The sequence below is a fragment of the Procambarus clarkii genome, chromosome 48 (genome assembly GCF_040958095.1).
Source record: "Procambarus clarkii isolate CNS0578487 chromosome 48, FALCON_Pclarkii_2.0, whole genome shotgun sequence".
NCBI lineage: Eukaryota > Metazoa > Arthropoda > Malacostraca > Decapoda > Cambaridae > Procambarus > Procambarus clarkii.
In genome coordinates, this window is record NC_091197.1 from 14,131,423 (window position 1) to 14,203,511 (window position 72,089).

The following is a 72,089-nucleotide window of genomic DNA, read 5'->3' on the forward strand; positions in this document are numbered from 1 at the left end:
CCACCCAGACCCCACTACTCACCCAACCTCTTCACCGCCAGACCCACACCGACAACCCCACACCCCACACCGACAACCCACACCCCACACCCCACACCGACAACCCCACACTCCACACCGACAACCCCACACCGACACCCCCACACCCCACACCGACACCCCCACACCCCACACCAACACCCCCACACTCCTAGCCCACTCCAACAATTGTGTGGGGATCCTTCAACAACAACTGCGAGCGAGTGAAGAACGATTCACTAAAGCCTTTGCATTAAGACGTCGGTATTGTGTGTAGTCGCCCAGGACCCCATCTGCAGGGTGTAGTGTGGTTCCTGTAAGATCTGACGTGTCCCCTGTACGATATGGTGTGGCTCCTGCATGATACAGATGGCTCCTGCAGGATATGGTGTGGCTCCTCGACAGGATGTGGTGTGGCTTCCTGGCAGGCTATGGTGTGGCTTGTGCAGGATGCCAGACAAGCGACTGCCACGTACACAATAAGGAATCAATCATTGCAACAACGGTGTTTAATTGTGATGCCCTTAAAACACGAACGAAATTCACGCCACTGCTAACCCCATCAGATAGTTAAAGAGGCATTCACTAACGTATTGGCCACTCCCAGTCCATGTGGTAATGCCCGCTGGTAACCTCGTTAACGGCGGCTTTTTGTATCGTTTACAACAAGTTATTTCTTCGGGAGAATTGGAACCTGTTGGCGTTACCTCTCATACTACACTAAACTAGATTCACCCCACCGAAGAACACCGGGAGCATAGGTGTAGTGTAGCGGGTACACTAGTGTACTCATGTGGTGGTGTAGAGGGTACTACGGTACGTGTAATGGTCTAGCAGGTATACTAGTACTCACAGGTGAAGTAGTATTCTTGTATACACCGGTATAGGTATATACCGGTATTCCGGTAATACACCGGTATTAGCGTGTGATGGACTAATTGTAGTCGTGCTGTGTGCTCATGCTGTTCTGTCTTCCCTGTAAATTGTATCAATATCTTTAAAATGTTCCATTGCGGAGGATTAAGGAATATTACTATCTCTTGTCTACGCTCTTTTGTTCAATCATTTTCAACTGTTTTCTCTCTCTCTCTTATTCTGGTTTCATCTGGCTTCATAAACTGCCTTTCCTGTTTTTTCTCATCTCTTTACCGTACCTCCTCTTTATCTTCCCTTTCAATTTGTCTATACTCAGTACATACGAACAAATGAATAAAGTAAACTGCAGAAGGCCAATTTCCCCATGAGATGCATCTCATCTATATGAACCTAAACTCTTTCATACATGTCTAACCTGCGCTTGAAACAATCCAGCGATCCCACGCCTTTTATGGTATCCGGTCACTTGATCCATAAATCAACAACCCAGTTTTAAAACTACTATTTACCCAGGTAAATGATAGAATCTATTCGTGAATCTAAACTTTATCCAGTTTATTGATATATTTTAATCATTATATAATATATATATATATATATATATATATATATATATATATATATATATATATATATATGTATATATATATATATATATATATATATATATATATATATATATATATATATATATATATATATATATATATACTCTTTCATCCATTTGTACCTTTATCCTCTACTCATAATTCATATTTGTGACCAATTGAATCCATTTTGTACTGTCTTTGGTCTTGTTACATTTTAATGTTATGTTTCTGTCGGTGTGGCCACCATGCTGCACATTCCAATTACAGTCTGACGTGTGCTATAGGTATATTTTTCTCAGCATTTCACCATTTATGTATTTATAAGCTATCATATTTTGCTAAATGTAGTATATAATATTTTTCCTCAAGTATTTATGTCCTTGGTGAGAGTAAATGAGATACATTTAGCCATATTTACTTTTAATAATCTAATAACTTACAAAAAATTCATCATTGGGGCCTATTTTGACTCTCTCATATTTCTATAACATGATAATTATCTAGAGGAAATTCCTTCATCCAATTTTTGGTTTGTTTAGTAAGTTAATTTGAAGGGTCTTACAATAATTTTTATGATCTACTTTTCCCTATATTTTTGGCATCTGGAAATATTGTTATGTATTCACTCGAAGTTAGTCTGGTTAGTGATTCGTAGATCAAGGCCCTTACTGGTACCGGTACTGGTCTTGGTGGGACCTCACCAGTACTGGTCTTGGCGGGACCTCACCAGTACTGGTGTTGGTGGGACCTCACCAGTACTGGTCTTGGTGGGACCTCACCAGTACTGGTCTTGGCGTGACCTCACCAGTACTGGTGTTGGTGGGACCTCACCAGTACTGGTCTTGGTGGGACCTCACCAGTACTGGTCTTGGCGTGACCTCACCAGTACTGGTGTTGGTGGGACCTCACCAGTACTGGTCTTGGTGGGACCTCACCAGTACTGGTCTTGGTGGGACCTCACCAGTACTGGTGTTGGTGGGACCTCACCAGTACTGGTCTTGGTGGGACCTCACCAGTACTGGTCTTGGCGTGACCTCACCAGTACTGGTGTTGGTGGGACCTCACCAGTACTGGTCTTGGTGGGACCTCACCAGTACTGGTCTTGGTGGGACCTCACCAGTACTGGTGTTGGTGGGACCTCACCAGTACTGGTCTTGGTGGGACCTCACCAGTACTGGTCTTGGCGTGACCTCACCAGTACTGGTGTTGGTGGGACCTCACCAGTACTGGTCTTGGTGGGACCTCACCAGTACTGGTCTTGGCGTGACCTCACCAGTACTGGTCTTGGCGTGACCTCACCAGTACTGGTGTTGGTGGGACCTCACCAGTACTGGTCTTGGTGGGACCTCACCAGTACAGGTCTTGGTGGGACCTCACCAGTACTGCTTCATGGTAGAAGTTCAACCGTTGTGATATATGCAAGATTGCCGACCTGAGAGAATAGTCAAGCCCTCCTAACCTACCAGAGGACCTTTAACTTACTGTTTTGGAAAAAGAAAATCCCAAATTTATTTTCAATTTGTTTATAATTTTCAAATTACGTCAGTTTTCGGCCATACGTGTAAACGGCTAAATTCAGACCTAATTTGTAAGAGGACAGGTTGATAGTACACTTGGTAATAACTTATTTTTTTTAGGCATTCCAATTCCTTGTTTCTAATGACTTCGTTTAGTGTTGTGGTAATTTCACTCGCTACACAGGATTCTAATTTAAGGTGATTATTTAAATTTATATTCTTTTGGCACAATGCCATATCCGAGACGTAAAAAGTACTCCAGGATGGGAGTGGTGGCTAATGTGGCACTTAGGTTATCTAAACATTCCTCCAGGATGCAAGGGGATATCTTGCCTAGTCCTATCTTGTTCTTATCGGTACTTAATGATTATTTATTATTAATAACGTAGATAGTTACAAGACTTTTCTCGAATTTAATTACTGTAAGACCATATCCATTGCATTTATGGCATTTCCCCTTCTATTAATGAGTTCTGTAGTAAAGTGGTCTTTCGTTTTTGGCTCATAACTGAGGATCTTCTCGTGGGAAAGAGACGGCTAGGGACGATTCCTTTCATCTGATGCCTCTGTTCATCTAGTAGTAAATAGGTTCCCAGGAGTTAGACAACTGTTGTGGGCTGCAACATGGGGAAAGGTCAGTACTTGGCCTAGGGGGAGGGGGTTCCTCAAAAAGCACAACAGGCTTCGTGTCTCATACTATGGGAAACAATATGGTGAGTAATTCACTCTGAATTTTTTTTATTAAACACCAACTTCATTTTTTTATCTGTAATTTAATGATATTTGGATTCCAGCTTGCTCTTTCAAACTATATAATTGAAATCATAACTATATATATTTATATCTGGCTTGTTTATATATCTGTAAAGTTTGCAAGTTGGGATGTGTTGTGTACTGATGCCAGGCTTGAATATGCTCTCCGCTCCTCGTGGGTATACCTGCCACAGTCCAAGCCACATGTTTTATTCCTCAGTGTTCCCACATTTATAGCTGGGTTAGTCCTTATTGTCTTGGAATTAACTATTAATACCTTTGTCGCCTATATAGTGCAGAAGCATATGTAATATCACTTTTCCTAGCATTTATTTTATTGTAAATAGTTTTGAAGCATTGATTGAATGTTACTCACATTAGTCTTTGTATTCAGTGAACGTTTTATACGTATTGAAATTGAGGGGAATGTTCCTCTTCATTGAAAATTGTAATAAATTTAAGTTTGCTCTAAGTTGCTATATCCAGTTTTATACTAATGCCTTTAATCCATTTTTATTAATTATTAAATGATAGAAGGTTTAATGTTAGTTATGTCCGTGACCCCGTGCTGTGACCTGTCTCTCGTGACCATCAAATCCGTGACCTCAGTGTTGTGACCTGTCTCTCGTGACCATCAAGTCCGTGACCCCGTGCTGTGACCTGTCTCTCGTGACCATCAAGTCCGTGACCTCGTGCTGTGACACACCATATCCTGCCACCTTCAAATACAAAATATTTCTTTCTCTCAAAATTCGAAGCATAATAAACTGTAATTATTCCTCCTCTTCCTCTGCGTCCGTCTAACTTTCTATTTCCATTTTGCATCATACTTAACAATTAACGACCCTGCAGCTGCTCCTATTTATATCCACCCCACATTCTTTCACATGTATATCTAACCTACGCTTGAAACAATCTATCGATCCCTCATCTACCATGCATCTTCAGTTGACTATATATTCACTGCTGCATGGGTAACAGCTTCTCCTCCGAATCAACCTACCCTGGCTTTGCGCCCTGGTGAGGCCACTCCAGACCGACAACCAGAGCGCAACTCCAGAGTCTCCTGAGACTGATGGATGCCTACTATTTTCATTTTAAGTGATAAGTGCGCATTGCAACCTTCTGTTTGAGGGGATGAAGGCTGAGGTCACAAAGTTGTGCTCCTTTGTTTATACTCTTGTGAAGTCTTTAGAGACAAGTGAAGTCTTGTTACTGACTTCCCGGCCTCTCTTGTGTTAGGACATCTACTCTGCTGTTCTTAAGAAGGGAAGTGAACTAACCGGGGGAAAGCACCGAACCATTACGACTACATAGCACTGGGAAGGAGTCAGGATAAGGATCTGGGATGGGACGGCGGGAAGGAATGGTGGCCAACCACTTGGACGGTTGGGGTCTGTCCTTAAGAAATTATGCATTTTTTTCTTTGTCGCAAACTCCTCGGTAGAACATGTTCGACTAGCGTTTAATTAAGAGATGATTAACATTATTTAACATTGATTCAGATGTTAAATTCAGGATTAACGTTATCAACATTAAGTCAACTTATGATCAACATGTTGAACGTTGATTCGATGTTAATACAGAAGGAAGAGAATGGAGAATGCAGAAGAAACAGATGGTGTAGTAGTGTATGTGTGTGTGTGTGATAGTGTTGCCTGTAGATGACTACACCCCCTCCTTGTTGACAGTCAGAGGTGGTTACTTCCATTACAAATTGTTCCCCTTAGCTATAGCACTATTTACAATGCCCTCTCAGCTGACCATCATCTCCCCCCCCCCCCCCCCCAGTGGGTACAGTACCCCAGGAGTGGCGTTGGATCAACGTTGAATTGGGGTATTGTGCCCTCTGGCTGGTTGTTCTTACACAGGCAAATTTGGTTTATTTGACGTCGAAATATAACAAAAGTAGTTTTTTACTGTTTTCATTCATTTTTAGACGTCAGATAAATCAATTTATTCCAAGCCAGCACAAAACAAAATTTGAGGAATTTTTAAAGATTATTCGAGCATGGTTTTGTCAGCTGGATTGGTGAATAAAGACTTAGCTGTTTTGTAGCCTACGCCTCCGGAGGCGAGGCAGCCACCATCCCTCACCCAGTACTGTATTTTGCCTCCACCTTAGAAACTCCACCATCACATTTTGAATACTCGCTCATTAAACCTCCAGTTTAGCTGAAAAATAAACCACCCTTCAGTATTTTTTTTGTTCTTTTTTTTGTGAACAACCCCCATAATTGTTTTGAAGCACATGGTATATTTGTAAAAATTATACTATTTTTTGCATTATTTTTAAATTTGGAATATTTTTCTTGTGTCTTTACAGAGTCCTCCGGAGAGTCCGTGCTCTACCGTGTTCCAAGCTTCCTAAAGCAGGATGTCTTCAAGTAGATTATAGATATAGTTTCTGTTTTTCATAATTCTGTATTTATGCATTTATAAGAAATGTATTTTGCATTTTCATATTCTAGCGGAGAAACCATAAACTAGTTGTTGTTTCAGAAAGCATCATTCTCTCCTGTAAATTATTGTACATTAGCTCTCATCTCTCACACGTGATAGCGTTTGTTGTTAAAACTGTCTTCATTGTCTATGATTCATTGTTATTACGGTCATTACATTCCATTTTACCTTTTAACAACTATCATATTCTCCTGCTCGTTTTGAATCTACTTTGAAAGCACACACACACACACATACATACACACATACGAATAAAAACAAAAGAGAAGGCTCAAGAGCTTGTGAACCTTAACAAGAGTTACTAGGAGCTGTTGCCCCACCTTGTGGATAGGCGTTTAGTGTCAAGACGCGGGTGTCTTTGTCAAGCTGTCACGTGTCAACGGCAAGGCACGAATGTCAGTCATATGGCGACCTTAAGGAAGAATCACTTGACATGGTCAACTTTGCCCCACACATGAAGGTAAGTGCCAAATGTGTCACATTGTTATGTCTTATTGATAATTTGTTGTTTTCTTTAAAAGTGTTGATTTTCATTATTAGGCTCCTGTCTCCTCGTCTGTCAATGGCGTTACTTTTTCTTTGACGTTTGACCGAAAAACTAATTATCCAGCATGGATGAAAAGTTGCATATAATCCAAAATACTGTACAAGATTTTGGATTCTTCCAATAAAAACTGTAATTATAATATTTCTGGACCAGGATTCAACAAGCATTTATGCATCTACGTACAAACCTGTACATCTTGTCTCAATATTTGGCGGGTTTATTTACATTTCTTAAACAGTTTGCTAGCACCGAAAACTTCCCACCAAATGTTGTGATTGTCATAAAAGCCTCATATTGCTACAGAGCTCATAAATAATTTAATAAATGTAAACAACACGCCAAGCATTGAGCAAAGAAGTAGATGCGTAAAAGCACGAAGAATCCGGCCTCTGCAGCCATTTTGAATTGATCGTATAATTGGAACGCCGCTGGCCCCATGAATATATAATTAATTCCCACGACGGGAATTAATTATATATTTAGATTTTTAGCCATTTTGGACGTTCCTGATTCAGAGAGTCACGTCGTGTGTCATTATAGACGTTCATAAGGATCATACTACACTCCATACAAAACTGCTCGAACGAGTTTAACCTCTTGCATACATAGTGCGTTTGTGAGTTTTTTACACAATATATAATGTATATAACCGAAAACTCATATATAATATATATATATATATATATATATATATATATATATATATATATATATATATATATAATATATATATATATAAAATATATATATATATATATATATATATATATATATATATATATATATATATATATATATATAAATGAAAGAAGTTACATTTAAAAATTGAAACTAAACCAAACACGTCTTTATTATAATTCAAAGCTTCTATAAAAATAACGAATACATAATTATTAATATGACAAATAAACAGAAGATTGAAACAGACAAAAAATAGGAGACACGTAGATGGTAAATCTTTACGTCTGTATTTTACAAACTGGAGTGGAAAGTGAAAATTATATCAAGACTAATTACAACTAAAACCGATTTAAAGAAAACCATACTATAAGGGAAACCTAAGGAAGCTCATGTTTACTTAAATATTGATAAAGAAACGGAAAGTTCCAGGGAACTCAACTGAGTTTTATGTAGTTATATATATAAATTCTCGGGAAACCTAAGATCAAGTCTATTGGAAGAAATGGAATTTTTTTTTTAAATCATTTTGCTCTAATTTGTGTTTAATATCTAATACATGCGTCCTAACAAGGGAACGAGGTAGTTTCCCAACGGGAAGAGTATATGACACACTTCTGTGTTCATAAATTCTTGTGCAAATATTACGAAATGTTCTTCCAATATATCTGATATTACGATCAGGACATGTGTACTGATTCACTATTGTTATATACTAAGAAGGAATATGATCTTAAGTTTAAAACGTTTGCCAATAGTATTTATATTTACAAAGCGAATCTTAAGTAATTCTGGGGTTAATTATATTGAAGTAGGTTTTAAACAAAATTTAACATGGGGAGTAACATCTGAAGAATACAATTTTGAGAGTTTCTTTAGTTTTGCTTTCTTGTTTTTGTGCCATCTTCAGGCACATATGAAACAAAAGGCAAATAAGTCCCAACCCAGTAAAGGTGGGCTTTCTGTGCACGCTAGTAACAAATCCATTACTACTATTAGAAACTAAAGCATCCAAGGAAGCCAGCTTCCTGACACTCTTAATTAAATATTACTTTGCCCGAAACTCTATGCGTATTGGTAGGTTTAGGCATAGTATATACTAAGCTCTATCTAGAAATCCAACATTCTGTTTGTAACTCATTTTGTATATAAGTACCTGTACTTTTACCTGAATAAACTTTATTATTATATTATTATTACTTTGCTTAGACTTAAGACAAGTTCTAATAATTGTATATGTAACATGTCCTCAAAATAAAAAAAATATTATGGTCAACATATATACATAATAGGCTTAAATTCTATAGGACAATCAAGCCAAATTTTCTCATAACATTATATATGTAGTAACTTCCTGTTTCTTTATATTTACGCTTAAGTTAACTTCAGTTTCTTTTGAGTCTTCCCTTCAGTTTGGTTTTCTTATAGATGGGTGTTGTTTGAGTTTAATTTTTCACTCCAGTTTGTGACATCAAGATGGGAAGAACTGCCGTCCAAGTGTATCATGCTTTTTATCTGATTAAATCTTCTGTAATTCCTTTTAATATGCTTAATGTGTCATATTAATTGTTTATCTTTCTATAAACTTTGAAACATTATAAAGGTGTCTTGGGTCCTAATGTTTTTAAGTTGACGTCTTTTATATGCGTATATATACATTGCTTTCTGTAATTCTGTTATCTTCCAGTGCATAAAGGAAATCACATTGACGTTATGTATCATTGAGAAAATCAGTAGGACTCATTGGTACATCACGCTAATGAGATTTTTCTTGTGCATGGAAATTAGTATATACAGTGAGGATTTGTAATAAATATTCAGATATTGGAGGAGTATTTAAGTTGAATATATATGGAAAGAAATCATTCACATTGTAATAGTTTATGGTGAATATTTTTGAGTGTACAGTGTATTTAAATATGATGTATTAAATGTAAATATGTATGTTTGAATATGGTGTATGTTTAAAATATTGAAGCAAAGGGTAAATGATTTATATAAATGTATTCAAAATCGGAACATATGTGATAACATTTAATATTTTGCATAGTATTTTAGTGCTGGTAGTGGAATATTGTTGATTAATACGAAATTATTATTACTGGGTATATATATATATATATATATATATATATATATATATATATATATATATATATATATATATATATATATATATATATATATATATATATATATATTAGTATATTTTGGTAGCAGTCTTTCCTGTAGACATATTTTATTAAATATGACCGAAAAAGTAAGATTAATAATTCTAACACGAATTTTCTCAATCTTTCGTACATTATGCTTCACTGTTGGAGGTAAATCAAAAATCACTTCTCCAAAATTCATTTTTATTTCTAGTCTGACGCGACACGGGCGCGTTTCGTAAAACTTATTACATTTTCAAAGACTTCACAAATACACAACTGATTAGAACTTGCATTTCCCTGATTTTATATCTACATTTGAGTGAGGTGGGAAGGGTGATGTGGCATTACATTTGAGTGAGGTGGGAAGTATGATGTGGCATTAGAGGATATTAATAGGGTATTAAAAGTATCAACACAAGACAGAACACGAAACAATGGATATTGAATAGAAGTGTTTGTAGAAAGCCTATTGGTCCATATTTCTTGATGCTTCTATATTGGAGCGGAGTCTTGAGGTGGGTAGAATATAGTTGTGCAATAATTGGCTGTTGATTGCTGGTGTTGACTTCTTGATGTGTAGATATACAAGGCAGAGAATGAAATCAAAGACAAAAAAACGCAACTACTTCATGCTACAAACGAGTGGAGAAATAGCAACATCGACCATAGTATCCGTACCCGCATTGAACAACACCTCGACATCCTCACAGACCAACATCACCTCAGCACTGAAACAAGGATTATCAAGAAACTAACAACATTATATGGAGGACCTATGGCAATTCCACGACCAAGAGATGGCTTCCTGAACCTTGCAGGAATTAACCTCACTGAGGACCAAGTCACTCTCCTAAATCTGGGCATAAACTGTCATGTTATGTCCAGACCGAGTGAAATGGCCCGGAAAGTGGAGTTGGAAATTCTGTTGGACGACATATTCGACCTCGAGACACAAAAGAAGGTCACTACCAAAGATACCTTACAAGCAGAACTTATTGCAGAAGGAGGAAAGAATCGAGGCAACTACAGAAGCACCATACTGTCCCCCGAGCTTAGAGCGGCAGCTAAAAGCCTTCGTGAGAACAAGGAGATAGTTGTCAGGAGAGGTGACAAGTCGCCAATATATGTCATTCTTAAAAAAGACGAATATCTGGCAAAAATGAACATCATACTCTCTGACCAAACTAAGTTCCAAAGGGTAACGAAGGACACTACAGCCGAATTAAAAGCAAAGGTCAACAAACTGATCGAAACTGTGAACGCCAAGAAATCCGGACTCCACCTGCCAAAGATCATTGGGGAATATAAACCTGGATATGCGTATGGAAATGTCAAGACGCACAAGCCTGGAAACCCACTTCGGCCAATCATTAGCCAGATACCCACACCCACGTACAGATTGGCAAAGCGACTCAACGGCCTGCTGACTCCTTATGTTCCTTGCGCCTTCAGCCTGAAGTCTCCAAAGGAATTTGTGGACTTACTGCGGGGCGCACGGGCCACAGGGATAAGAGCCTCGTTGGACGTAGAATCGCTGTTTACCAACGTACCTGTGGACGAGACAATCGGAATGATAGCCGACAGAGTGTATCGTGATCCAGCCTGTACTCCTCTTGACATGCCAGAAAGTATTCTGAGGAAACTACTCCAAGCTTGTACTAAAGAGGCACCCTTCTTGAGCCCGGATGGGCATATGTATAAGCAAGTAGATGGGGTCGCTATGGGTTCTCCCCTAGGTGTCCTGTTTGCAAACTTCTACATGGGTACCATCGAGCAAAAAGTCTTAGTCGACATGAACTTGAAACCGGCCATATACTGCAGGTATGTTGACGACATTTTTACACAGGTACCTGATGTCAGACATCTGCAGGAGCTGAAGGAGGCATTTGAGCAGAGTTCCGTGCTGCGTTTCACTTACGAGACGGAAAAGGATGGGAAGCTGCCTTTTCTAGATGTAACAGTCATGGAAAAGGGCGGAGGTTTCCACACTGCAGTCTACACAAAGGAAACAAACATAGGAATGTGCCTAAATGCCAACAGCGACTGCCCTGACAGGTACAAGAGGAGTGTTGTTAACGCATACGTCGACCGTTCTCTCAGCCACAGCTCAGAATGGAAGCAAGTCGACGAAGAACTCTGTAGGGTAAGGCAGGTTCTAGTCAATAACGGCTTCTCCAATGGTTTCATCGAAGACATCATAAGAAGGAAAGTGAAAAGCCATGCAACCTCTGAAGAGACAACTAACACAACACCTATACCCCCTATTAGACTATTTTACAGGAACTTCTTTTCCACAGCTCATAAAACAGAGGAAAGGGTCCTGAAAGATATTGTTAATAGAAACGTTATCCCTACAGACAAAAATCAGAGGATACAACTGACGATTTACTATAAAACCAGAAAAACGGCCAGCCTACTCATGAGAAACTCTCCAGACACGAAACAGAACGCTTTAAAAGAGACTAACGTCGTCTATGCCTTCAAATGCCCACTTGGGGACTGTAAGCTCCAAAAAACCCAGTATATAGGCAAGACAACAACATCTCTTTCTAGGCGTTTAACGATGCATAAACAACAGGGCTCCATTAAGGAACATATAATCTCTTCCCATAACCAAACCATCGCCAGAGAAATCCTAGTAAACAACACAGAAATCATCGATAGATACAGCGATAGCAGGCGGCTTGACGTTTGCGAGGCACTACACATCAAGAAGTCAACACCAGCAATCAACAGCCAATTATTGCACAACTATATTCTACCCACCTCAAGACTCCGCTCCAATATAGAAGCATCAAGAAATATGGACCAATAGGCTTTCTACAAACACTTCTATTCAATATCCATTGTTTCGTGTTCTGTCTTGTGTTGATACTTTTAATACCCTATTAATATCCTCTAATGCCACATCATCCTTCCCACCTCACTCAAATGTAATGCCACATCACCCTTCCCACCTCACTCAAATGTAGATATAAAATCAGGGAAATGCAAGTTCTAATCAGTTGTGTATTTGTGAAGTCTTTGAAAATGTAATAAGTTTTACGAAACGCGCCCGTGTCGCGTCAGACTAGAAATAAAAATGAATTTTGGAGAAGTGATTTTTGATTTACCTCCAACAGTGAAGCATAATGTACGAAAGATTGAGAAAATTCGTGTTAGAATTATTAATCTTACTTTTTCGGTCATATTTAATAAAATATATATATATATATATATATATATATATAATATATATATATTTATATATATATATATATATATATATATATATATATATATATATATATATATATATATATATATATATTATATACACTGTAGAATCAGATTTAATGTTCAGGTATTTTGTTTGTTAATGTTTATCTTGTATGTGTCTGTTTTGTGTGTTGTGTGTGTACAGTATGTTTTGCATGTGTACAATACGTGGTTTGTGTTAACAAATATGTTTTTGTGTGTACAGTGTTTTTTGTGTGTGGTTTACGTTAATATGTGTTTTTATTTTAATTTATGCATGTTTTGTGTGTTTATGTTTAATTTTTGTTTATTCAAATGCGGCTTTGTGTTTTGTGCCTGTGTGTATTTTTTTGTCTTGTATGCATTTGTGTTTTGTGGTTTCTGTGTTTGATTTTGATTTTTGTGTTTTGAGTGGTAGTAGTGTGTTTTGAAAATTTTCCATACAAAGTCATATGACTTTGAATCTCATGTTAAATTTAAGAAGGAATTACACTGTAGATTGAAATTTATAGAAACATCTAGAATTTTAACATAAAATTAGAATAATCCAGAAGTGTATAACAGATCGAAATTAGGTAGACAATTTTGTTGACATTTCTAATATCGTGTGATATATGCTGTATGCATAAGGAAAGCGGTATAAAGTTTCTTGTGAGAAAATATAATGAAATACATGCTTATTATAAGCTCTTAAGGGATGAGCTTCCTGACGAGTTGAAACATAATATAAAATGACACACGACGTGACTATATGGATGAGGAACGCCAAAAATGACACAATATATGACAGTATGTGACACATGATGTGACAGTATGGATGAGGAACGCCTAAAATGACAGGACGTGACTATAGAAAGGGTCCCCTGTAGTACAGGTGGGTTCGTTCTCGACTTACACTCGAGAATTATGGGTTCAAATCCAGGGATGGACAGAAATGGTTGGGCGTTTCCCATCACCAAATACACCTGTTCACCTAGTAGTAAATAGGTACTCAGGAGTTAGTCAGCTTTTTGTGATGTTGCATCCTGGGTGGGAGGGTGGACGTCAAAATAAGCCTAAAATATACTGTATAAATTGTATTTATAAATCAGTAGGACTCATTGGTACATCACGCTAATGTGATTTTTCTTGTGCATGGAAATTAGTCTTAATGAAGTTAGTCTATTAGTCTACAAATGTCCTCCGACACGCTGAATTATTTAATTAGTTATATGGATGAGGAGCTCCCATGACGCCTTATAATAAGAGCGCACGTTTTATTATAGGGGCATATCATTCTTCCCTAACTCAAAGCCTTGATGCTGGAGCGAGGGATTTCTCTTACTATGATAGACGTGGCTTGTATTGTTTTCACTTCTTTGCTACACTCTACCACCTCCAACCTTGATAGGATTGGAGGTTGTAGAATGTCTTCTTTTACTAATGCCAATGTTTTTTGACTTCACATTTCATACTTAAAAACCGTCTAGTGTCAGAATCTTGTTGCATCATACTTCCACCCTTTGCAATATATTCTCATATGTTATTTCACAGATTATTTCATTAAAAGTCTCAATTTAATCCACTTTGGCAAAGATCTGATGTATAAAGACAAATCCTTCGCCCATCCTTGGGTCTTAAATTAACTAAATGAGACATGATGACCAAACCACACACTAGAAAGTGAAGAGACGACGACGTTTCGGTCCGTCCTGGACCATTCTCAAGTCGATAGTGGCATCTAAATGGGACTATCTCAGTTTGCAGTTCTGTTATCTTGTCGTTTATAGATGCTATGAAATCAGCAGCTGGTGTGGACTTACTTTCTCAGATATAGCGTGTAAGCTCCTTGTAAACAAGTTTTTTTTACAACCCAACTATATGTTATTTTGTTTCCTATAAAGAAGTTTAAAGAAGTTGTGTTTGTTAAAGAACTCAGTTCTTATTGTTATAGACTCTACAAGCAGCTTGCTGCTTACTGAAACCTTTAACCTTTCAATCTTCGGATAACATAAATACATGATTGGCTGTATCTTGTTTTACTTGTTTAGCAAACACTAATTAGTGGAGTTTTGATGAATACATATTCATATTGATTAAGACTTTAATGAAAGAGCAAAATCTGCAATTCAGACATGCCGTTTGCACTGAAAGTTCATTCGTTTCAAAGACGAATAAACTTTCATTCTTCATTAGACGAATGAATGTAGCATTATCCAAAATGTATCCCAATAATGCTGGATAACATGAGATTTTCCATTGACCGTCTTTGTATAATCGGAACAAAAAGAAGAAGCCTACTTACCCCGTTTGTACACTGGTCATATTAGATTGACTCGTAGTCACTTGATAGAAAGGAAATGTTCCCATTATTGCCCACATAGCCTAGTTGCCCTTGTTAGTATTGTATTTTGTTTTGTCTTAGTAGCAAGTGACGTGCCGGTCTCGTTAACACTGACGAAACCACATAACAGTGTGAATATGAAAATCATTTTGAGGCAATGAAGTGACTTGAACCTGCGTTCTGGTGAATCCCAGACACCTGCCACAACTCTGCCTTTGCGGAGTGAGAATATTATAACCTTTTAAACTGTCTTGTTATACACTGAAGAGAAGGGGGAGGATTCGCAATGTAAGTTAGGAGTTAGGGAGGGGTATATTAGGTAGAAATAGGGAGCGTTATCAGTACAATGGTATTTGCCCATTAAAATTTGCGAAAATTAGGAGTTTTATTATTATTTTTTTGCATTTTGATTTGGAATCCTTGGCACCTCTCTGACACATCCCTTTATCAGTGCCAATATCCTCAAGTGCTGTCAGGTATCAGCAACACTGATGTGCGGAGCCACTGACCGCCCGCGGGGAGATGGGCGGTCGCTGCAGCCATGCGTCAGAGTGCGGGCGCCCTTACCACGCCCAAGGCTATTTGGATGAGTGAAGGGGGTGTTAGAGAGGCCCTTAGGAAGAGTTACTCTGAACTGTGATGGCCGGCAAAACCTGTAGCGCAGAGTAGCTTCACGCCAGAGGTCGTTATCTGGCAGTGATGTAACGGAACGCGGAAGCTGGAGTGTTACGTTCCCTTTAGGTTGGAGTGAACGTGGGCTTCTCCGCCCCCACACTGGCCACTAGGATCAACGTGACTCTGGGTTCTGGGTCAGATCTTCCTCATGTCTCCCTCACTACTTTCCTCCCCCACACGCCCCCCCTCTCCTGCTTCACTCCTTCCCCCCCTCCCCTCTTCTACCCCCTCTCCTTCTCCCCTCCATCTCCCCTTCTCTTCCCCCACACCTGAAGCCTCTGTTCTAATAGCAGCAAATAGTACACTGCTGCTAGGGGGGGGGGGGGTTGAATCCTGGGGAGTGTGTGTGTGTGTGTATTTACTATTTGTCTGCAAAATCGAGCTATTAGCTCTTGGACTCCACCTTTCTAACCAATCTATTTTTACTCTATTATATTTACTACATATGTTTCTCTCTAACACACGCGCGCACACACACACATCTGCAGGAAGTAGCCCGTAGCAGCTGTCTAACTCCCAGGTACCTATTTACTGGTAGGTGAACAGGCGCATCAGGGTGAAAAACTGCCCCTTTATTTCCGCCTCGGTCGGGAATCAAACCCGGGCCCTTTGGACTACGACCCCTGAGCGCTGTCCACTTAGTCGGGAGGCCCTGTGTGTGTGTGAGAGAGAGAGTGAAATATATGTAGTAGATATGATAGAAAAATATAGGTTGAGTCAGAACATTAAACAACCGATGGTTAGAAAGGCGGGGTCCAAGAACTAGTATCTCGATCATGCAGTCACATATAGTACACACACACACACACACACCACAAGGAGCTGGAGTAATGAAGGATGAGACTGACTAACCTTACAAGGAGCTGCAGGAGACACAACACAAGAGACCATAAAAAGCAAAGTAAACCAAAAAATAACTCGAAGACTCCTAACAAACTTGTACAACATGTGAACATGTTCAAAAAGTAACTGGGCCTTCAGTGAAGCTCTCCTCCTCCCCCTTGATGCGTCCCTACTGGCCTAAAAGGCCTAAAAGGCCCAAAGGCCCAAATGTGACCACCTCCCACACAAGTCCCAGCACGGCTGAGGCCTCACTATCATTGTAAAAGTCCGTGTCATTCACACCAGTAATAATAGCAGGCGCGTACACACATTTAAATTGCTAAAAACTTTTAGATTTGTTTTTTTTTCCATGAGGCTCGAATCATTTAGTTATATTAAAATAAACAAAAGCAGTTTTTTTTACGTAACATTTATTTGGTTTGAAAAGTAATTCGTGTGTATAGCCTCACGAAAACTGTGTTGTTGCAACCTCTTCCCAGGCTACCTGCAACCTGTTCCCAGGCTACCTGCAACCTGTTCCCAGGCTACCTGTAACCTGTTCCCAGGCTATCTGTAACCTGTTCCCAGGCTACCTGCAACCTGTTCCCAGGCTACCTGTAACCTGTTCCCAGGCTACCTGTAACCTGTTCCCAGGCTACGTGTAACCTGCGTAGTTGGGTCCGGAAGGACCCAACGACGTGAACGTAGGGCAGTTCATGAAAATTACCAGCCAGTCCTCACCAACAAACACCAAAGTCCATTCCATGCACTCGCCAAACCCCTTGTTTATGAATGAAAAACGCTTTGCACAACTCACAACTGATGACCACCGAACACTTCCGGAAGAAGTGCTTTGCAGAGGACTTTTGCGAATGAAACTTACTTCAGATTTTTTATGTACAGTGACAGAGTGCTTGAATTGTCCATAACCATACGCTGCTTAACATGACCTAAACATTTAGCGGAAATACTTTAATTTGGAGGACTATGACTGTACTGGTAGGTGACTACGACTATTGGTAGGTGACTACGACTACTGGTAGGTGACTACGACTACTGGTAGGTGACTAAGACTAATGGTAGGTGACCAAGACTGTTCCGGTAGTCTTATTAGGGAGGGTGAAGGGGGCCTCATCCTCCACAAACTATCGACTCCTGTTTACGGTTCAAATCAATATTGTGTAAGTATTAGAGGTTCAGCTTGGGGGTTTGTTTGTAAAAGGTCCTGTAGCCACCATGCTTGCTGTGGGTGTTGGGTGTGTGTGTGTGGGAGGCCGTGGGCCACCATGCTTGCTGTGGGAGTTGGGTGTGTGTGTGTGGGAGGCCGTGAGTCACCATGCTTGCTGTGGGTGTTTGGTGTGTGTGTGTGTGGGAGGCCGTGAGTCACCATGCTTGCTGTGGGTGTTTGGTGTGTGTGTGTGTGTGGGAGGCCGTGATGCACCATGCTTGCTGTGGGTGTTGGGTGTGTGTGTGTGTGTGTGTGTGGGAGGCCGTGATGCACCATGCTTGCTGTGGGTGTTGGGTGTGTGTGTGTGTGTGGGAGGCCGTGAGCCACCATGCTTGCTGTGGGTGTTGGGTGTGTGTGTGTGTGTGTGGGAGGCCGTGAGCCACCATGCTTGCTGTGGGTGTTGGGTGTGTGTGTGTGGGAGGCCGTGAGCCACCATGCTTGCTGTGGGTGTGTGTGTGTGTGGGGGGGGGGGGAGGCCGTGAGCCACCATGCTTGCTGTGGGAGTTGGGTGTGTGTGTGTGGGAGGCCGTGAGTCACCATGCTTGCTGTGGGTGTTTGGTGTGTGTGTGTGTATGGGAGGCCGTGATGCACCATGCTTGCTGTGGGTGTTGGGTGTGTGTGTGTGTGTGTGGGAGGCCGTGATGCACCATGCTTGCTGTGGGTGTTGGGTGTGTGTGTGTGTGGGAGGCCGTGAGCCACCATGCTTGCTGTGGGAGTTGGGTGTGTGTGTGTGTGTGTGTGTGTGTGTGTGTGTGTGTGTGTGTGTGGGAGGCCGTGAACCACCATGCTTGCTGTGGGTGTTGGGGTGGGTGTGTGTGTGTGGGAGGCTGTGAGCCACCATACTTGCTGTGGGTGTTGGGGTGGGTGTGTGTGTGTGGGAGGCTGTGAGCCACCATACTTGCTGTGGGTGTTGGGGTGGGTGAAGGAAGCAAGTCAGTGTTGTTGTGGGAGTGGAGAATAATCGGCAGCAGTCGGCAGCACCTCCCTCTCCCGAGTGTGACGTCACGATTCCAGTAACGATTGCGGCCTAGCCCCTCTGGGATGGATAGTATTGACTATCATCATTCTGGCTCCCTTTGCCTATCTCAAGACTTTCTCCATAGTATTAGCTTGCAAATATATCATGAAAAGATATCAGAATATCGCAGAGGAGAACAGTAGGATGAAATGATTGATGGCAGTGACTCACCGCCCCATTGACTAAGATCGAGAAAGTCGGTCTTCTATGGTGCCAAGACTTGAGCTGCCGATTACTTCCATTTTTACTCATGACGATATTAATATATATATATATATATATATGTATTAATTTATATCGCTAAATATATATATATATATATTGGCCAGTTTATCTACTTAGGTGTTTATATATGGAATAATACGAGGTACAATTTTTGTCAAAAGGTGGTAGCGGGGGAGGTCTGGCAGGCGCGCCGCTGGACCCAAGTGCACATGCGCGCCGCCTCCTCGTCTCTCGCCAGTTTCTTGTTGCGGCCATCTTGTGCTGACTGCCATGGTGGCCGAACTCTGGGACAGTTTTGACCATTGTGAGACCATCAATCCAGCTAACGATGGATTAATGGTAAGATGAAGTCCCATGTTTAGTAGCCTTAGTGTGGCAGGCGAAAATGTCATTCGTTCATCGGTTATTGCGAAGATTTGCGAGTGTTGTGATGTTGGGCGGTGTTGCTCTGACGGAGCCTACTTTCCTGCAGGCCTGCCCGCCACGTTCATCTCAATGAGCCTAATAGCATGGCCTCCGCCTCCCACTACCAAGGAAGAGCTGTCAGCCTCCCTGGAAAAATCTACAATCGAAATTGTTGGGAGATGTGCCGCCCCTAACCAGCCCACTAGGAGATAGCAGAGGAATCAATAAAGGAGGAGGGTCGCCAGTGTCGAGAATTCCTCGGTCAACAGGCCAAGAGATTCGCATAACTCTACGTCGCTGGAGGAGAGAAGCCAGTGACTTGAAGCTGTGTTGAAGATGTGGCTGCCAGGAGGGTGGAGACGGAACTCAGACCAGACAGGGTCAAGACAGGTCGGGATGTGTGTGCATGACCTTCCTGGGTGCATCTTGCTGGATGCTCACCAAGTAATTTACAGCAGCAAGGTGCCCCTGAGTGTGTGGTTGACGCCTTGTGTACTTACCAAGAGACTGGTCCTACGTAACTTATTTTATTTCGTGACCGCACGCAGTTTTAAGTCTCCATAAGTCATCAGGCCGAAGCTGATACAGTATTATGAAGGCTGTCTGATCGGCCGGCTAACAGGGTGCCTTTTCAAGTTATATTTGCCTTTCTCGGTATATTTCTCTTCCATCCTCTTCCGTCTTGTGGTCTGCATGGACTCTGCAACATGTTACACCTTGAGTCAAGACGTTGTCTACTTTACTTTATCCGGAACATCTTGAGATTCACAGTTTTCAGTTCTTATTGATGTGTGTGTGTTGCCTGCCAAATCCTATTTAATTTATATTTTATTTATTTACTTATATATACAAGAGTTCTTACATTCTTGTAAAGCCACTAGCACGCATAGCGTTTATCATGTCCTTAATCTGAATTTTTTCCCGGAATACGACCCGCTAAATCGTTTAATAACCAACTATGATATTACAGTCTTTGTAATTCTGAATAATTTCTTCTGTATTTATTAATCAGAAATGCTAATCAATATCTATGAAAAAGAATGTCTGTCAGTCTGTATGTCTTGAAGGAAGGTGGTGAAGGGTAGGGAAGGTGGTGAAGGATAGGGAAGGTGGTGAAGGGTAGGGAAGGTGGTGAAGGGTAGGGAAGGTGGTGAAGGGTTGTCTTGAGATGATTTCGGGGCTTTAGTGTCCCCGCGGCCCGGTCCTCGACCAGGCCTCCACCCCCAGGAAGCAGCCCGTGACAGCTGACTAACTCCCAGGTACCTATTTACTGCTAGGTAACAGGGGCATTCAGGGTGAAAGAAACTTTGCCCATTTGTTTCTGCCTCGTGCGGGAATCGAACCCGCGCCACAGAATTACGAGTCCTGCGCGCTATCCACCAGGCTACGAAATAGGGAAGGTGGTGAAGGGTAGGGGAGGTGGTGAAGGATAGGGAAGGTGGTGAAGGGTAGGGAAGGTGGTGAAGGATAGGGAAGGTGGTGAAGGGGTAGGGAAGGTGGTGAAGGGCAGGGAAGGTGGTGAAGGGTAGGGAAGGTGGTGAAGGGTAGGGAAGGTGGTGAAGGGTAGGGGAGGTAGTGAAGGGTAGGGAAGGTGGTGAAGGGTAGGGAAGGTGGTGAAGGGTAGGGAAGGTGGTGAAGGGTAGGGAAGGTGGTGAAGGGTAGGGAAGGTAGTGAAGGGTAGGGAAGGTGGTGAAGGGTAGGGAAGGTGGTGAAGGGTAGGGGAGGTAGTGAAGGGTAGGGAAGGTGGTGAAGGGTAGGGAAGGTGGTGAAGGGTAGGGAAGGTGGTGAAGGGTAGGGAAGGTGGTGAAGGGTAGGGAAGGTGGTGAAGGGTAGGGGAGGTAGTGAAGGGTAGGGAAGGTGGTGAAGGGTAGGGAAGGTAGTGAAGGGTAGGGAACGTGGTGAAGGGTAGGGAAGGTGGTGAAGGGTAGTGAAGGGTAGGGAAGGTGGTGAAGGGTAGTGAAGGGTAGGGAAGGTGGTGAAGGGTAGTGAAGGGTAGGGAAGGTGGTGAAGGGTAGTGAAGGGTAGGGAAGGTGGTGAAGGGTAGTGAAGGGTAGGGAAGGTGGTGAAGGGTAGGGAAGATGGTGAAGGGTAGGGAAGGTGGTGAAGGGCAGGGAAGGTGGTTGTATTGATTTTTGTGCAAGGTGTTAAATATATCGTCTGGGTCCTGGCCTGGGGTCTGTTTGTGGGGTACACTGACCCCCCCCCCCCCCCCTCTCCAGCAAGCCTAAAATGTCCCCCCCCCCCCACCATTTTCCTGTGAAGTTTGTTTGTATTGTGTGGCTAGTGGTGGTGTGTGTACTTACCTAGTTACACACACCTGTGTATGTAACTGTGTGTTTGGGTGTGAGTGTGTGTGTGTGCATGTGTGTACGCACCTATTTGTGTTTGCGGGGGTTGAGCTTTGGCTCTTTGGTCCCGCCTCTCAACCGTCAATCAACTGTTGTACAAATTCCTGAGCCTACTGGGCTCTATCATATCTACATTTGAAACTGTGTCAAAATCTACATGTGTGTGGGTTTGTGTTTAGCCACACCCTTAATATTGAGAGAGCAGGTAAATACTGACCCCGTCCCCCGAAAAGGACCTCCCTTCCCTCACTCCCTCATTATTTAATCACCACTCATTAGTCTAACTCACACTCAGGCGAGGTTTATACTCATTCACTGTTACTAATTCAACACCTACGCGACCTGCTCACTTTAATCCTGAGTAAGACGGACCGCCCTCCACCACTTACTGTGTGGTGAGGTACCTCCCTCCACCACCCACTGTGTGGTGAGGTACCTCCCTCCACCACCCACTGTGTGGTGAGGTACCTCCCTCCACCACCCACTGTGTGGTGAGGTACCTCCCTCCACCACCCACTGTGTGGTGAGGTACCTCCCTCCACCACCTACTGTGTGGTGAGGGTAACTCCCTCCACCACCCACTGTGTGGTGAGGTACCTCCCTCCACCACCCACTGTGTGGTGAGGTACCTCCCTCCACCACCCACTGTGTGGTGAGGTACCTCACGACAGGCTCCAGCAGCAGGTACAAGCAGCAGGCCCCGGCACGAGGTCCCTGGGTAGAAACCTTGAAGAATCAATAACCCGTTAAAAGCCATAACACAGTGGAGCGGACCCGAGTCCTGCCCGCCCTCACTCCTAGCGCTCTCACTAGTGCTGTCTCTCACTAGTGCTGTCTCTCACTAGTGCTGTTGTTTTTTCATTAACACATGAAGTACATCTGCATTAGTGCAGCTACCCTAGACTATATGAAGTGGAGTACAGTGTGTCAAAAAAGCTAACTACGTGATGCTAAAATATCCCCATCACACAGGATGGTTAGTCATACAGAGGCATGTGATAGGCAGTCTGCACTGGGTAGTGATGTCTGCACACTAGTGAGTATTAAGTCTTAGGACAATACATCCACGTTTCACTAACATCCACGCCTCGGGGTCAACATATCCAAGTTTCAATGCACCTAGCTGAAGTTGAGACAAACATGGAAAATAGACTTGTGCAGCCACTCCCAATTCCAAGAGATGTATTCTGCAAATTCAATTTTAACAATAATCTAAATGCCTGGGAACAAATAAGCCCAGATCTCACATAAATAATCTGGGTAGTACAGCTAGACAATACAAACCTAAATCAGTGCTTCGAGAACATGGGTCCAGTAGCACTAAAAATATGTTCAAGTTACATGCTGCTAAAAATAATATTAAAATATGCAAACAGAACGACAACATCGTTCCCCGGTATAGGCAAGGAAAACAAATTGGCTAAAAATACGAACGCGTCAACTTATTTCAAGAACGACAAGAAACGTTATGTTTAATAGTAGAAACGATCTATTTAAACTTACAAAAATTATATAAAATCCAAGGAGAGGCAAAGAAAGTGAAAGGCCGTGAATGTAATAAGAGAGGAACCCAAAATTTAATTTCTCCTGTGCAAAATCTAAAGATAAAAACCACATCTAGCATTGGGCCCCTGCGTAAGGGACATGGAACTTTCACTAGATAACAACAAAGAAATGAGTGATATACTAAGGCTACAGTACCTTTCTGATTCAGTGAACCCCTCAAGACATTGAAGACTAATGATCCAAACGAATGTTTTATAAATGTGACGCCAACATTGAACCATATATCAGTTGTCATCCTAACTCCACTTAACTCTGAAGTAGCGTCAGACAGCATGAACACGTGCGTCCCAGACCCCGATTCCTGTAATTATATAATCAAGAATTGAAAAATAACACTATCACTGGTCCTAAACCTCATTTGGACATGGCGTCTAGATACTGATGTTATCTCCCGACATATTTAAAGCAGCAGAAATTGTGCAGTCCACAAAGGAGGTGGTACAGCAGACGTAGCAATTTTTAAACCAATAGCATTAATATCACACATCATAAAAAATTTTGAAACAGCGTTAAGAAGATCAACAAACCACTGGAATCACAATGTCTACATAACCCTTTGGCATGGACTTAGATATCGTGGAAGACAAGCAAAACGCTGATGTAATATATGCTGATTTTTGCAATAGCCTTTGGCAAATGTGACCACGGTGTTGTTGCACACAAAATGCCCACAAAAGGAATTACTGGTAAAGTAACAAGATGGATCTTTTTAATTTCCTAAAGTACAGAACCCAGAGTGTCATAGTCAACACAGTCAAATCTGGATCATCCACCTTGAAAAGCATTAGTTCCCCCAAGATACTTTGTACCTTGGGAAAAAATTTGAAAAAATGTTGACAGCATTAAAAAAAAACACTGAAACACTGACAAAAAAATTTCTAACGTCTCTATGGCTCATTTGGGCACTCAGTTTCCACCTGTGTCCCCTAGTGCGTGTGGCCCTTGTGTTAAATAGTCTGTCTTTATCTGCCCTATCAATTCCTCTGAGAATTGATAGGGTGTGTGTGTGTGTGTGTGTGTGTGTGTGTGTGTGTGTGTGTGTGTGTGTGTGTGTGTGTGTGCGTGTGCGTGTGCGTGCGAGCGCGTGCCACCAGCGGCTATCAGACCAGCCCACGGGAGCCGCGAGGCATAATAAGCACTAAACTTAATTCAGCCGAGGCAGGCAGGTCCCTTGAAGGTGTAGATGACTGGCGACCCACCTACTCAAAACCCCAAGAGCTCACAAAGTTGACTTGATGTCCCGTTTTCTATTCGTGGGGGGGTTCTCGGATAGCTTAGGTTCGGGCTGCTTAGCACAGTTCGTGTACGGTGGCGAGAAGGGACTGCCTTACTACCTCGGCCCCCCACACATTGCTCACAGTGAGACGTAGCAGTACTGTGCACGGTGTACACACACAGTATACAGTACACCCACACAGTGTGGGTGCGAGGTAGCGTGGGAGTACCATTACCTGGGAAGAGTGGGAGTACCACTAGGTGGGTGTACAGGAGTGTGGGAGTACAGACTGTAGGTGGGTGGTTGGAGGGTAATGATTGCATAGTTGGAAGACGAGGACGGAGGAGGGGGGAACGGAGAGTGCCACGGAGGGGGGGGTGGAGGGGGTAGTGCCACGAGGGGATGAAGGGGGGGGGTGGCATCACGGAGGCGTGGGAGGGTGCCACTGGGTTATTGCATTGATCCAGCGACCCACACACGGCACGACTCCCAGCTAAGAGCAATATCTGGCTCTCCTCTTAACAATCTCATATATTCTACAGGTATATTTTATAACTATTCAACTAGTATCTACTAGTATTCTACCCCCTTCTTTTAATATCACTGGCACAAACATAGGAACACACACACACACATATATATATATATATATATATATATATATATATATATATATATATATATATATATATAATAATCTTTACTGAGCACTTTTATTGTTTCTGAATTCCGGACGAACATAGTGTGTGAAGAGCGAGCAGATGTTTACCTGTGGGATACCTGAGAGTTGTGATGAGTTTACATGTGGCTCTCACACTGTTGACCATACACCAATAGGCCTACCCATCAACAAATCAATACTCAAGGCTAAGCCGAGAGCTCAGTCGGGGAAAAAAGACATGTATATTGTACCATATATATATACAATATACGGAATATTATTCGTATGTAAGAAGGGACTAGAAAGATGATTATTAATTCTGAATTTCAACGTGTGTGTGGAGCACTTTGATTTACCGTTATACAGGCCATGAGTCACAATAACGTGGCTGAAGTATGTTGACCAGACCACACACTAGAAGGTGAAGGGACGACGACGTTTCGGTCCGTCCTGGACCATTCTCAAGTCGATTGTTACCGTTATAGTTCGCGGCAAAGTCAGTAGGAATGTCCATGGAAGGCTTGTGAAGGTGTGGCTAGTAGGGGGGCGGGCTGAGGTCAGCTCAACATGCAACCATGCATACTCCAGTTGTGCTAAAGATGTCTCGCAGTGCCAGGAATTGCTAGTCTTATTTATAAGTTTTTATTTACACAGGTGGGTGCAGGAGAAGATATCTCCTGTTGCTAGACCATATTTATTGATGGCCATATTTATTTTACACACACACACACACACACACACACACACACACACACACACACACACACACACACACACACACACACACACACACACACACACACACACACACCCACACACCCACACACCCACACACCCACACACACACACACCCACACACACACCCTACCTACCTGCCTGGGACGGTATAAACAACGAATGAGCCTCAGAGATGTAAGTTAACCCCGATAATCTGAGAGTGGTAAACACGGGAAGTAATTTTGATCCTGAGGTGGTGGAAGCCACCACCATGCTCTGCACCATGCACTGCACCATGCACTGCACCATGCACTGCACCATGCACTACAACCAGTAGTTCACATTACCGGAAAGTTGGGCTATAAATATATCGTGTGCAAAATAGGTCCGAAGCGGAGCTCTACAGCTGAATCTCCCTCCTTATTTGTAAAACTAGCTAGGAGAGCACTCTCCCTCCCTCCCTCGTCACTCTCCCTCACTCTCCCTCCCTCACCGCCCGCAACCAACAAAATCACCTGACATTGTATGCAGGACGGGCTGGGGGATGGGTGGGGGGAGGGGAGGGGAGGTGGAGGGAGAGTGGTGAAGGAATCAATATCAGCAGACGCTCCCCCTCCCTCACCCCCTCCTCACCCCCTCCCCCACCTGCCGCTCTCTTCACTCGTACCCTCATGGAGGGGGGGGGGATATATATAGGAGGGGAGAATAAAGTAGTGGTGACGAAGTGCGGCGGAATGGGTCGGCTGTGTTCAACAGGACATCAGGGGAGTGGCGTTGCAACTGGCACCCTAGTGACACCTAGTGTCACTAGGGTGCCAGACGAGGCGTGACCTAATGGCACTAGGGTGCCATCAACCTGCCCTCACACTAAAGGCACCCTGCTTTAGACACTATTGACTATTGCGTCAAAATCACGATTATTAATGAGAAAATGCACCGTAATACTAAGGGTTCACCGGGCCCAAGAGCTTCGGTCTGGAGAGATTAGTTAGATTGTCAAGAGTCTTACGCGTCTGGCTAGGCAATAAGACAGCACTCGGCAGTAACACAGAGCCTCGCCACGGATGAGGTCTGGGTACGAGCCCTAACCAGTTAGGAGTGATTGGGAGCCAGTCCTTAATTGTTCCCTCCTCTTCACCCATCATTAACTGGGGACCTGGGAGTAAACCGATTGGCGGGTCGTGTTCCAGGGGAAACTAGTAGGGTAAGGATTGAGATTGCATCTACGACCTGTTCCCTTAGGTCATTCCATCTATTCGCTACCCTTACGCTAAAAGAAAACCTTCTAAGATCTCTATGACGCTTCTGAGTCTCAAGCTTCTATCCGTGCCCCTCTTGTTCCACCCTGTCATTCCCTGTATCTTATACGTCTGTGTCATGTCCCCCCTTCTCCCTCTTACTTTCTAACGACGTGTGTATTTACTATTAGTAGCTGCAGAATCGAGCTATTAGCTCTTCGACAACGCCTTTCTTAAAAAGTTATTTTTCCTCTTATTATGTGTACTACATATATTTCTCTCTAGGTCACACACACACACACACACACACACACACACACACACACACACACACACACACACACACACACACACACACACACACACACACACACACACACACACACACACACACACACACACACACAAACCTGTACATTAGTTGATTGACAGTTGAGAGGCGGGACCAAAGAGCCAGAGCTCAACCCTCGCAAGCACAACTAGATAATTACACACACAGACACATACACATCCTCAAGAAGCAGCCCGTAGCAGCTGTCTAACTCCCAGGTACAGGTACCCATATACTGCAGGGTGAATAGGAGCATCAGGGTGGAAGAAAGTATGCCCATTTATTTATTTCCATTTGTCGTATGTGTAATAGGGGGAAGGAGTGTGGGTTAGGGGGAAGGGAGGAAGGAGGGGATTGGGTACTAAACAGCAGGAACCAATCGATGATTCGGGGGGTGGGGGAGAACCCAATCTAACCCACCTTCCAGCACTAAGATCCTCCGCACACAGCTGCTAAGTCATCAGGGAACAAGCTGCCCCGGCAAGGCAACAAAAATGTCCGAGGTAAGGTTTGCTGGTGAGGTCTCTTGACGACCACCGGCCTGCAGGCTCCGTGTCTCGGACACTTACGTATCCACATACGAAATCTCTACGTTATACCTTGATCATGGCGGCTCTGTTTACATTTATGAAACAGTTTATGCGCTCCGAAGGACTGCGAAGGCTGGTTATGACAATAATTACCTTGAGTTATGAAATTTCGTTTAGGAAAAGGTGAACTTGTTTCTCAAGTGGTTGCTTAAATGCTTGATGAATCCTGGCCCCAGCTCGTAGAATGAGGGAAGAAGCCGTGAGATAAAGATGGGAAAGAGAAAGAAAAGAGAAGAGACTACAACACAGAAAAGGTAAAGACAACAGAATCCAAAGAGCCATTGTCAACAGGTAGAACTGAGGAAGACAGAGAACACTGCTGGAAGCAGGGATCGTGCCAAAGAGAAATTTGTGAATATGATTAATTGGTAAGAGCCTCTCAAATAATAACTGACCTGTTAAACGTAGTGACCACGACCTCACAGAAAGTGACTATGACATATGATCCCGAAGGCTGCAACTGAGACTGACAGCGACCTGTTGAACCAGGAGGGAGGGAGGGAATTATCAGGGGGGAAAGCGCCAAGCCATTAAGACTATATAGTACTGGGAATGGATCAGGATAAGGATTTGGGGTGGGACGGGGGAAAGGAATGGTGCCCAATCACTTGGACGGTCGGAGATTGAACGCCGACCTGCAGGAAGCTAGGCTGTCGCTCTACTGCCTAGCTCAAGTGGTTGGGCACACCTGAAGGGGGAGATTATTATTATTAACATCTGTATTGACAAAATATATTTACAATTTTGCCTAATGTGAGTAATTTAGTTAGGTGTTATTACAGTGACCATGAGGCTCGTGTTCACTGCCACACAGGTCACTGATCATACACAAGACAATGTCTAAATTGTAGATTAAAGCACATATAATATTTCATGAGGTTACAATCAACATCAGATATTCTCTATGTTTCTATTTACTAATTCGAAATGCAACCACACAAGGCAGGGATAGATTCATAAGGTACAGCTAAAAAAACATTCTTTGTTCTTTAATATGGACAAGCAAATTTAGGGTAAAAAATTAAGATGTCTTCTAGTACCACCAGATTCAACGAAATCATTACATAGTTGATTGTACAATAGGCCAGGAGTCTAAAATATGTTACAGTTTCACATGCAATAATGGAATATTCAAGTGAATACCTTAGCTGTTTGTCACAAAGTTTACAAGCTGAATATTCTGGTGGTGGCTCAGCCTCACTAACTTGCCAGATGTGCCTATAGTCAAAGAGAAGTAACCGCAGTGACCACTTCACATTGTCTGGCCCGGGCACTGTGCTGACCATACAAAGACGTTATTACAAAAGTTGCCATAGCTTGTAATGCTGAAAATGTCAGCATCTGTAGTTTCTGTACACCGTTGGATAACGGTGTACAGAAACCTGTGCAGGTAGATACGGACACCTACATACCACTGGCGAGACACACCTAGTGTTGTAGCACTGTAGGAGGGAAGGGAAGCCTGAATGCCATGGGAGATACGTCTATCCTTCTTCCGTTGTGGGGATGGAGTCACCTTGCTGTTTGGTCAGACTAGGGGTTGTGATTCTAGTGAAAACCTCCCCCTTCCCCCCCCCCCCTTCCCCCCCCCCCCCCCCCCCGACCGACGCCGGCAAGAAATGAGTGTTGGAACTGCAAGACTATGTACCGGGTGGGATACCATTGCATGATGGTTAGGAGTGAGTGTAGCTGTGTAAGAAGGTTATGGTGCTCGGGCAGAGCTTGTGATGTGACCATGTCAAATAAAGTAAATAATCTTGATCTTATTTTATTCCAGGGTCTCTCCATCGACGGAATACGATGCACAAAATAAAAAAAGGAATAAAAAAGAAGATCAAAGGAAAGAAAGGAAAAAATGATGAGTTGTTTACCCCAGAAGAATTAGAGAAGTATAAAAGAGAAAAAGAGGAGGAAGCCCGTCGCCTCGCTGAGCAGCAGAAGAGCGAGCCGGAGCATCTCCAGCAGGAGGCAGTACAGTCTGCCGAAGGTGCCTCAGCTGCACCAGACACCAAGGAGTCTTCCTCGAGTGCCGGAGAAGGCGACTGGAGGAATTTCTTAGCAGCCACTGACACCGTTCTCAAGCAGACTAGTGATAATCTCGTGCAAATCAAGGAGGCAAGCTTCTTCCATAAGAAGGAGGAAAAGACAGTAGAACTCGTCACCGAAACTACTGAAGTCACCCCAGCAGCGACCAGCTCCAGCAAAAAGTGGGTTGACCTTGAGGCAGGAGGGATCGATGATGAGAATGAAGTAGAGGGAGATCAAGAGGAGCCACAACTTGAGTCACAGCCTGAGCCAAAACCCAGTCAGCTCCACTTCATCGAAGTTCTTCCTGACGTCGATGTAGATGAGTTTACCGATGTCTTCGATACCACTTATGTCGACAATGTAGAAAGTGGTGAGGTGAAGCTTCATTACATTCCGGACAGTCCAACTTTAGAAGATCCAAACGAGCCTGATCCTTTTGACACATCGGTGGTTGACAAAGTCTTGCACATCGTTAAACCCGAACCAAAAGCAAGGAAAGAAAATAAACCTAAACAGAAAAAGAAACTTGTGAATTTAGGAAGTGCTGTTGAGGTTTTAACTGGTAATGTTCACAGTGTCGATAAACCTACACTTTCCGGAAGCCTTAAAACGACGTCAAGTGATAGCAAAAGAGATTAATTTGCTCGCTGATGTTAATGGCAGTGAAGATAATGTAAAAACTGCTGAAATCAGTGAAGAGGATAATAAGAACACCAAAGAGACTAATATCCTCGATGAGATACTTTGCCTTGGTGAACTAGACGTTGAGCTCCCTGAACCTGGTGTTGCTGTACACCCTACATCACGACCCACGTCCCCTCCTCTTCCTGCCACACAAGACCAGGACAAAACCTAATTCTGGTGTAATTATTAACGATGGCATTGAAGGTGAAAACAAAGAAGTTGATCTAAGTGAATTTCTAGAATCTTCTGGAGAAGATCAAGATTCTAAAGAAACCAAACCAGACAACGGCAAAGATCTTGATCTTAAGGATCTTGTTGCTGAATTTGATATTATAGACAAATCTGAAGTTACTAACGAAGATTTAGTCGCTGCTAACGAAGACGACTTTGATGCAGAATTTGCCTTTTTAGCTGCTGAGTCAGTAGCAAAAGCTAAGGAAAAGGAATTAGAAGAGTTCGAAGAGGATCCATTTGACACATCAGCTGCTGCTCAAGTTCTAGGCCCAGAAGATAACTTTGCTGAAAAAGATCCATTTGATGTTGACTTTGTTGAAGAGGTATTAGGAGAAGAGACAGAGGTCAAGCCTAGCAAGCCACCGCCTCCACGACCAGCACCCCCTAAAGCCCAGGAGGAAGAACCTAAAGAGGTCGATCCTTTCGATACATCAATAGCAGATAAACACTTACCTGTTGATCCATTTGCTTTTACAGAAACAGATACAGATCTTCCTGAATCTTTACAACCACAGTCAGAATGTCAGCTCATTAAATCTGACAGTTTTGACCCATTCGATACTTCGATTGCTGACAGTTTTGGCAGAACAGAACTCAAGGTCCTAGAGACAGAATTAATCAGTGGCAGCGAGGCACAAGCCACAGAGCCCCTTAAAAAGAGTGACTCCGACTTCGATTTTGACCCAAGAGCAGAGGAACCTGAAGCAACAGCTCCTATTAGACCTCCACCCCCAACCAGACCTCAATTGCCTTGTCTTCTCACTGGCACTGATATCAAGGACAGCTCTGCTCCTGTTCTTGATCCTTCCACGGGTGCAGAAATTGATGATTTTGATCCATTTGACACATCTATAGCTGCTAAAGTTGAAATACAAACCCTAGAAGCAGAATTTCTTAGTGAGTCAGAGTACGTGCAGCAAACAGGAACCCAAGATCCAGCTCAGTCAACGAAGAACCCCTCACCTCGACCTGTTCCAGCCCAAGTCCATCCTTCTTGCTTCTACACCAACAGACACTAATCCCACACTTCAGCCATCAGCTGCATTACAACGAAGTTGAGGAAGACGACTTCTTTGATCCTTTCGACACATCTATTGCCAATAACTTTGGGAAGACAGAGCTTAAATCCCTCGAAGATGAACTTTTATCCGCTCAAGGAAACCCGCAAGACCTAAATACAGTTTCTAATGTGAAACCTAATAGGGTAAGTACTAAGCTTGCCCATTGAACCCCTTCGTCTCCCATCCCCTAAGTGTCTTTTAGCAACTACGCCATTAGACGAGCAGCCAACACTTCAGCCAGTAATTGAACAAACAGTTGAACCAGCTGATCACCAGGACGACGACTTTGACCCTTTCGACACATCTATTGCAGATAAATTCGGGAGAACTGAGTTGAAAGTTCTCGAGAAGCGAATTTCTTGTTGCCGAATCTATCCAAAAAGTCGAAGCCGACGACAGTTTTGATCCTCGGGCAGAAAGAGCTACGTCACCTAAACCCCCAAGACCCTCGAGGCCTTCATCACCAGCTGTCAAGCAAGTGTTTGCTAACTGCTTCTCCAGTTAGCACTCCAAGAGACGTTAAGCTGCTTGCTCCTACAGAGCTCAAATCAGTAATTACAGATAAGGAAGTTGATCCATTTGATACTTCTATTGCTGATAATTTTGGCAAAACTGAACTCAGGCACCTTGAGAAAGAATTACTGACCGCTGAAGTACCCTCAATTCCTGACGACTTTGACGAATTTGATCCAAGAAAGGAAGAAGCTCAGAACCTCTCAGCTCTAACAAATTCCTTGGGACCTGAAAGACCATCACTTCCAGCTTCTTGTCTCTTAGCAGCCACACCCACTGAGAGCAAAGTTCCACTGCAACCCTGTCTTAACCCAGAGCAAGGGCCTCAAGAAGGCGCCACTGCTGACGAATTAGATCCCTTTGACACTTCCATTGCTGATAAGCTTGGTAAAACTGAAATAAAAGCACTCGAAGAAACCCTCTTTACGAAGGACAACGAAGCAGCTTCTGCCAAGGAAGAAATCACCTCTCTGTCAGTAACAAATTATAAACTAGATCACCTCACTTCATCACCCACTCCTGACCTAGGACCAACTCTCCAACCTGTTACAGAGCTAAAAGGAGAGGAACCTGTAGAATTTGACCCATTTGATACCTCGATAGCAGATAAATTTGGTAAGACTGAGCTAAAAACTTTAGAGAGTGAGCTTTTGTCTGACTCGGGAACCAAGAAGAACTTAAGTGACGACGAATTTGATCCTCGGGAAGAAGAGAACAAGACTCCAAAACACCCACCACAAACTGTTCAAAAGCCAGCCTCACCACATAGTCTCCTAGACTCTTGTGACGACCATAATATATCTGATCAACCCATTCAGGTACTTCAAGCTCAGTCTATTGCATCCTACCTTTCATGATTACGATCCATTTGATACATCAATAGCTGCTGACATTGCTCCGAGTAAAGCCGAACTCAAATACCTCGAGACACAACTCCTGACGGCTGCCCAAGACCCCTTTGATACTTCTAACGTACCTTGAATCTCAAGCTCACCAAAATGGATTTCGGCGAGAACATGAAGAATCCCTTCCTTTTCGATGACCCCGCACCACCAGCTGATGTTGGGGAATCGACTGTCAACCCCTTCCTTATGGGAGGAGCGTTTGACTATTCTGAAGCAAGTTACACAGGTATCAATCCATTCAGCGACCAGATTGATGATTCCAATGCCGCTGCAGCCGGTTTGTTTGGGGACACAATGTCCTATCCCACCGATATGAATCCAGTTTGGCATTGTAACTTCAGATGTATCTCAGTTTGGTGAATCAATGCCACAGACCCAGGAAGACTTTTTTGGAACACCTGTCTCCCAAGTAAATGAAGTTTCTGAAGACTTTTTTGGCAGCCCTACAATGCCTCCAGCTATCTCAGAGGCGGCACAGCCTTCCCCAATACGTCCAGCGGTATCGCAGGTGGCATACCATCCACCAAGACCTCCAGCTGTCTCAGAGGTGGCACGCCACTCACCAGTGCCACCAGCTGTTCCACAGGTGCCACATCATTCACCTGTGCCTCCAGCCCGACCGCCGGCACCATCCTCCCCTATTGTAGATCTCATGAGTGACGTTCCTGTTGATACTCCCACAGCTCCAGGAAGACCACCGCCACCCAGACGGCCACCACCTCCATCCAAAGAGACAAAAGATCTATTACAAACTGTTATTGGAGCCATGGAGGCAACAACAGACACATTACATGAAAAACTTAACAAAACTAGGACTCCATGCCCATCACCTGGAAGTGGGGCTGCCAATTCCCGCAGCCCTACACCAGACATTCATGTGACCTCCCCGAAAAGGGATTCAGATGCCTTCAGCGCCATATTTGGACAAACTATAGACATGAGTGATCACGAGATGGACGATACAAAGGCTGCTGCTAATGCATCTCCGTCTCCTGCATCTGCTACCTCAGATGAATTCGATCTATTTGGTGACGCCCAACCTCTAAAACTAATAACCAATCAGGATATTCTTAGTTTGTTTAATAAGCCACAAAAGAAACAGTCACCACATTTTGATTTGTTATCAGATGATTTGCTGGCATCATCAGTTCCCGCCAAACATATAGCAGCAGAAGAAACTGCCTCGGACCTTCTCTCTGGTGCTTCCTATGACGAGAAAAAGCAGATGGATGCTATATCTAATGAAGAAGAAAGCAGAGCCCAAGATCTCCTCACGCCATCTGACAAAGAATCTGTTTCAAGTGAGACGCCTGCAGCTACTGAATCATGTCTTTCTACTGACATCCAAAGCGAACCGGCACCAGTAGAAGAATCTGTGTCACCAGAGCAAATTAGTGAGAAGACGGATAGCGAACCAACAGTGATTGAAGCTGCTGCTCAGGATGTGAATGAAGCCAATAAAATAGTAGTGGAGTCTGAGGCCCATGATTCTTCTTCTGCAAATGAGGAAAAACTTGAAGCCATGGAGGTGTTTGGTTCTCCTGAGCCTGCTCCTCCAACAGTGAACAGCGAGCAGCCGAATTCCCCAGAAGTCTCTAGCCATCTGAGCACTCCAGTAAAGCCATCTCAACCTGAACCAGAGACAGATCTCGGTAGTTTCGGAGATCAAAGCAAAACAGAAGTAGTTGATGCATTCGGTGTATCAGATGCTCCAACAGCCATAGTTGATGCATTCGGTGTATCAGATGCTCCGACAGCCATAGTTGATGCATTTGGTGTATCAGATGCTCCGACAGCCATAGTTGATGCATTCAGTGTATCAGATGCTCCGACAGCCATAGTTGATGCATTCGGTGTATCAGATGCTCCAACAGCCATAGTTGATGCATTCGGTGTATCAGATGCTCCAACAGCCATAGTTGATGCATTCGGTGTATCAGATGCTCCAACAGCCATAGTTGATGCATTCGGTGTATCAGATGCTCCAACAGCCATAGTTAATGCATTTGGTGTATCAGATGTTCCGTCTTCCACGAGTGAGTCAAAGGGTGATGTAATGGATGTTTTTGGGAACTCCACCCCGTTTGGTGAAACTGATGCATTTGCACTTCCAGACGCATTCGGAGAGCCCTCTAAACCTGATTCAGGATCTGTGCTATTTGGGGAAACTTCAAGTTCATTTTCGAACTCTACTCCAACCAGCGATTCTTTTTTCGGTGCTGCACAAACCGCCCCTTCAGCTGCTAGCCTCTTCGGAGACATCTCAGAGCCGGTGCCTCCACCGTCTCCAGCAGCTAGTCTCTTTGGTGAGGTGTCCCATCCTGCGCCTCCAGCTTCACCAGCCTGCAGTCTCTTTGATGACATCCCACAACCGGTGCCTCCAGCTTCACCTGCAGCAGAACTCTTCAATAACACCTCGTCAACTGGTTCCTCAGGTTTTGATCTCTTTGGAAGTGAAACAGCTCCAGTTCCAGTACCTTCAGGTGCAGACTCTACAGGGGCTGCTCTCTTCGGCTCCTCAGCTCCCGCACCAAACGTTGGCATGAGCTTATTTGGAGCAGGTGACGAGCCTTCGTTAGACATCTTCGCAGAGAGTGATGGTAACACAATGGTCAATCCATTTGCTCCCCCGTCCACAACTTCCACTGCAGCACTGACCATTGGGGCAGCGCCTACCTCTGCAAGTGGGGTAAAGGTCGCAACAGACGAGGAATTTGATGCCTTCTCTGCTAGATTCGACAGTGCTACAGGCGAGGAAGGAGACGAACTGCACGTCGACCCATTTGCATCCGCAGCACGAGGTGAGTTTTATAAAGGGCAAAACCTAAATTTATTTACTGGCACATTGTTGTTTATTGAAATTTGTATTTGAATTTGTACTAAAATAATTTAATGGTTTGGATACGTAATGTTGTAATTAATTACAAATATTAATTATACTTTAAGCCTGGATAAAAATTTAAAGTTCAACATTATTAATTACGGAAATATAATTTACTTACATAAATATATGCAAGTAACAGTCGTCGAAGCTTCAAGAATCTGTTAAGTTCATGTAAACGAGTTAATTAAACATAATTACAATTTTGTATGTAAAAGACCGAGCTGATATACTTGGTACTGACCAGCACCTTCACCCTGGGGTGAGACGACTGGATCTGGAGGGGCAGCCAGCGAAGGCTTCGGGTTTGGCGACAGCGCTCCCTTCGACGCCTTCCTGGCCATGAACGAGCCGCCGCCGCCGCCACAGTCCACACCGCGTCGCACCGCCCGCCAGTCTTCGGCAGATTCCGATGAGGGACCAATGAGTGTAGTCATCAAGTTAGTATAGTGATGACTATATATATATATATATATATATCCCCTCACACACTTAAATTCTTAAACTCTATATACGCATGCTGTCAGCTTTAATGCATTTGTTGTTAGTGTTAACTTTATATTCCTCTCAAGTTTATTAACAGTACATGCGTCATACTTCTACATTACTTGGACTTAAGATATAATATTTTACGTGCACAAATTAATAAACATCATCGTAATCATCATCATTGCTACCTTGTTGCCCACTTTCATGGGCTCACCATAGCCCGTGCTACTTGGAACTTTTTGTTCCACGTAGCGACTCTTAAACAACAACAACAACACTTTCATGGTGTGTGGAAGCCGCCCCGTCTCCTCATACCTTCACATTTACTCGAATACATCTTCCAAACCACTTCTATTATCATCCATTCTTTCAACATGACTAAACCATCTCAGTTACGTCACCAGTTTCACAAGTTGCTTCCTTTTGCTCTCCACATCTTTCCTTGACATTCCCATTTCTAACTCTGCACCTAATGCCACAAATGCATCTCAAAATGTTCATTTCGACAGTTCTAACTCGAGGATTTTTATTTTGTCATTCTTCTGTCACTAGCCTCTTACAAGCATACTTAAGAGTCGTTACTACGACTCCCTGACACAGCCCTCAGACCCAACTCTGACTTGGTAACCATGATCCTTTACTTTTCTTCCCTAAGTAACTCGACTCTCAACCGTACCTGCAGAATATCCTATATTATCCGTTACAGAGCCCAGGTATGTAAACTGATCGACCACTTCTAGGACCTCTCTTGTTTACTTCATGCACCGAGTTTCATTCTGTCTCTTCGCCTATATTACTTTGCTTTTGACCATTGATAATTTTGGTAGTATTCTTTTCCATGCGTCAACAAACCGTAAACTAATCTTCCAGTTAGTATCCGTTACAAGAACTACATCCTTTTACACACATTTAATCATTGCCGTTTACACTTCAACAATGTCTGCAGCTTTCTCATATTTCTACTTTTGCAATGATGTGTTATTTCTTCCGTCAAAATAACTTCAACTATTGTGCTCAAATTGCTTAAAATAAACAAGACTTAATATAACCAACACTTAAGCAATTTCTTCATGCATGTGAAAGCTGGGAGGTTTCCCCTCGGGAGCTGCAATTTGAGACTGAAGCTGAAATTATCTTTTGTCAGACCAGCGGGACTTGAGGCCTCTGGGGCGTCACCGCGAGGCTTGTCGCCCGTCCCCGTGCTGGCGCCGCCTCCAGCAGTCACCTCCACCGCCTTCACAGACTCCTCACCCAGATTCAACCCCTTCGACCGAGGACCTGACGACGTGGGTGTGGCCGCCATTGATGCTACCGGTGAGTTTACCCTTCACGGCTAATCCGGATTAAGCAAGATTGAGTGACTCCTTCACCCTCAATCTTGCATAAACAAGATCGATCTTGCGACGCCGGAGAAATTAATACACAACCAGAATCATTACTTTGCGGCTCTTAAATAAATACTTGTTAGACATCTTAAGACCCGTTGCAAGGGCCCTTAAAAAACCGTATTGAAACATACGTCTCAATACCTGCATTGTACCTGGCCCGGGGCCAGGCTTGACTTGAGAGAGCTTGGTCCAACAGGACTGTTGCTTGTAGCGGCCCACAGGCCCAAATATGAACCTCAGTCTCAATAAGAACTGTTGTTCAGACATATGCCAAGGTTATCATAATAGTTCTTTAAAATACAGTAACTTCACTTGCTAGTACCACTCAAAGAGTACATCTGCCAATTATATAATGAAGTATCACATAGTGTAAGATTATGTCTTATAGTCACCGTATGTTGTAAGGTCACTCGATTACGCTATATGTGGTTCCAAATATTGTAGAGTAAACTGTAACTCACATCACCACCTCTACATTATAAACCCACATCCTTCCCACAACACATTAACATGGGAGGAATCCCTCAACAGTTCGCCCCGGGGAGCTGGAGAGGACGGACTCCCAGGAGACGCCGCCGACGCCGCTGTTCGAGGAGGACCAGTCGCAGCCCCTCGAGGCTTACCCAAGGACCCAGCTTCCCGCCCCCATCTTCGAGATGCATCTCCGTCAGCCCAACAAGAAGAAGATCACAGGGCAGAGGTGAAGTAGCGTGCATCATCTCTCTCTGCGTGGCTTACCTTTGGATTTTCTTTTTGTATATTTATGTAGTTTATAGGGCAATCTGTTTTTCAAACTTTCTACCTCATAAATAAAAGTTATTTGTAAATAATAATATATATATATATATATATATATATATATATATATATATATATATATATATATATATATATATATATATATATATATATATATATATATATATATATATATATAACTAATTTTATCGTAAAATAGCGTTAAAAAACTTATGATTGAATTTAGTGTTTTCAAAATGTGAATTTAAAAGCCTACTGTTATATTAGATAACAATCATGGACTAAACAAAAAGGCTAACCATAACATTAATAAGTCTGAGACACAGCGAACCTTAGAGGGAAAATTAACTCTTGTCTTCCTCTGGGCTTCAGCCTCTCTCGCTTGAAAGACGGCCATGGAGGTTTGACGAACAGGTCAGAGAACACGTCCAATAGCTGCACCTTATCTACCTCCGTAGTTTAGTCCAAGACTCGCCCAGCTCATGTGATTGGCATTGATGACTGGATACTCGCGTTGATGGCTTTGGCTTCAGTCCTTTCCCTTCCCCCCCCCCCTCTCATCATCGTCCTCAGTTATGCAACGATGTGTGCTCGGGTTTGCAACACTGCTCTCAGTTCTGCAAATGAGGTGTGCTCAGTTTTGCACCATATCTCATTTCTGCAACGTTGTGATCAGTTTTTGCAACTGTTTCAATTATGCAACACTGTGCTCAGTGCTGCGACATTGTGCGCAGTTCTGCAACACTGTGCTCGGTTCTGCAACATTGTGCGCAGTTCTGCAACACTGTGCTCAGTTCTGCAACACTGTGCTCAGTGCTGCAACACTGTGCGCAGTTCTGCAACACTGTGCTCAGTGCTGCAACACTGTGCGCAGTTCTGCAACAGTGGGCGCAGTGCTGCAACACTGTGCGCAGTTCTGCAACACTGTGCTCAGTGCTGCAACACTGTGCTCAGTGCTGCAACACTGTGCGCAGTTCTGCAACACTGTGCTCAGTGCTGCAACACTGTGCTCAGTGCTGCAACACTGTGCTCAGTTCTGCAACAGTGGGCGCAGTTCTGCAACACTGTGCGCAGTTCTGCAACAGTGTGCGCAGTTCTGCAACAGTGTGCGCAGTTCTGCAACACTGTGCGCAGTTCTGCAACACTGTGCTCAGTTCTGCAACACTGTGCGCAGTTCTGCAACAGTGGGCGCAGTTCTGCAACACTGTGCTCAGTTCTGCAACACTGCTTATTCCGTGACTGCTGCGGCGGCTCTCACATTAGTCAACTAGTGTAGAGTATCGCATCCTCATTAGACTTGCATTAGAAGATAAATGTTTCTGAAATGTTGTGCATTTTCATTAAACTGTTCAGCATTTTGCAACGGAAATTTGCATTTATTTCTCTCTCTTTTTGTCCTTGACATTTATTATATTTTTGTTATGCTCTTATATCCAGAGTCGCTTCGCTAACTTGAGAATGTGACCGAAAAAATAGATTGCTTAAATATTATAAAATTTCACAAGGAAAACAAGGGAAACTGATTAAATATTATACATATAAACAAAGGAAACTTTCTTTGAGCTTTTTATTCATTAAATTTAAATATTGTACGTAAATGTTATCGTTGTAAGAAACAAATATCTAAATTATTATTCTTGCTGCGTAACGAAGCCTATAATCAGCCGTAGTCACATTTGTGTAACTAGGCGGTAGCCTCTTGAAGTTCTCAGGCCACATCCCTCATAGCCTCGCCAACTCATTTAAGACCTCTTTCAACTCACTCTTTCTCTCTCTCATTTAAGACTTAAGCTAGAGTTAGCATTCAGTAGGGTTATGCCTAACATATTCCCGCTAGCTTAGCTACTGGCCAAACCACGACTATCCTGCCATAAGCATAGAGTATAATGAGTAATGACTTGTATAACATGGAACCAGTAGTATGCTAGTATGTTTTAGTCTGAACTATGCAAGCGGCATTAGTTCTTGTTTAAATTGCTTTCTCGTCTGAGCGCATTTGATTGATATTTTTGGAATGAAGTACAGTACTGTATGTTCTTTGTACAGTTTTTACCTGAGTTTACCTGAGGGTCACCATCTATCTCAGTGCTTCCCATTTTTTTTTGACTGGCCTAATAATACTCAAAAGGGGCTTCTCAAAAGACCGGTCCCCCCCCCCTCCCCCGCCACACTTTCATAATTTAAAAACAAAAAGTGCCTAATCACTGGTACTCACCATTTGCTAATTCTCGGTTTTTCAGATATACTTGCACTTAGAATTTAGGTTTTGTGACCCCACTGCCTGGGAAACACTGATCTACCCAGTGGGTCACGACGGGGACAGGAAGCCAGTGGCCTGTCAAAGGTTCCCCACAACCCACCTCCTCAAAATTTTTCATGAGGAATTTTTTTTCAATTGGATTTTGAACTGAAGACTGGGTGCATAATTCAGTTCCTGCAATTGAGCCACACAAAGAAATTAATTCAGTCCGTATGCAACATAGTTGACTGGTTAGTTATGGCGGTATTTTGCACTGTTATTTCGCGTTCAAGGACTGCAAGAATATGAACTAATGAAAACCTTAATAAACACTTTTTCTACCCACATTACTGGCAATGTCTGCTTCGCAACCGGAGTCTGATTAAACTGCCCACAACCCGAACCTAACCTATTTGGCCGAACAGTAAACGGACTGGATAGAGGAATTTATCTTGGTAAATTGATGAGATCTCATGTAAGTCTCATGAGTCTGGAATGAGACACAAGTTCAGATGGAAACGGACTGTCACTGGAGTATTTTTAAGATGGTGAGGTAACGTGGGAGATGTACACAATGACACGTGTATTGAACCAACAATTGTACCTCAACAAGTAGTCATCCTTTACCAGAAGATGATCCAGAGAGGATGATAGAAACGATGTAGAAAATCAGTCTTTCAATAACTACTAGTTTCTTTACCATAAATTTTGGTAACTTGATTGTTCTTCTTAATTCTGATACTAACAAAATAGAAGCATAAAAAAGCTTACACTATAAAATCAACGCCACCAACAGGTAATATATATATATATATATATATATATATATATATATATATATATATATATATATATATATACGTACATACATACATACAGGTACTCTACCACGACCAGCAACAAGTACTCTCCCCATGACCAGCAACAGGTACTCTCCCCATGACCAGCAACAGGTACTCTCCCATGACCAAGCAACAGGTACTCTCCCCATGACCAGCAACAGGTACTCTCCCCATGACCAGCAACAGGTACTCTCCCATGACCAACAACAGGTACTCTCCCACGACCAGCAACAGGTACTCGTTTAAGTACCTGTTGTACTTAAGTACCTGACCAGCAACAGGTATCAGGTTTCAGTTTCTTCTCTAAACTGAAACTTTTTCATTTGAATCCATTGTTTGGTGCACTAATCTAATTTGGGTTGAAGTTTTAAGAATCCTATTAATATCCTATCTTAAGTCCTTTCGTCCGTCTGTGCGCATCACTCGTGTCTTCTCTTGCTCTACAATTTTTTAGGGAAGATATATTTAACATTCTTAGTGTCTCTTGATCATAGAGGCTCCTTCTGCCGGGATTAATTTAGTAATCGTTCTCAGAAAACTCAAGAGCATTTATTCTGTACTGCGATGCTCTAAGCTGAACTGCATAATTCAAGTGGATCTTACAGTGCCACAATAAAGCTGAATGATAATATAAGAGCTTTGGATTCAGAAAGAAATGACGTATTGACGTAAATTGACAATTTACGTCAATTTACGTAATGACGTAAATTGGACCACTATAACGTATAGTGGTCCAATAACGCTTCGTGAATTTGAAGCGTTATTTGAATCCTAGTACCGTGTTGACCTTATTGAAGCATCTATGCATTGTTTTCCTTGAGTTTAGAATTCTGCTAGCAACGACTTGCAAATCCTTTTCACAATTTGATTTCATATTTTAAATATTGTTTAGCTAATATCTGGTGCCTCTATTATCCTTCCCAAGTTTCTGAGCCCTACAGTTGTCAATATTGAGCTGCATCTTCAAATGTTCAGTCCATATTGAACGTTTGTTTTGGTTGTCTTCTAACGTTCCTGCGTATATGTATCACGTCATGCCCCACCCTATCTTTATGTCATCGGCACATTTACTAGTACTTTTAGTATATTTCCCCTTTAACTTTCTGGGCAATTTATCGCGTGGTACAGTATTAACAACCTTATTGAAGTTTATATTTATGCAATTTTAGTTTCAACCACTTCCTATTATCTTGAGGTTATCTTGACATGATTTCGGGGCTTTTTAGTGTCCCCGCGGCCTGGTCCTCGACCAGGCCTCCACCCCCAGGAAGCAGCCCGTGACAGCTGACTAACACCCAGGTACCTATTTTACTGCTAGGTAACAGGGGCATAGGGTGAAAGAAACTCTGCCCATTGTTTCTCGCCGGCGCCTGGGATCGAACCCAGGACCACAGGATCACAAGTCCAGCGTGCTCTCCGCTCGGCCGACCGGCTCCCAAATTATTTCAAATATATTGTACAAGAATGATAGTTCGTCAAGCAGAGCCGTCATAGTGAAAATCTGTATTTGTGAGCATTTAAACTGTTCTTTTCAGATGAATACGAGCAGTGCATGAGGTTATCACTCGAGTAATGTATTCATAATTAAACTATTTTGGTTATAATTTATGCCAGTCATGCATATCTCCCTTTCAGAAATTATGATTGTATTTACAACCCTTCACAATTCTAGAACAGGTAGACAACTATAGTGATTTACTGAATATACGTAACGAGGTTTGACAAAGCACTAGTTACATTCCTTTAAGACCCTAGTAAATACCTTATTTGATCCTGACGGCACGTTAATTCTGGATTATGATCCACAAGAGGTACTGGACCATGACCTTCTTACTCTATCCTAACGTAAAATGGCCGCGAGGAAATTGATATTCTCAACATTTTCGTCACTAAATAAGTAGTTACGATGCAACAAGAGGCGTCGCACGAGGTTATCACCAGCACCACCATCATTATGCTCAAGTGGTCAGTACTTCTGGCGCACTAAACACCACATGACGTGAATGACTGCTAAATGCTTCATTTCCCCTCTTTGTATATAATAACAATTTCTTGCCTTTTATTCGACTCGACAGAAGCGCCCAGATAAGCCTCATTTTTCCAGCTTCAGCCTTAAATGTCAGAGAGGACGAATGAATACTTCTTTTATTTCTTGGCTATTTCACATTTGCAAAGTGCTAAGTAAAACAAAAATAGTAAAAACCAAGGGCCAGATTCACGAAACAGTTACGCAAGCACTTACGAACCTGTACATCTTTTCTCAATCTTTGGCGGCTTTGTTTACTATTATTAAACAGTTAATGAGCTCCGAATCACCAGGAGGCTGTTTGTAACAATAACAACAGTTGATTGGGAAGGTTTCATTCTTGTAAACTGTTTAATAAATATAACCAGAACCTTCAAAAATTGAGGAAAGATGTACACGTTCGTAAGTACTTGCGTAACTGCTTCGTGAATCTGGCCCCAAGCCTTTTCTGAGCCGTTGACTTTAATAAGATACTGGACTCCGCACCCCTCAGGTTCTGGAAGAAGGTGTTCGTGAAGCTGACGGACGGAGCCCCATGTCTGCAGCTCTTCAACAGTAAGGAAGACAAGGATCCCTTCCAGGAGCTGCCTCTCCAGGCCTGCTACTCCGTCTCCGACATCGGTCAGTGCTAACTCAGTCTCCCTCAACACCTCTCTAGTATGTCACCAGATCATGACTCTCGTGTACTCTTGTGTGTCCAGAGACTGTTTATTTTCATAATATTACTGAATGGAAATCTATTATTGACAGAAATATAATGAATTATCATTGCATTTAAACTTCGCAAACTACTGAATCTAAATATAAGCTCAGGATTACACAACTTACGCAGTTTCATAATTGGTTAGACAAGCAAGAAACTATTAATTTGTGAAAGCATTAATCTGACATCACCTGTTGTTCGGGTCATGTCATTCATCTCATATTAGTGAAATATTCAGATGAAATTCCTAACATTAAATGCTAAATTTCTTTATGCCTAGTTTTATTTACGTTAGGTTGAGTGTCGGAGTGTCATATTTAGTGAGATGTTGCTCACACACCAACTCCTCCCCTTCACACAGGAGCGCAGCAGTTCGACCAGTTCGGAAAGATCTTCACGGTGAAGGTCCAGTACATCTTCTACAAGGAGCGACCAGGTGTTCGTCCCGGCCAGGTATCCAAGGCAGAGCGCCTTCACCACCTAGGATCTCCAAGTTCGCCCATCACGCCATCGCCGGCGACTACGAGCACGTGAAGGAGTTCGCCAGCGACGTGCGTAAGCTAGGCATGCCGGTGGAGCACGCCCCACAGATCTCCCAGCTCCTCAAGCTAGGCACTCAAAACTACGAAGATCTCAAGGTGAGGTCAACACGCCTCTGCTGCACAACACGGCTCACTTGGACGACTCAGAGAACCAGCACCAGGATTCATCAAACACTTAAATGTCTATTTACGAAACATGTACATCTTTCCTCGATCCTTGCAGCTTAAGTCTTTATTAATTAAACAGTTTATGAGCTCCGAAAATGTCAACACAAGGTTATCATTGTTAGACACAACATCGTAGCCCATACGAACTCTTAAACTACTTAAAAAATTAAAACTACGGGCTATGATTGAGGAAAGATGTACAGGTTCCGTAAGTGGACACTGAAGTGCTTAATGAACCCCCTGCCCAGGGTAATATAAATAGCCAACACATTAAAAATTCAGAGGTTATTTAGAGTGGTAAAAGCAATGAAGGATATCTGGACAACACTGCTGGTCAGGGCGACATTTACCTGACACAGTAGTATGGACACTGATAAAGCTATTTATTAGGTTATCAGATTTACGAGGAGAGTAACAATTGAGGCTACACAAGACTCTGTGTTATCAGTCACTCTCGTGGGGTCATAGGACTGCCAGTGTAATCAAAACCAGTAAGTATTTCTGGGACCAAACTCGGGACCAAGGTCTTCCAGCCTCACCACTAACTCTTATTAATGTTATTTCTGCTATTCTTCACCCCATTTTTGCAATATTAGTTTGTCAGTTTAAGTTTACGTTAGTTTTGTTTGTCTCTCTTACAGGAGCACAGATGATCGCTGGACCCGTTTCTCGTTTTGTACCATTGGCATTCTTGGGTGATGTCTGTCACGAAATGATTGCCATTTTAACGTCAAAAAATATATCTTTTCAACGTAATTGTAATATTATTAGACATAAAAACCATGCGTTTTTTTAAGCCAACTTTTCAAATATGGCCCAAACATAAAACATCGAACCGGATGTATAGTTACCTATGAAGATGTGCAGAGCTGCCAACCTCATCTTCCATCATTATGGTATGAATTATGGCAGTGATACGTACCACAACTCCTCGATAACAGCAAACGGAACACTACTGCCATCCTACACGGAGGCACAAAGTATCGTTGCCGCTATGTATCAAATCGTTCCCTCTCATAGACCAGTACAACATGTTAACAAATGGCTCTATCGTCCCTCATGCAAATACAAAATGTTCCCTTCATGCGGTCATGGCCTGCGGGTCGCTCCAAGCAACAGCCTGGTGGGCCAAACTCTCACAAGTCAAGCCTGGCCTCGGGTCGGGTTTGGGGAGTAGAAGAACTCCCAGAACCCCATCAAGCAGGTATCAACCAGGTATGCAGGGAAATAAGGAAGCTGATAGGGAAACCTAACAAGCCATCACGTTGAGAGTTATATTCTGTTCCAATCCCCTGATTGACCACAAAAGACATATTGTACATATGAGAATATGTACAATACAAATAGGTTCTATGGAATCAGGTCAAAAAACAATAAATTAAGAGGAATAAACCCTAGTATCTGTAAGTGGCCTACCTCCAGTCTCCCCAACAGGCTACCCAAGCGTATTTTAGCTAGGCTGCATGCCTGTACGCGTGGCTACATACTCACAGGAGCCTCAGCACCCGTATGGTGTGTCGTGGGCATCGCTCAGACGGAAAGTACTGGAGAGATGCCAGAAATAGGCTTGGGAAAGAGATGCAGAATCTGTAGCGAAATTCTAAACATTCGTATTATGACTTGAGATCCAGTTCCATAACATAAATAAAATTTGGCAATAGCATAATTATGTTTCGCGAATTATATTACACTTGCTTTCACATTTCTGAATGAGAAATAGACCCAGTGCTTGACTTCTGGCCAGAATCCTGAAATTTAATTCAAATTAAAGAGCCTTTATCATAAATTGTTTATTTGTATGAGAAAAAACTGTTTGGTATAAATATAGTCACCTTCCGTGTACTCATCCAATTGTATTTGTAGAGGATGAGCCACGGCTCTTGGGTCCCACCTCTCGACCCATGACAAATAGAAAAATTAATAAACATTTAAAGATGTCCAAAAGTATTAGAGGTGAATCAACTGCATTGTACGTACGGCTCCTAACGATAGTCCTCCATGTCGTATTGCCGCAGCAGGAAGAGAATATACACACGCACACGCACACGCGCACACACACACACACACACAGTGGGGGAAAAATATGGAGGCGGTAAATATTAAGATGACGAATATAGAGGCGTAGAATAATGGAGTCGAAGAACATTCTGAAGGATACATGATAACCTATATCATGGTGGGATGAACTAACTACGTCAGGAGGTTCAAACCTTATTACTTTTAGTAACACCTATGTAGTATTACACCAGAAGTGCTACTAAAACAGATTAGTCTAAATGCATCTTGTTTCCTGTGCAGGTCTTCGCGTCGCTGGTGGAGGAGCAGCTGTTCACCCTGGCGGTGCTGCGGGACCGGGCCCTCAACTACAAATCAGAGGAGGTACAGCTGACGGCGGTGGACGAGATCTATGTGGAGCAGGACCACAAGATGGTTGTCCACAGGATGATCGCCAGAGTCAGAATATTCTTCCTGGGATTCCTCTCAGGTAAGTGTATTGTCTCCTGGATCTCCTCAGCTCGTTACTCATTACATTGTGAACCGATGCTTTCTTCTGCTTTTCTCATCTATTTTAACTTCTTCTATCTTTCTATAACTCTTATCTCTCTTTTTCGTCTTGCGTCCATCTCTCTTCGTGGTGCAAAAAAAGGTTGTAGCTGTTTCATTTTTATGTTAGCCAAACTCATGTGAACATTTTAGGCATATGTTTGAGGTGCAAGTCTCTGGACTACTTAACCCAGGTCTTTCCCGTCCTTTTTGGACTTATTTTCAAATATTCAAAATACCTGCGACCCCCTGCCTCACATTGAACATAATATGTTCATTGTCCGTCTCGGCAGTGTTCTTTGGATTGCTAAGACTTGACTGATCTGGGGGTCAGTCCTAACCGGTGGGTCGTGACCCCCTTGGGCTTGGAACCACTGAGTCTTAAGATCTTTTATATGTTTGGGAAGGATTATTTATGTGGCCACTGCAACTGAGAAAGTGGTGTTGACAGAAGGAGCAAAACTTCCAGAAAGAGATAGCTAAACTTGGAACAATAATTGAAGGAAACTTCTCTATAGCTAAGGCCATGTATGCCAGATTAATTATAAATGTTATCTTATATTATCTTTAAATATATTAAAATACTCTTTCTTTATAGTAAAGTATACTGAGAAATTTTCAATAAATAAAAGATTTCTCCAACATATTCTACAAATAGAGCAAAAAGCACCTGGACTAAATATGAAAATCAAAATCATTAGGCTTTCCTACAGTTTTAACAAAGAAACTGTCTGCTTGTTTACAGACTTTCTCACACTACTGCTTTACACACAAAGAAACACTGGTGTAATTTAGTCCTGCTGAGCGATGTTAACTACACCATGATTTAGGAGCTCTCAGAACTCTTCACTTTCCGTCTCCAAATCTGGGCTGGCGTCATAACTTTAGGTTAAGCATAGAAACTAGTATCATTTGGTAAATTTATAGTTAAAGCATGTAATGACCTAAGTATTGTCTACTCTGTTGTACCAGATAATGCATGTATCGATAATGTACCATTCAGCATGTACCAGAATGTATATTCTGGTACAGAATATATATTCTGGTACAACAGAGTGGACAATGTTCGTCCCAGAATGTATATTCTGGTACAATAGAGTCCGTGTTCGTCCCCGAAGAACAGAGAGCTTCCTCTGCAGGACAATACTTAGGTCATTACATGCAGGTAAGCCTGATGCAAGGTAAGGTAATTATCAAGAGACAGCACTAAGCCAGCATGACTGTGCAGGTATGCCGGACGTGGATCTGGGTATCAACGACATGAGGAAGCAGGGGCGGGAGGTGGTGGGCCGCCACGACATCATCCCCGTCATCACTGAAGAGTGGATTCGTCTCGAGGCCGTTGAATTCCACTGTTGTGTCAATAAGGAGGAGTTTGAGAAGACTCAACACATCAAGTGAGTGTGGAGAGCCAGATGTTTTACCCATGCATGTCACCAGACTTCCTTAAAACTTGATTTTTTTGTTTAGATAATATATATACAGATATGTGAGCTCCCAAAGTTGTATTGATGTGTGATATATCGCTGAGTAACGCATGCTCATTCAGCTACCCGTCTGAGTTATGTTTAATAGTTATATTTTTTTTTTTTTTTTTTTTTTTTTTTTTTTTTTTTTTTTTTTTTTTTTTTTTTTTTTGAGATATATACAAGAGTTGTTACATTCTTGTACAGCCACTAGTACGCGTAGCGTTTCGGGCAAGTCCTTAATCCTATGGTCCCTGGAATACGATCCCCTGCCGCGAAGAATCGTTTTTTCATCCAAGTACACATTTTACTGTTCCGTTAAACAGAGGCTACAGTTAAGGAATTGCACCCAGTAAATCCTCCCCGGCCAGGATACGAACCCATGACATAGCACTCGCGGAACGCCAGGCGAGTGTCTTACCACTACTCCACGGAGACTGCCTGTTTAGTTTTCTCTGTAGTTCCAACTTTGGGTTAATAGGCACTCCAACAGGAACTGGTCCAAGGTTCCTCACGTGATCCCACCGCCCATGTAGGGTGTAATTTTCTGCTCACTGTTATATTCTAAACCTCTACTAGGCCCAATCATCTACTGGGATAAGCCGCACTAATGTCTCATACATTCTACACCCAGCCCATACACATACTGGTCCCAGGCATACTGATGCCTTACAAACACACTCACATCCCATACACATACTCACCTCCACCTCTGTATAGTTAAATTAATTACATGATTAAATTAACATGATTAAATTAATCTTGATCGTGTTCTGACCACACACATCCATACTACCAAGATTCAAACCTCCTGACGCCTGCTACATCGAGCTGATGAGATTCCGTGTTCGTCCCCCGAAGAACAGAGAGCTTCCTCTGCAGGTCAAGACGAAGGTCACCATCCAGGGCCGGCGCGTGGACATCTTCAGTGAGATCCTGGTGCCTGGGTTCTCAGGCAGGAAGCTTGGGCAGGTGGGTCGTAGTGGTCACTCCATCCGTTACTCACAGGTTTTATTTGTACTGTATTCGGATTCCATGAACAGTTGAAAGTAATTATAATAAACAATATCACTAGACATTATACAGCCAAAAAAATGTATAATGTAATTAAAATTTTCTTTCAAATTTCCTTAAATTGTATTGCCATTTTTTATAATTTTGATAGCAGTTTGGTTTTAACCAATTTTTAATTAACTTATAAGATATGCACTTAAATGTATGCAACTTTTTGACTGCTAATGGTGAGGTGTTGAGTTTCAGGTTCCTTGTGAGGACGTAGTGGTGAGGTTCCCGCTGCCTGAGTGTTGGATATACTTGTTCCGCGTTGAGAAGCACTTCAGATACGGCTCCGTCAAGTCAGCACACAGAAGGTAACACGTCTTGAACCCTTCCTTCAGTAGAATACGTATCAAGAGAAAATATTAATGAGCCGTACGATGGGATCGAACCCTCATAGCTGAACTCCTAAGACCAACGTCTTCAATATTCTCTCATAGATATAATCACGTAATTGAGATTTCATTGTGTATAATCATTATTCTAAACATACTAATAATTCGCTCCACTTAAAGATGAACACACACACTGTGATGTACAACTGAGGTGTAATATATTACTTTATCTAAGAAGAACACAATGTGAACAAAAAATAAGAACTGAGGAAACAACAAGAAAGCCTATTTGTCCGTGCGAGATAGTTTCTATTTATCTCAGAGTACGACTACTTATATAATATATGTAACTTGCATCAATGAACCCGGGTCTATTGTCTTACTTGACAATGTATTATGTTATCAACTCCTATTTCTAAACAAATACTTTCCTAAGTCATGGCTTGCTAAACTCTCATCAATAGTGAGAATGTTGCTAAACTCTCATTAACGTGAATGTTGCTAAATATATATATATATATAGGGGTACCACCTCTGGTACAATTATAGTGACCCACAGCCTCGAAGAAGAAAATAAAGAGTATTCAGAGAAGATCTTGTTGATTCTCACTGAACACTTTAATCTCTTCTTCTCCTACCACCCCTATTATTTTTTTTATATTTTGTATATATAATATTATCATGGTTAAAATTTTATTGAAGGAATCACACCATTCCATATTACTGAAGTAGAGTATTTGTGGTCTCAACTCTTCCGACCCTATCTTCAGACTTCAGACTATCTTCATGTAACGCTGACATTGTTATAAATTAAATTGTACATATTTTTTTCATTTATTTTACAGAACAGGCAAAGTCAAAGGCATAGAACGGCTCATGGGTACTGTAGAAACCGCGGAATCTGCGTTGATGGAGGTCACTTCAGGTCAAGCTAAGTATGAACATCAGCATAGAGCCATAGTTTGGCGAATGGCTCGCTTGCCCAAAGAGGGCCAGGGAGCATACACCACCCACACTTTCACCTGTCACATGAACCTCTCTGCATATGACCAGATTCCTGAATCCTTAGACAAGTACTGTTACTTGGAGTTCACTATGCCGGCCACCACCGTCAGCCATTGTGTGATGCGCTCAGTCTCCGTCACGAGCGAGGAACCGCCTGAGAAGTATGTGAGGTACTTGTCGCGACATGAGTATCGTATTGAGATGGAGTTCTCCTCGGGATCTGGCCCAGCTGACTACATCGCTGCAACCATGAAAGATCCAGAGCTACAGCAGAAAGAAGAGGCTGCACGCAAGCAGCAGGAACAGCAGCAACAGCAGCAACAGGCAACTAAAGACTCTAGTAGTGAAGACTCCTCTTAACCTCCGCCTGCTCAGGCCTACCTAACTCACAACTTAATGGCTACCTCTGCCTCCTTGGCTAGAGCTGCTCCAGCATAACAGGGTTTTAAATAAAAAGTGTTGTAAGACGCATTTAAGCGTTTACTGGTGACTGAGGCGTTCACCAAGACACCGTACACGATCTTGAGAAGCAAAATGCATGTTCTTGTGTGGTGCTCGTATTAAACATTACGTTTAAACTGAGTAGGAAGTGCTAGTTTAAACACATTATGCGATATTGCCTATTCTGATGTAATTGCACATGTATATTATATGAAATTCTTTTGGCAACAAAACAGAGAAAAATATCTCGTAGTGCCTAACTTCGTATTATTATTTTTGTGCCAAAAGCGAACTGTTTTGAAGACTATAAATCGAGCTGAAATATTGCTCAGCTATCGTAACGATAACTAAGGTGAAGTAACTAATTCCGTGTAGTGTATTCTGTGAGCTAGCGCATCGATATTCTTACGATGGAGGGCTTGACTCTTCGTCTCATGCCACAGTGGAAAAGTTCCTTGTAGTTGTTGTCTCTATGAAGATTATATTAAAAAAAAAATTATTCTGAAAGAGTACTCAATGAGATTAAAAAAAGAAACATGTCATGATGTGTTATCTTATCTGCCTGTCTAAATAATACCCAGAACTGTGATAGGTTTTTTTGTGGGGAGGTTCCTTGAGGACTTTTTCTGAATATGGTTCACTGCTCATTGCTTGAGTCACAAACTAAGTGGTCTAGTTACCTTGATTATTGTATATTTTGAAGTAGGTTGAAACGCGTGCAGAACACATATCTTATTTCATAACTGACCCTGTTATCGATGATTGCTTATATGATATATAATTCATTGATAAAGAGGTTATACAAACATTCAAATCTAGTTGTTACACTAAATAAATTGACTATTTATCGCATGCAGTAAATTTCCTGTTGACTATTTGAATCTTCTGGACCTGTGCCCAGTAAATAAAAATACCACGAAATGTAAATTAGCGGAAAGTGCTTACCACACTGAGATCCATGTCAGTTGTGCTTAAGCCGACCGTCGCGTCGACCTAAGCAACACTCCCCCCTCCCTACTCTCTCTCCCGTTAAAAAAAATATTTTATTAATCTAATTCGGCCTATTTATCTTGCATCCTACTTTCTTTTCTTGCATGTTCTTCAAGGTAATAAAGTATGCATAATCTTCTAAAACAACCTTTGTTCTTATTCCTAGTGTTGTTTGTTATATAGAGACTATCATAAAATAATTAAATGTTAATATATTTCCAAAACATTTGTGATCGTGGTTTTTATTTTTTTAGATTGATTTTTATTGTATAAATTTAACCATCCTCGATAATGTTAATAAAGTTTGTTGTGCCTAAACTTGGTAAAGCTTCCCCACTTCTATGACCTATCCTACTCTGCTTATAGACAAGCCCTGCATCACTCTGCATCTCTCTTGTCACTCTTCCAATCTTAGGTCTCTTTGTCCCCTCTACTTACTCTATAGCTCTCATGTATTACAGTTCATATAATCATCTTATTCTCTACTGCTATATTTATGTAATACACAACATATCTTAATCTTCTTTGAGATTAACAAGTCACCAACACTTGTTTTCTCTCTCTGTCTTTCTCTTCTCTCCCTCTCTCAATGATATATCCCTCCCCCCTCCTCACACACGCACACACACACACACACACACACACACACACACACACACACACACACACACACACACACACACACACACACACACACACACACACACACACACACACACACACACACACACACACACACACACACACACACACACACACACACTGCATCACTACCCTATTCCAGAATGCTGCACTGTATCTCTCTTTCTCTACCTTTCATCACAAGCCTACACAAAACACATATATTCTCCGTGTCTCTCTAAGGCTTCATCACTAGCCTTGCACAAAACCCCTCGTTTCTCTGTCTCTAAGGCTTCATCACGTACTAGCCTACACAAAACACCTCATCGTAGTGTCGAGCGCAACATGGTTTTGGGGGCCAATATAGATTCGCTAACTTGTGAGAGTATACACCACCACCTTCACGGAAACTAAATTAATATTATATAATCAAAGTCCAGCTAATAAAATATGCCGATCGTAGTGAGGTGTATTCTCTCAAAGGAAGCAGGCTAATTGAGACCCGTAATAGGTGTTGTCTCGGGCTGTCTGTAAACACGGATAACAAAGTCTGTATTGACGGTGCACGTGCTCACATATTTTGCTGCTGTTGGTGTAAATACTAAGAAAATTTCTAGTGTTAGATAACTTATGTGTTTTGTTGATTTGTTTGACGTTTAAACTTCTGGTGGTCTTGGAGTCCCAGAATGACGTATTGCAGCAACATACCAAAGAAGTAGGAGTTATTTTCGGGTGTTAGTATTTACTGGGATTCCAGCTTAAATATTATTTAAAAAAAAATAAGCCTGCCCTACTCAAGACGCTGTTGTAGGCTCTGTAGTTAAGCTGTGACCTGAGTAAGTGCTGGCACCTGATATCTTCGTGGGAAACCATGAAGTTGTTAGTTACTGTAAGTACGTAAAGCAACCTTCTCGCTGTATACTGAATTCCATTTCTTCACAAGAAGCGTGTTTGAGATTGTCTGAAGTGTGTGTCTACGTGATGTGTGGCTCATGCAATATAACACAAAACCTGTTAACGAATGAGAGTGATGTCCGCTCCGAGAACGAAGCTTATTGTATGATATTGTAAGTAGCTTGGTCAGTTACCTCAGTGAACAGGGAAGGATTTTGGAGCACCTTGCACACAGCGAAAGAAATCCTTGCTAGTGATAATCTGAAGAAGTGAACCAAACATTATAGTGTTATCGTGTACATAAGAGTGTTGTGGTTCACGGGGTTTATACCCTGTGTGCCAGGTGGTAGAAACTACCACACAAAAGTCAAACATTCTCATTCTCGCAATGAGGTCATTTTCGTTAATTTGCTCTCAGGCGTTATTTTTACGTTATCTGGGAGACAACTTTGTGTCTGTTTGCTGTGGGTACTCTCAACTCTGAGTCTTATTGAGGCAATAGTATCTATTCACAAATAAATTGTAATTAATACTGAAGCAGCAGTAACCGAAGCGAGATGTCCTCGCAGCAAGACAGACATATGTCTCTCCAGGTGGTTGGGTCGGATGAGTGCAATGTCTAGTCATTAGGGTTAAGGATATTCTAGAGTATGAAGATGTATATAGTTCAAAGTGTCTTCTTCACAACCAGAATGTATCGTGACTATCAATGGATGTTACCACAATATTCTCCCGTGTTCAGCGTTTGCAGGTTGTTGTAGTATTGACATTTTTTATTTTCTTCGGCGGGTATTCTCTCGGTAATCGAGGAGATTTTGTAACACCAAGTGTATAGTGTCTGAAACGACAAAACATGAATGTAAAAAAATCTTTCGACATTTTCCTTTTCGTGTAAATGCAATTTTACACATTATCGTGGCATACACATTGTAAAGAAGTATATATTAAAGTAACTGCATCAAATTGCATATAACTACTATTTAAATTTATGTATAACAAACTTACATTGTTTATTGTATCTAGTATCAATGAATTTATTGTAAATAATGAATTCATTAACAAAAGTAAAAAAAGAATGCATAGTTTACCCTAAAACAGGCTGTCGCCGGACCACGTTCTCTGTATCAACTTCCATTCCCCCCCTTTCAGCAGACATCCCTTATCACATTCGGGAAATTAACAACTCGAAATAATTGAAAAGTTGACAAGAGTTGAGTTGATGTGATGTAGGGTGTCTCCCTCTGTATGTCGTAGTTTCGTCCCGAGCGTGTGTGTGTGTACTGTATGTAGCCAATAACAAGGGCGAAATAAAAGTGAAATGTTGGACCTACTTTCTGTTTTCTTAACCCGGCTTATATTTTGAGTGGGGAGTCCGTATAAACAACTGGGCCTCTACCCTTCACACCGAACTATTTGCCTTGCTTCTTACATTGAAATGTGTACAAGTCTCCAAACTTGATACATTAATTGTAAGTGATTCTTTATCATCCTTAATTGCTCTCAACTCTTTAAGACATAACTGTAACATGCTCGTGTCCGAAGCTAGACACAAATACAACAAAATTATTAATGATGGTAATAGAGTCCATTTCATGTGGTCTCCATCTCATGTTGGCCTCCGAATGCATGATAGAGCTGATGAGTTAGCCAAAGAATCTGCCTTTAAAGGAGAAATTGAGTATAACTTAGGATTGTCAATAAGCAGGCTGAGAGCAGCAGTACACCGAGAACTTGAACAAAATCTTGTAGATCTGAGGCAAAGTGAAATCGACACCAGTAATTCCATCTATCATCATACTATCATGCAAGAGGAGCCACACATCTATGGTTCATCCAATAAAATCAGCAGATTTCTAGATGTTACTACTGCTCAGCTTAGACTCAAGTTACAAGTATCTCTCAGAATTCTCATTATCTGCTGATGTAGACCTGACCAAATGTAAACTGTGTCAACAAAATTATTCGCACACCCTCCGTCACTATGTGATGGAGTGCGAAAAGATACGTGACTTGAGAAACAATTCTATGACAAATGTAATTATATAACAAAGATGTGTAAATATTTCATTCAAAATGATCTGTTACCAGAAATTGTAGGCTTAATATCCTTAGTTTGCTAACTGTAGGTAGTAACTAAGTGATTGTAATCTATCCACCGCTGCCCACTGGATGAGGGGCGCTGTGCAGGACAAACATGTAAATTTTGACACTAGCTCTCCACATATGTCAGTTGCTTAATTTAGAACCTGTACTTGAGGTCGATCTCGAACCCATTGTTGATGTGGCGACTTATATTGAATTTTGTAACTAGCTCATCAAGATTGTAACTTGCTTAGCTAAATGAATTGTAGGGTTCAGTCCCTGAGCCCATTATGTGCCTCTGTAACCCTTAATTTCCACTACCGCCCACAAGATGGGTATGGGGTGCATAATAAATGAACTAAACTAACTCAACTCAATTTAGGCTTTGATCTCAATTAGTAGTAAGTTTTAGTCTAAGTATTTTTTTCCCCACTCCTTGCCCGAAAAGCAGTGCTTATTAGTGGCTTTGGGCATTGCATGTACTATCTAGAAATCCAACATTATGTTTGTAACTTATCTTGTATGTATGTACGTTTACCTGAATAAACATTTGATTGATTTGAACTGCCTCGCCGCACAAGCACCAAGCCTCAACTGACACCATAAACACATCCTGCTCTACAGTGCGGCAAGTTGCCCTCTAACACGTGCGTCCCTGTAGTCGCCGTTCCTCTATCAACAGCACAACACAACACTTATGAAACCTTGTCATTCTCAACATTAACGCGTCTCCTAACATTGGTACTCGTGCAGTCACCGGGAGGATATAAACCCTTCATACAAACTGCACTTACCATCAAGAAGGTGTGACCTCAGACCCCCTCCGGTTACCGAGCTTATCAACATGCAGGGCCGGCGCTCGGCCCACCGATGATCACTGATGAAGATTAAGCCACCCAAGAGGTGGCACGGGCATGAATAGCCCGTAAACGGCCACCTACTTAGAGACGTTAACGTGAGTAAGAACACGGGGATCATCTTGGCGGCGGGGGATGGACAACTAGTGTTTCTTAATACAGTATTATAAAGATTTATTTCTAATCTGGTTAAAAATTAGAATGTAAACAAACTGAAGTGCCATTGGTCTACATTTAGGGTGTGTAAACCTGTCTTTAGCAGACCTAGGACTAAACGTTTCAGTAATCGTAATTATTTTTATGCGAGAGGGTGACCAAGCAAACATAGGTGATAGAAATGTTATTAATTTAAATAAAATATTTGCAACTGCAAGTTGCTTAGAATTTTTTAAAATGCCGTTACTATTTATTTGCAACTGAAGCTGTTGGAATTTATTGCAGCTTCCTGACTGCTAGAAAGTTGCAACTGCAGTTGTTAGAATTTGCAACTGCGAGTTGCAGGCTATAACTATAGTGTGCATGTGCAGGGATACATGGTAAGTGACCTTATTCATCCTTAATACCTATTCTTGTATACCTATTCTACGTAAGTAGGGGCTCATGCACCTGAACATAAGAGTACATAAATAAAGTATACAAGTTTAGAGAATTCATCCCAAAATTATAAATTGTGCCCCTAACAATAATAACGAAGAATGCATATGCATAAGTAATCCTAAATATTTAACATTACTAATTACCTATAATTAATCACTTACATAAGTGTCTAACTTATTACATGTGTAAATGGAGAGACAAGCTACATGCATACAGAACATCGTAAGAGTTTGCATGATGAAAGTTTATATGCTTTACCCAAAAGCTTTATATTTGAAAATATGAAATACGAAAAGCTTTATATTTGCGTATTATTGGCTTCAGGCAGTGCATGTACTAACTCTATCTATAAAGCCAATATTATGTTTGTACTCATTTTCAATGAATATACAAAATATCTGAATAAACATCTTATCTTATACATGCGTACAAAGATCCAAATTAAAAGAAGTCGTGGCAAGCATATATGAATTGAACATAATAAAATTGTGAGGAATGATGGGGGGGGGGGGGGGGATCCAGCGAAGTCCTCCCTTGCTCATTGTTGATGTGACGACTTATATTGAATTTTGTAACTAGCTCATCAAGATTGTAACTTGCTTAGCTAAATGAATTGTGGGGTTCAGTCCCTGAGCCCATTATGTGCCTCTGTAACCCTTTCCACTACCGCCCACAAGATGGGTATGGGGTGCATAATAAATGAACTAAACTAACTCACCGCTGGGAAGTGGGGCCCATGCAGGAATGGCACCAGGGAGGAGAGAGGGATTTTTGACGAGGAGTGCTTTACACAGCAGTGTGCTAATGCTCTAAAACAAAATAGGTACCTGGGAGTTAGACAGCGCTATGGGCTGTTTCCTCTGTATGTGTGATTGACAGTTGAGAGACAGCCTCAAAGATCCAGCAGTGCTCGACCCCCGCAAGCACAGCTAGGTAAATACATACATAGGCAGCCTGTCTTTGAGAAAAAGAAGATATCCCAGCCTATTATTATGGCAACTACAATGTCACACTTGTTTTATGTTGTCTGGACATATAATTCTCGGTTCTAAACATATTCATTATACTATTCCCTTCTATCCTTTGAGCTATATAGTCGTAATGACTTGGTGTTTTCTCCTTAATTTCTTTCCTTCCTTCTACCCTTTGAGTGCGAATGATTGCTATTGTCAGCCTTATATAATTACAATAAAAAATAAAAAAATAATTGAAGTAGTGTGGTTTTGACAGCGAGCAGTTGGATGGTATAATGTTAGACTTAAGGCCTAAAAATTACACAGGGTAATTAAGGCCATGACACTAGCTCACAGACCAACTAGCAAGTATACTTTACTCTTGAACATAGTCCAGAATTAAACTAAACTGGCAACGTATACCCCAAGGAGAAGCGAGGTATACTCTAGTGTAAGGGAAGAGTATACCTCGCATCTCCTTGTGTATACATTGTCAGTATATACTTTTACTCTTAAACATAGTCCTGGAGAATTCAAGTAAACTGGCAAATGTATACCCCAAGGAGAAGCGAGGTATACTGGAGAGTATAAGGGAAGAGTGTTGAGCGTGGGAGTGTAAGCGACGCCCTCAACCACTGCCTCTGGCTGTCAGTGATCGATACACACACACACAGGTGGCATCATGGTTATCAACATTCCTCATGCTTCTATCGCCTTAAAGGTATATATATACTACGGCAGCTGCCACGTCAAGCCTGGTGGTTCACGTAGCTGCCGTAATACACCAGTCTGGGGTTAATGACAAGTGCTGACATGTGTTGTAATGAGGTAGAATGAGTCAGTAGTCATGCTAGTTCATTTGGTGACGTTTCATGTTGGTCCGCAGCTGTCATAGAGACTAACACTTAATACTTGTAACAAAATTACCGATTAATATTTGTAGCAAAAATATATCCACTACAGAAGACTTGGGGTTATATAAATGCTATCACTCGCACCCAGTTAATGCATTTCAAGGAATTCATTCGCTGTGATTTAAGATAAATTGGTTATATGTACATTAATAGTTCAGTAATAGGAAAAGACATTGAGTGCCAGTGCCATAGTAGGAGGGTTGATAGTTTGTGACAACTATAGGAAAGAGGGTAGAAAGACAATTTTTTTAGGGATTGCAAGGAATGAGGAATTACAGGGAATGTATTATTTGCAGGGTAACTGACATGACAAATATTTCTTGACTTTGTTCTCGACTAACAATCGGGAAACCCGGATTCAATTCCCGAGTGGGACAAATTGTCAGGGATGTTTCCTTTCGCCAAATACCTCGGTTCACCTAGCAGTAAATAGGTAGCCAAGAGCTGGGTAACTATTGTGGGTTGCATCCTGGGATAGGTCAGTTGTTCAACATGATTATTATACAGTACAAATTCTATATGGTATGTGGAAAGGTTTGTCCACTCTCTCTACACACATTCGCTGCTTCATGCACAAGGTTCCTTAAGATTATTTCTTCCAGATGAACACTAAATCCTCACCTTAAAGAGTATGTCTGCATTTCAATTTGATATCGGTAAGAATGTGTGTTGTTAAAATTAGTGTTATGCATAAAATTGTAAAAAAAAAAAATTGTAATTTACTTATAATACAAGTTTGCTTATCCATTAATGTTACTCTAATGTGCTGTCAGTCTTCTACATAGTCTTTCTGGCTTAGCATCTTCTTTCTTCCTTGTGTCTTACTGCCTTTGTCACCCAGTGTTTGACTGTTAAAAGAATGCTCTACATGTATAGTAATAATACTGTACTGTACTACTAATTACAACTACAGTACGTACTAACAATACATTTAATATTAATTATAGTAATACTGTACTACTACTAAGTGCCAATTCCAAGTTTACTCATAATACTATATTGCAACATTTTGATCTGTACTGTACACTTCTTGTATTCTCAATGTTTTCACTTAAGATGACTATACAGTTGTCTTACAATCATAGATTTTTCTGAAACACTTTGAGGGATCTAAATTGTTAAACTTTTTTATATTTTGTCTGTATTTAGATATACTATATATTAAACAATTAATTTACAAATTAATTATTATTAATTAATTATTATTAATTAATTATTATAATTGAATTAAATAAACACTAGTTTCTATATTACAGTACTGTGTCTAATTTTCTTTATATTCACAGGGAATATTCTTCGCACACCTGATACTCACAGTGTGGTAATGATACAACCAGTTCAGTATTTGCATTGGCTAGCTTGATTTATGCACTGTATTGTTGGCCCTGATTTTATGTGATGTAAATATAGCAAGTTTTGTTTTGCAGCCTTCAGTGTGTAATTCGTTCGTGTATTTTTGTGTGCGAGTGTGTTTTAAGATTATGGGACAAAGCATAATGCTATATTAATGGAATATATATTTTTGTCTTGTTACTTACATGATGATCCCAGTTCTGCATGATGGAATTTAATGATTGGTAAATACTGTGCAGTATTTAGAATTTGCTTTTTGGTACAGTCAATGCTTAGTTTTAAGTAAATGTGTACTGTATATCTATGAGAGCTGTTGGGTCAGTCATATCTCTTTCTAAAGGGAAATTCAGAAAACAGGATTGTTCAAACTGCTAATTTTTGGTCAAAACTGGCCCTTAGCTTGGCAACAGGCTACGTGTACCACGACAACCATTTTGCCTAAGAGTTTTGTTGCTTTTTGTAGTAGCGTCCACTGAAAATCGCCTTCCCAACACTATTTTGTTTAGCTGAAAATACGACAAAGTCCTGCTGCTATTTAAGCAAACGATAGACCTTGCAAAGGCAAATTAATAGAAGATTTCCTTGCATGTGTTAATTGAAATGCATCTCTAGAATTCAGAAAGATTTGATCAGAGTTCCCTTCTCTGAGATGTTCAGGTTCCTCCTCTGGGTCTTTTCTTTTTGAGTTTCCTGTTCAGGGATGTGCTTGGTTGCGAATGTGAGGCTTGGTGATGAAGAATCAGCAGATAGTGTGTGGTGCACTCAGTTTTGACTTGTGCTAGAGATGGTGCCTTGCACCTTGGCCAGATGTGCACTTAAGTCACATTACAAGACCCTATGCTACTTATAGCACCATACATTCACTCTTGTTGCTGGTATTTGAGGTTTGGTGTCTGGCTATTGACAGTGCTTAATATAGTACCTGGAATGTCTGCCAGGTATACTTGCATGCAGTAATTTGTGCCGGGTACCATGAACACAAGGATCCAAGTTAATTAACATACATAAAGTTGACAATAAATGTCAACTACTGTATATAAAATTAAAATTTGTTATTCATTTTAGTTTTTGTAACTTTATTTTGCATCAACGAAGCTTATCAGTAAAATATTCAGCATTTTCTATAGATATTTTCTTTGAGGGATCTCTGTCAGTGGTTCTCTGAGCTTAACTCTAGTTCCACCACACCTTAGCCCATCACACCAGGCCTCTTAGATTTGTCATCTACTAGCAGACAGGACACAGAATCTGGCTTACTCTGTGAGTAGCAGGGGTTCAGTGATCAACTCCAAGTCTGGGGAGAACCCATCAGATCTTAGATACAACAAAATAAGCAACTGCTTACTGGAAAATGAGTAAACCAATTAAGTAAGGCAAATGATCATTACTGCAGGTTAAATGCCTTGACTGTATTGCACATGACAGCCACCAGATGGCTCCTTGTCCCTGCCCTTTTCCCTTCTTCCTTATGGAGTTATTGGGTTTTATACAATCAGCTCTAAGAGTGAGGATGAACGGAGAACTCGGGTAACCTTCATTGCTGTCTGGTGTCTGTCACAGTGAGTTTACCCCACAGCAATGACCAGTGACCTTGTTTATCAAAGGGAGCCTCATTTTCTAAAACAGTCACTTGTTTCATTGTACAGTACCTATAAATTCTGGTGGATTTTCCCAGTTTTGTGACTGATCTTTAATTTCCTAATCCCCTTGCACCATAGTGAGCGAGATTCTGGTCCTGGCTCCCAATAGATGATGGATAGTTCTGGCAGAGGCCTGGTGTGTTGGGCTAAGTCTTGGTGGTACCAGAGTAAAGCTCGGTGAGCCACTGGGACCCCAACAAAAATGTTTTTTTCACAACATTCAGCGCTTCTTTTTTTTTAACTTTATTAAAACTGTTTGAAATCTTATATCAATAAGGAAGTTACTATATCTTTCTTTTTAGGAGCAACTTTTGTGGGAGTCTACCAGAGAGTTTTGTTCTTTACAATGCAATATTCCTCCTAACAATCATATGGAGTCTGCACCAGAGAGAATCAGAGGAAGCTCCATTCATGGTCAGTAATATGTACAGTACTTGTTTTGTTATTTCACTTTAAATTTTGTTTCTCTTCAGTGTTAAGCTTCAATTCCAAAATATGAATTATATACGGTCAAACTTGGTATATCTAATGTTTCTGTGACTCATTAGATACTTGGTTTCCATTTGAGTTCCCTTGTTTGTGTATCACCCACAGAATATTCCAAATACATAATCTATTCTTGCATAATGAAATCACATTGTGATATACTGTACAGTATATGAGAAATTTAAGGTTTACAATGGGATCAAATCCACATACCTGAACTCCTAGGGCACAAGTACAGTTTGTGCAGGTCTCTCCTGTCAGTTTTCCTGAGAAATTTATAGGTTGTAATCCTGTCTCCAAAAACTCGCATATTTCCAGGTGATGAGCTTTAATTAATCTAGTCTTATCTCAAAGCTCCTCCCTCTAGGAAAGGCAAGATAATTAGTAAAAAATCCTTAACTGTAAACCCCATGCTCCCATGTTCAACCAGCAGTAATTGGGGACCTGATTGTAAGCCAATTGGCAGTGTCAATGGGAAAAAGGAGTAGGGCAAGGATTGAGATAAGCTGTGGGAGGGAAATCTCCAAGTCTGCTAACAGGAGCTAAGTCATCATCTCCTCTACCCACCTGTACAAAATAAGCACAAAGTATTAGCTAAAATTTTACCAATGTTGCAAAAATACAGTGATACCAGTACTAATACATTGGTACACTTCTTATTAAAATGTAATATTTGTAATCCCTTTGAAGTCTAGGTATTTTTAGGCTTAAGATTTTTACATTTTGGATGCTTGACTATCATAAATAATTTAATTGCCTGATAATTTTGAGAGTTTAATAATATATTTTTCCTTCTAGGCTTTGTGCACAAATCTTTTGGCCATAATGTTTGATATAGTGAACCTTTCGTACTATTGGAGCCACACCATGAGTAAGTTTCTCACTGTTTCTTACTGTTTCTCACTGGCATGTTTGCTACAGTATCACTTTCGTTCACCAAGTAATAAATGGGTACCTAGAAGACCTGGAAGTTAGTCAATTGTTGTGGAGTTGTATCCTGGGGAGGGTCAGTAACTAGACCTGGGGGGGGGGGGGTGAACTCGATATAAGCCTAATGTATACAGTACGTGCTCAGGCTATCTGTAACTGATGAAATTCATTAATTAATTACTTATGTGAATGATATAAATAGGAGTTGCCTCCTCTTCACATCCTAAACTCATTCATGTATAGGGCTGTTGATCCATACGAGGCAGCTGCTATTTCTATGAACAGCAAAAATAGGAGCTGCCTCATGTGCCAATAGACCTCTGAACTTGCTTTAGTAGTATGTTCAGATGATGATTGAGTGATCTGGTATACAGTACTTCATTACAACTACATAGTTGTGAAGACCATATGAACATAATTGGTATACGTATCATGTCCCGTAATTATAATCTACGGGAATTTTATACCATGATTACCATTTTGACATATTAACACTAGTGATGATATCTGCATTTACAATTGTGAAATGATAGCAGGTTTTTTGCATGTGTTAAGGTAAACTCCACTACATCCATATTATATCCAGATTAGCACTATTCGTATGAACACACAGTAAGTTTAAATCGATGAATAATAACTGCATTACCCTATCTATTAACCCTTGGAACTGCCTACCCGCCAAAGATGTAAATGCTAAAACACTGCTGACCTTCAAAATCCAGCTTGATAAAATCATTGGGATAAATGGGCCACTGGCTTCCTGTCCTCATCAAGGCTATGAGAGAGATAGTGGCTCCTCGGGCAAACATATGAAAATACAGTGTAACTGCATTTTAAGGGACATGCCTCCCAGTGGTGATAATCTCATGAACCGTACCTGCAAATTGGGCAACTCATGTTCAAAGACTAAGAACATGAACCCCTATGAAAAAGAACCTTGGACTAAACTTGGTGCAAAATAACAGCTAGGATGCACTCAATGTAAGAGGCATAAACACAACTTGGAAGATGGAGAAGCGACGACGTTTCGGTTCGCCCTAGATCATTATAAGGTCACGACTTTATAATGGTCCAGAGCAGAACGAAGTGGCATTGCTTCTTCATCTTCCGAGTTGTAGTTTGATCATCATTTCTTCAGCCACATTATTGTGACTTATCGTTTGCAGAGGCATAAACACGATTGTGAATCATAAAAAAAAATGATCCTGCTAGGAACAATCATTCTGGGGGAAACCAACATCACTCCACTGGTTAAAACAGCAGCAAGTAGGTCTCATCAGAGTGTTAGAGACTTAAAGTACTGGTACCAGGCAAGTGATGAGGGTGAGTGGCAGGTTACGATCCCAGGTGGTCTAGGCTGCCATCTTGTGGCAGATGGGTTAGTTGAGGTTAGGGTTTTTCACCCATTACCAACTATTAAATGCATTGCTTTCCTCATTTAATCTTTCAAACAGTTGTTTATTTTCCGCGGACTTCATGGTCATTTTCCTCACTTTTGGGTCGATCTCTGAACCCCCAAGCTCCCCTCACTTCATAGAAAAACTAGATTCTGATTCCCGGTAGGTTAGAATGGGTCTTAAAGGTCCAGGTACACTCTTAAGGCTAAGCATTATCAGCACACAAACTGTAGAACTACTATAAGGACCACCAGAAAGGGGGCATTTCAACATAGCACTTTATTTTGATTATGTTAAGCAGATTACTAAGCTTTATTTTAATCAGTTTTTCATTGATAATAGTAAGTTAATTTTCTAACTTTTAAGTTGTGAAATATCTTGAACATAATAAAAATGATGGATTACCCAGAATGATTAATGTAGTTTACATTGTTTCAGCTGGCATGAAACGTTTTGGAGCAGCTATGGCCGTCTTCAACTTACTGCTACGTCCATTGACCAGCTTTATGCTCTATCGAATAGTACAAGATAGAGCTGGAACATACGGGAATTTTGGTTTACCTTCAGGTTTAGAGGGTATCTTTGGTTAGTACAGTATATCGCATTGCTGTTAATGATAGATTAGTGAATAGCAGAGCACTGTATGTTATTTATAGTATACTAGGGGTGGGGGTACTCGGTGTTGCCAGAGTCTGTCTGTCTGCTCTCTCTCCTCTATATTTATCTATTTCTGTCTATCTCCATATATTACTATCTAGCTCTGTATCTAGCTCTCTACTAGTGCACTCTCTCTCTCCACCTAGCACATGCTCTCTCTCTCTCTACATCTAGTGCTCTCAGTATAGGTTAGGTTTATAGTGCAGTTTTGTTATTATATTATATCCCATGTTTAGTATTCTGTTCGCCATTACAATTGTTCTGATTTCAGGTGGTCCCCGACGCAGCCCATATGAAGATATTGATCAAGCTCCCCAGACTAACCCTTCAGCAGGCTTGGACCAAGAAAATATCCCAACTTCAGCACCCAATGAAAATCTCTTTACCACCTAAGTATTAAGGCTTCAATATTTTCAGGTTTAAACTGGCAGACACTGTTAATCAAAGGTATTTGGCAGAATCTTGAATGCCTGTTTTATCTTATCCTAACCTAAAATTAAACCTGCAGTAAATTATTTTGTTTTAAATTTTTGAAGTGTGTATAATATAAAATGGATTGTTAATAGTTTGTGCTTACTGTACAACAACAAAAGCAGCTGTAAAGAAAGAGCTTCAGATGTAGCAAATACTTAAATGGGTGTCATTTAACCAGAAAGCCAGAAAATGTCATAACAATTGGCTCTTAAACTGATAACCTAATTAGAGGCATAAAAGGAAATTATCACTCAAAAGTGAGATGCTGCACACACTTGAAATATAAACATGCACAGAGCATTTTCATTTATAAAGAAGTCTTTGGGTTGTGTGTGTTTAGTTGTGCATGCTTTTCTCAACACTGCACCCTCAATATTTCCTGCCTGATTGATGTCTGCAAAGTTGCACTTTGTCTACAGTGTGTAATCTTTTAATGGGTTGTTTTGGTCCTGTGTTCATTTATTATTGTGGTTGTATTTCTTATCCATTGCCATTTTAAGTTCCTTAGGTTTTTATGTTTCATAACTAACCAATTTGGTGCTTTTATTTCCTGATGGGTTGTAGTTTACAGCTGACATATTTCCAAGCATATTTGAATTGCTTAGAGATTTTTATATAAATTATGCATTCACATTAAGTTTCACACTTGGAAGTTATTAATGGTATGAAGAGCTTTGATGCAGTAACAGTGTAAGAATTGATAGTGTTAATGAGTGATTGGTTTTATATATGGGGAAAATGTCAGGGTTGTGTATTATAATGTATCCATTGTGTTTTAATGTATATATGGATGGCATAATGATCACTGTATCAATACTTAGGAAAAGGGTATGAAATTAGAATATAAAAATAATAAGATGTATTTCCTCAGGCAAAAAGTTATAAAAGAATTAATATGCAGATAAGCTGAAACTCTTTTTGCACACGTAAATGAAAATTGTTAGAGTAAAAGTTAATTTGGACAGACAGAATTTTGATGGAGAATAGGAAACTCTAAGTGTGTGAGGATTTCAGAGCAAATGAAGTCTTGAAGTGCAGTTTTAATAACTGTTTAATTAGTTTTAATAACTGGATCCATAATTGACCAAAGAGGAATTTGTGTAGAAGTGGAGAGTAGAGGTTGCATCTCTTTATGTTCTTGATGCTCTCACAATCGACTCATTCAGGATTCCTAGGTTCGAATCAGTGAAAGGGACTGAAATGAAAGGACACGTTTCCTTTCACCCAATCGCTCTGTTCACTTAACAGTTAATGGGTACCTGGGCGTAAAGTAACTGTTGTGGGGGTTGCATCCAGGGGAAGAACAATGCAGTACAGTACTGTAGTTCAACCTTGGGAAAGGGGGGGGGAACCTCGATACAAGCCTAAAGTGTATTTATGCACGTGTGTGTGTGTGTACAAAATATATTCACACACACACATGCACGTGCACAAGAATTGTACTGTGAAGAAATATACCATATGAAGATAAGCTGTTGCTTTAAATTATATTTTGCTCAGGACAGGGTATGGTAAATTCCCAAAAACATTTATAGAATATTCATTCTATTGCAACGGAGGGAAGCCAGGCAAGGTGATATGATGCTTGAGGTGTATGATGCAGCACTACTTGCCTCCGGTTTGGCCCACCAATTAGTTTTCCCATGTGGAAAATGTTTGTGATGTATAGGTAATTTTATGTTTTCACTATCATCTCATTCCCCAGCTATGGTGGGATATGTATGCTAGTTTTTTTATGATTTACAAGCACCAGTTTACAATCTGACCACCTCAGGGCCAACAGTGGTCAAAAAAGGCATTCTTGGCAAACTAAAGATTAAACTTTTCTGCCCTTACAAAATAGTCATTGCAGCATGTCCAAAAATATAGTAGAATGATAATGCATTATTATTAAGGTACTCCCCAACAGTTGAGATGTTGCTCTATAGAGTATGTGATGTTGGAATGATGTCTAGGTGTTTTGGGGTAGGTAATTAGTTGATGTAGGTGGACTGGTGCACTGAGGTTTCTACAGAGGAGTTAGGCCAAGATGAAATTTGTCTTGACTCCCGCATCTTACATTGTCTTGCATGCTTAATTCCATGGATAGACATACAGTACCTTAACCACTCTTCACTATACACTGCATAGTATTGTCAGTTTTCATATAGAAATCCTGTGCCTTTTTCATGAGCTACCATCCTGGCACAATTTTTGTTTGCTGCCTGTGGCTGTACCATTCATTGCATCAACAATATTTACTTTATCATAACTGATTTTCTCTGTTGCATTAGTTTCTCTCACGCTGTGAGCATAAAACTCAAAGATCTTGGGTCTGGCTTTTAAAAAAGTCTTGAGACTTAGGAATTCCACTCTCCACTTTTCTTATTTTTGTTTTTTCCTGAAGTTTATCGGAGAATGCTTTCTCTTGTTTGCTGCCAGTATAAATGTGCTTTGATAAGTTTACTATATTTTAAGCACATGGTGGCTAGGATATTCAGTATTTTGACTAATATGGAATATGAGCAAAAATCATCCTTCAGTGTCCACTTACACAAACAAATCTGGGTTGGTGTTGTGTGGTGGTGACTTGGATTGCTTGGCTGTGAAAGGCTGAGTGACTACTTCCTCTCACCTCACCATTCGATGACAGGAGGTGGATTGGATGGAAAAACAAATAGTTGATGTGTTCAGATAGATAGCGGCCAAACCATGCATTGTTACCTGTATCTTTAATTAGACTAGAATGAGCTTGACCCTCCATCAGTATTATGTAATCAGTAAACAAATGGTTCATTTTCTATATAGGTTGAATCTCTTTGTAATATAAATTTAAGCCATAACAAAAATCATCATTCCATATGTGATTGATGATGATATATTGTTCTTTATTGTGTACAGAACATGCATGCTGCAATTCACCTACTTACTCAAGGTATTCCATTTCCAAAATGTCATTATTTTCTGGAAATGTTGTCCTGCTTTTCGGTATGTGTTGCTCTTCCTCCCAGTTGTGCCTGACTAATTCTCCATAATATGAACATTTACTAAAAATGTTACAGTACGTTAACAAATATTAAATACCAAATTCTTATTGTTAAAATAGATGACTTGATTGTTGTTCAGCTGATGATCGTCTGAACTTGAGTGATGAGCTTGAACATGAACACGGTATTCCTCTGTGTGTGTGTGTGTTGTACGTTTTTTTGCATGAATGCATTGTTATATAATTTAAAATAAAGGAAATTCAAATAAGGCATTGACAACATTTATTTGTGGAAGCATTGTGTGTGTGTTGACAGCAAGTTAAGTCAGTTGACTATACTTGTCTGGCTGTCAACACACATACAATACTTCCACAAATAAATGCTGTCAATGCCTTATTTGAATATCCTTTACTTTAAATTAAACAATGCATACATGCAAAAATTGGTATACAGTACAGTATAAAGCACACAGTACCACAATTTTATTCTCTGACAATGTTAGTGAAGATAGAAAGAAGCGTGAATGAGTGTGTAGCCAGATGTGGGATGCAGCTGTCGGTGAGGGCAGATGCAATGGCAACAGATGCCTTGTGTTGGCAGAGTTCGTGTCTAGGATAAGAAGATTGTTTAGGTAGCAGACCTCCCAAGAGCAAGGTAAGAAGAACTTCACCAAGAACTGATAGTTTACTAGGTGAAGGAAAGAGATGAATTGTTGCAGTGCTGGGGTCAGATTCACGAAGCGGTTACGCAAGCACTTACGAACGTGTACATCTTTCCTCGATCTTTGACGGCTTTGGATACATTTATTAAACGGTTTACGAGCATGAAAACTTCCCAATCAACTGTTGTTATTGTTATAAACAGCCTCCTGGTGCTTTGGAGCTCATTAACTGTTTAATAATTGTAAACAAAGCCTCCAAAGTTCGAGAAAAGATGTACAGGTTCGTAAGTGCTTGCGTAACTGCTTCGTGAACCTGGCGCCTGGTCTGTGACTGAATATTTTGAAATGTCTATCTTGTCTGCATTTAACTCTAGCGCGAAAACGTTGATGCACAGGTAGGATGTGATTGGTACCCAGTAAGTGTAAAGCAGAGATGAAAGACTCTGGGGAAGCTGTAGGATGTTGCTGCCAAATTGTAGGAATAAGAAGGCTTCTTTAGAAGAAACAGAAGTTGACTTCCGTCAGTCACAATGGACTGATAAACAAAATCTACATGGTTGTATGTGAGTGCAAGGGCTCCATATTTGAATATTTAATTTTCATTTATATATAGCCAATTGTTGCTTGTTGTGAGCTGTCATATTGCAGTGAAGTTTTAACTCTTCTTGCAGCATTTTGATATTGTACAATTGAATTTTTCTGTTGTGATGAATAGAAATAGAATTTAAATTATTTAGGGAATTATTTACTTTTATTTCTTGTAGCCACACATGCTCATGATTTATTGCAAATTGAATGATAGTTTGATAGAAATTTTGTGCAACAAGAATTTATATATTTTTAATATTCAGGTACATACACATAGGCTAATTTAACATGCCTATAGCTCATGAACTACTTTATTTATGGTTAATGAATTAATTTCATTATTATTAACTGCAGAATCTCGCCTTATAATTTGATTTTCAAATTTATATTTTTATGCGTAGCTCTAAAAGTGGTAATTTGGTAATGCTGTCAAGATGAGTACAGACCAATCTGATGCCACTGGTTAAAATAGGAAATTCTTTAAAAAAAAAATTATTTTAAAGTTGCAGCACTTAGCTATGC

The 72,089-nt window shown here is 41.2% G+C and overlaps 4 protein-coding genes across 6 annotated transcripts in view; all 4 read left to right on the forward strand.

Annotated features, from left to right (window-relative positions):
- Window positions 1-6,677, forward strand: part of LOC123764798 (serine/arginine repetitive matrix protein 1) — a 64,279-nt gene extending 57,602 nt beyond the window's left edge. For all 3 annotated transcript variants that reach the window (XM_045752946.2, XM_045752943.2, XM_045752945.2), the window contains one exon: window positions 6,081-6,677. Coding sequence is in view for 2 of the 3 variants with exons in the window: in XM_045752943.2 (XP_045608899.1) it covers window positions 6,081-6,125 (45 nt within the window). In the remaining variant the exon portion in view is untranslated. The remainder of the gene's footprint in view (window positions 1-6,080) is intronic.
- Window positions 6,678-29,977: 23,300 nt separating this feature from the next.
- stnA (stoned A) lies at window positions 29,978-33,699 on the forward strand. The gene is given in 9 exon segments (XM_045752947.2): window positions 29,978-30,829; window positions 30,831-31,073; window positions 31,075-32,133; window positions 32,135-32,191; window positions 32,193-32,351; window positions 32,353-32,553; window positions 32,555-32,673; window positions 32,675-33,563; window positions 33,565-33,699. Coding segments are annotated over 9 exon segments (3,693 nt in total). The 5' UTR covers window positions 29,978-29,998.
- A 17-nt stretch (window positions 33,700-33,716) lies between these two features.
- On the forward strand, window positions 33,717-56,342 carry stnB (stoned B). Its single transcript, XM_045752941.2, is given in 14 exon segments — window positions 33,717-33,944; window positions 33,946-36,424; window positions 36,752-36,944; window positions 38,138-38,307; window positions 38,913-39,081; window positions 39,513-39,554; window positions 44,741-44,868; window positions 45,312-45,424; window positions 45,427-45,588; window positions 47,959-48,145; window positions 49,433-49,601; window positions 50,471-50,642; window positions 50,931-51,040; window positions 51,907-56,342. Coding segments are annotated over 14 exon segments (4,842 nt in total). The 3' UTR covers window positions 52,427-56,342.
- Window positions 56,343-60,048: 3,706 nt separating this feature from the next.
- Window positions 60,049-72,089, forward strand: part of LOC123764800 (type-1 angiotensin II receptor-associated protein-like) — a 16,697-nt gene continuing 4,656 nt past the window's right edge. The window contains exons 1-6 of the mRNA XM_045752948.2: window positions 60,049-60,222; window positions 61,702-61,736; window positions 63,711-63,822; window positions 64,693-64,765; window positions 66,660-66,806; window positions 67,150-72,089. The exon at window positions 67,150-72,089 is cut by the window's right edge and continues 4,656 nt beyond it. Of these exons, the coding sequence (XP_045608904.1) occupies window positions 60,184-60,222; window positions 61,702-61,736; window positions 63,711-63,822; window positions 64,693-64,765; window positions 66,660-66,806; window positions 67,150-67,271 (528 nt within the window). The 5' untranslated portion in view covers window positions 60,049-60,183 and the 3' untranslated portion in view covers window positions 67,272-72,089. The remainder of the gene's footprint in view (window positions 60,223-61,701; window positions 61,737-63,710; window positions 63,823-64,692; window positions 64,766-66,659; window positions 66,807-67,149) is intronic.